Source organism: Mobula hypostoma, chromosome 9, assembly GCF_963921235.1.
Source record: "Mobula hypostoma chromosome 9, sMobHyp1.1, whole genome shotgun sequence".
NCBI lineage: Eukaryota > Metazoa > Chordata > Chondrichthyes > Myliobatiformes > Myliobatidae > Mobula > Mobula hypostoma.
In genome coordinates, this window is record NC_086105.1 from 90,392,271 (window position 1) to 90,464,359 (window position 72,089).

The 72,089-nt window shown below is 43.1% G+C and overlaps 1 protein-coding gene across 2 annotated transcripts; it reads left to right on the forward strand.

Moving 5' to 3' along the window:
* Window positions 1–6,011: 6,011 nt before the first annotated feature.
* Window positions 6,012–35,326, forward strand: psmg3 (proteasome (prosome, macropain) assembly chaperone 3). Of its 2 annotated transcripts, none has more exons than XM_063058648.1 (3): window positions 6,012–6,061; window positions 16,968–17,262; window positions 29,800–35,326. In XM_063058648.1, exons 2-3 carry the CDS (start codon window positions 17,047–17,049, stop codon window positions 29,950–29,952), a joined length of 369 nt encoding a protein of 122 aa, XP_062914718.1. In that variant the 5' UTR covers window positions 6,012–6,061; window positions 16,968–17,046; the 3' UTR covers window positions 29,953–35,326. The 2 variants fall into 2 exon arrangements, with proteins under 2 accessions (XP_062914718.1, XP_062914720.1); XM_063058650.1 differs by having other exon boundaries at window positions 6,032–6,095.
* The last annotated feature ends 36,763 nt before the right edge of the window (window positions 35,327–72,089 follow it).

The following is a 72,089-nucleotide window of genomic DNA, read 5'->3' on the forward strand; positions in this document are numbered from 1 at the left end:
AAATAGAGAACATATCCACTGAATCGTTTGTATATGCAGATGCAAATTCAGGCTTATCACATGTACATTGAAACATACAGTGAAATGCATTGTTTGTGTTAACAATCAACACAGTCAAAAATAAGGAAGGTGCAATCAGTGTGAAGGGACTATACTACAGATCATGCCAATATCCACTGGGACACAGAGGAGCAGGTATGCAGGCACATTAGCAAACAACGTGGAAGACTTTAACTTTCCTATTATAGACGTGGACCTCCTTATTTGGGGCAGAATTTGTTAGATGCATTCAGGAGGGGTTCTAAAATCCCTTTCTTAAGTGTAGATAGTGCAAAAAGAGGAGGGGCCATAATGGACCTGGTGTTGGGTAATGAGCTTGGCCAAGTAACTTGACCTGTCAGTGGGAGAACAGTTACAGAACAGTGATCACAGAGCCTTAAATTTTAAGATATCTATTGATACATATGAGCCTTGTATTAAAGTATCTTATTGGAACAAGACAAATTACAAGAGTATTAGGCAAGAACTAGGGAGAGCTAATTGGGGACAGCTGTTTTTGGGTAAGTCCACATCAAACATGTGGACGGTGTTTAAAGACCATCACACAGAGTACAGGACAGGTATGTTTCATTAAGAAGGAAGGACAAGGATGGCAAGGTAAGGGAACATTGGATGTTGAAAGAGATGGTGAATTTAGTCAAGAAGAGAAAGGAAGCATAGTTAAGGTTTAGGACAATAAAATCAAAGGGCTCCCAGGATTATAAAGGAGTGAGGAAAGAAAACTAGGAAAGGAATTGGGAGTGTCAGGAACAGCCATGAAAAGTTCTTGGCAAGGAGGATTAAAGAGAATCCCAAGGCATTCTAAGCAGACTGTACATCAAAAGCAAAAGGATAACTAGGGAGCAGGATAAAGGAGAGAATATAGGTAGGAAAAGGGATGAGGTCCTGAAAGGAGAATATAGGAAGCTAGGAAGGGAGTTGAGAAAAAGGACCGCAAAGGTAGTAATCTCGGGATTACTGCCTGTGCCACGCGACAGTGAGAGTAGGAATGCGATGAGGTGGAGGATAAATGCGTGGCTGAGGGATTGGAGCAGGGGGCAGGGATTCAAGTTTTTGGATCATTGGGACCTCTTTTGGCGCAGGCGTGACCTGTACAAAAAGGACGGGTTACACTTGAATCCTAGGGGGACCAATATCCTGGCGGGGAGATTAGCGGGGGCTACTGAGGTGACTTTAAATTAGAATGGTTGGGGGGTGGGAATCAAATTAAAGAGGCTAGGCGTGAGGAGGTTAGTTCACAACAGAGGGATGGGAACCAGTGCAGAGAGACAGAGGGGTGTAAAGTGAGCGTAGAAGCAAAAAGTACAAAGGAGAAAAGTAAAAGTGGCAGGACGACAAATCCAGGGCAAGCATTAAAAAGGGCCACTTTTCAACATAATTGTACAAGGGCTAAGAGAGTTGTAAAAGAGCGCCTGAAGGCTTTATGTGTCAATGCAAGGAGCATTCGTAATAAGGTGGATGAATTGAAAGTGCAGATTGTTATTAATGATTATGATATAGTTGGGATCACAGAGACATGGCTCCAGGGTGACCAGGGATGGGAGCTCAACATTCAGGGATATTCAATATTCAGGAGGGATAGACATGAAGGAAGGGGAAGTGGGGTGGCGTTGCTGGTTAAAGAAGAGATTAGCGCAATAGAAAGGAAGGACATAAGCCGGGAAGATGTGGAATCGATATGGGTAGAGCTGCGTAACACTAAGGGGCAGAAGACGCTGGTGGGAGTTGTGTACAGGCCACCTAACAGTAGTAGTGAGGTCGGAGATGGTATTAAACAGGAAATTAGAAATGTGTGCAATAAAGGAACAGCAGTTATAATGGGTGACTTCAATCTACATGTAGACTGGGTGAACCAAATTGGTAAAGGTGCTGAGGAAGAGGATTTCTTGGAATGTATGCGGGATGGTTTTTTGAACCAACATGTCGAGGAACCAACTAGAGAGCAGGCTATTCTGGACTGGGTTTTGAGCAATGAGGAAGGGTTAATTAGCGATCTTGTCGTGAGAGGCCCCTTGGGTAAGAGTGACCATAATATGGTGGAATTCTTCATTAATATGGAGAGTGACATAGTTAATTCAGAAACAAAGGTTCTGAGCTTAAAGAGGGGTAACTTTGAAGGTATGAGACGTGAATTAGCTAAGATAGACTGGCAAATGACACTTAAAGGATTGACGGTAGATATGCAATGGCAAGCATTTATAGGTTGCATGGATGAACTACAACAATTGTTCATCCCAGTTTGGCAAAAGAATAAATCAAGGAAGGTAGTGCACCCGTGGCTGACAAGAGAAATTAGGGATAGTATCAATTCCAAAGAAGAAGCATACAAATTAGCCAGAGAAAGTGGCTCACCTGAGGATTGGGAGAAATTCAGAGTTCAGCAGAGGAGGACAAAGGGCTTAATTAGGAAGGGGAAAAAAGATTATGAGAGAAATCTGGCAGGGAACATAAAAACGGACTGTAAAAGCTTTTATAGATATGTAAAAAGGAAAAGACTGGTAAAGACAAATGTAGGTCCCCTGCAGACAGAAACAGGTGAATTGATTATGGGGAGCAAGGACATGGCAGACCAATTGAATAATTACTTTGGTTCTGTCTTCACTAAGGAGGACATAAATAATCTTCCAGAAATAGTAGGGGACAGAGGGTCCAGTGAGATGGAGGAACTGAGCTAAATACATGTTAGTAGGGAAGTGGTGTTAGGTAAATTGAAGGGATTGAAGGCAGATAAATCCCCAGGGCCAGATGGTCTGCATCCTAGAGTGCTTAAGGAAGTAGCCCAAGAAATAGTGAATGCATTAGTGATAATTTTTCAAAACTCGTTAGATTCTGGACTAGTTCCTGAGGATTGGAGGGTGGCTAATGTAACCCCACTTTTTAAAAAAGGAGGGAGAGAGAAATCAGGGAATTATAGACCGGTCAGCGTAATGTCGGTGGTGGGGAAACTGCTGGAGTCAGTTATCAAGGATGTGATAACAGCACATTTGGAAAGCGGTGAAATCATCGGACAAAGTCAGCATGGATTTGTGAAAGGAAAATCATGTCTGACGAATCTCAGAATTTTTTGAGGATGTAACTAGTAGAGTGGATAGGGGAGAACCAGTGGATGTGGTATATTTGGATTTTCAAAAGGCTTTTGACAAGGTCCCATACAGGAGATTAGTGTGCAAACTTAAAGCACACGGTATTGGGGGTAAGGTATTGGTGTGGGTGGAGAATTGGTTAGCAGACAGGAAGCAAAGAGTGGGAATAAACGGGACCTTTTCAGAATGGCAGGCGGTGACTAGTGGAGTACCACAAGGCTCAGTGCTGGGACCCCAGTTGTTTACAATATATATTAATGACTTGGATGAGGGAATTGAATGCAGCATCTCCAAGTTTGCGGATGACACGAAGCTGGGTGGCAGTGTTAGCTGTGAGGAGGATGCTTAAGAGGATGCAGGGTGACTTGGATAGGTTGGGTGAGTGGGCAAATTCATGGCAGATGCAATTTAATGTGGATAAATGTGAAGTTATCTACTTTGATGGCAAAAATAGGAAAACAGATTATTATCTGAATGGTGGCCGATTAGGAAAAGGGGAGGTGCAACGAGACCTGGGTGTCATTATACACCAGTCATTGAAAGTGGGCATGCAGGTACAGCAGGCGGTGAAAAAGGCGAATGGTATGCTGGCATTTATAGCGAGAGGATTCGAGTACAGGAGCAGGGAGGTACTACTGCAGTTGTACAAGGCCTTGGTGAGACCACACCTGGAGTATTGTGTGCAGTTTTGGTCCCCTAATCTGAGGAAAGACATCCTTGCCATAGAGGGAGTACAAAGAAGGTTCACCAGATTGATTCCTGGGATGGCAGGACTTTCATACGAAGAAAGACTGGATGAACTGGGCTTGTACTCGTTGGAATTTAGAAGATTGAGGGGGATCTGATTGAAACGTATAAGATCCTAAAGGGATTGGACAGGCTAGATGCAGGAAGATTGTTCCCGATGTTGGGGAAGTCCAGAACGAAGGGTCACAGTTTGAGGATAGAGGGGAAGCCTTTTAGGACCGAGATTAGGAAAAACTTCTTCACACGGAGAGTGGTGAATCTGTGGAATTCTCTGCCACAGCAAACTGTTGAGGCCAGTTCATTGGCTATGTTTAAGAGGGAGTTAGATATGGCCCTTGTGGCTACAGGGGTCAGGGGGTATGGAGGGAAGGCTGGGGTGGGGTTCTGAGTTGGATGATCAGCCATGATCATAATAAACGGCGGTGCGGGCTCGAAGGGCCGTATGGCCTACTCCTGCACCTATTTTCTATGTTTCTATGTTAATATGTGCTAGGAAGCAGAAGATGTGAGTGAGGTCCGAGATTAATATTTTGCATTAGTATTTGCCAAGGAGGATGTGGAGGACTGGGTGATCAGTGTGGAATGTGCTAATCAAGATAAAGGAGGTGGTAGGTTGGGTCTCTTGAAAGAACATTAGGGTGGTTTAATCCCCAGGTCATAATGGGATATACAACAGATTATGGACAGAAGCAAAAGGTGAGATTTCTGGAGCCTTGGTCACTACCTTCATGTCCTGTCCAGCCACACACAAAGTCCTGGAGGACTGGTGGGTAGCTAATATTGTTCCATTATTCAAGAAGGGAAATAGGGATAATGCTGGAAGCTACAGAGCAGCGAGTCTCACGGTAGTGGTAGGGAAACTATGCGAGAGGATTCAAGGAGGTGATGAAGGTGATATATATTGTCTACATGGACATCTTAGTAAGGTGTTTGACCAAGTCCCTTATGGGAGACTCATGCAGAAGATTAATGTATTAATTAATATTGTGGCTGCTAATGACAAAACCCTTAAACTCTTAGATATGTTGCAGTTTTATCAAACTCCAGTTAGGTTGCAACTGGGGTATTGCATTCAATTCTGGTTATCCCATTATAGAAAGGGAGCCCAGGCTTTACAGAGGGTGCAGAAGAGGTTCGCCAGGATGCTGCCTGGTTTGGAAAGCAATTACTATAAGGAGAGATTGGACAAATATGGTTTGTTTTCTCTGGAGCAGCAGACGCTGAGGGGAGATTGTGGTTTATAAGTGATAAAGATAGAATCAACAGCCAGCATATTTTCCCCAGAGTTGAAATGTCCAATATCAGAGGGAATGTATTTAAGGTGAGTGGGGTAAGTTCAAAGGAGACATGCAGGGCAAGGTTTTGTTTTACAGAGAGGTGGGTGCCTGGAATGCACTGCCAGGGGTGGAGGTTAATACATTGGAGGTGTTCAAGAAGGCAATGAATGTGCAGGAAATGTAAGGATATGGACATTTTGTATGCAGAGGGATTAGCTTGTCTGGCCATTTGATTACTAATATAATTAATTGGGCACAACTTTGACAAGTGAAAGGCCAGTTCCAATGCTGTACTGTTCTATGTTCTTTAGACCTGGTTCAACTGTTTCACACTGAGGGTGGTGTAAACTTCCCAAGAGGACGTAGGTAAAATTATCCCATTTAGACAGGTACATGGACCGGAAAGGTTTAAGGGGATACAGGTCAATTATAAGCAAATGCAACTAACTCGGGTAGGCAACTTGGTCAGCATTGGGCTGAGGGGACCATTTACATACTGTACTGTATAACTATGACACTCTAGGTGTCCCGATACAGGGTTTCAACCGGCGGAGACATTGCCAATTCCTTCCCCCACCCCCACAGCAACTGCTTGACCTGCTGAGTTCCTAGACCCTTTCCTTTCCGGTCCTAATGAATAGCCTTGGCTTGAAACCCCTCCATAGATAATTCCTTGAGCAATTTGTGTTTGTTACTCCGGACTCCAGCCAAGCGAATACATCCACGGACTACAGCCATCCAGCAGGGAACTGGAGTCTTTGAGCATGCGCAGTTCCGTTACGCTAGCCGCGTGTGCGCGTTGCCGCACGTACCGAGCGGGCGCGTGTACGATATGACGTGTCATGTCGTGACGTAACGTGACGTGTCGGGTCGGGTCGGGTCGTCGTGGTGCAGGTGCGTGGTCTCCGTTGTTTGTGGGAAGTGAGAAGTGAGTGAAGTTGTGTTGTGGAAGGTTCTCGATCGGCTCCGGGGGTTGGGAGTAGCTGAGGTGGGTAGGAGGGACGGGGTAGAGGAGGAGAGAGGAAGCGGTAGATGGGGGTTTGGGCAGGGCAGTGGGGCACTTGGCCCTTCCGGCATACTGCTCCATTTCGTAGGATTGGGATTGGTTTATCGCTACATGTCCCGAGATACGGTGGAAACCATCCACACAGGTCATTTCAAAAGAGGTTCATTGCGGTAATACAAGGGAAACACAATAACAGAATGCAAAGTATAGTGTTACATAAGCGGTTACAGAGAGAGTGCAGGCTAGGCAAACAAGGGCCATGACAGGTAGATTCCGAGGTCAGGAGCTCATTATTAATATACAAGAGATCCATTTAAAAGTTCAACCACAATCAGATGGAAACTATCCATGGCTAAACCGATAGTAACATCATTTTGAATTTACACCGTAATCTTTAACCTCTTGCTTATCTACCTTTACCACTGCCTTGAAAAGATTCAAAGCCTCAGCTATCATTCAAAAGACAACTCTGAGAGAGAAAGAAAAACTTTTTTTTCTTATCACTGCTTTAAACGAGTAATTATTTTTTATTAAAATAGGCTGTTGCCCTCTCTCCCTTAACCCTCCCCCATAGTTCTGGATTCTCTCATGAGATATCTGAGGTACCTTCTCCAAATCCACCCTGTCAAGAATGTCTGAAACATGTACATTTCAAACACATCCTTAAACAGTTTCCTAAACCAACACAAAACCAAATGTAGTCTGTACAATCTTTCCTTATAAGGCAACGGGTCCACTACAGATGTTAGTTTAACATCCAACTATAATTAGAGAGCAACATTGTGCATAATGCAGCAGGTTGGTCTCTTCATCTTACTGCCTGTTATGCAGCTGGTGTTTAGGATGGTCCGTCTCTATCTGCCTATACCATCACACAGAGATAAAGAATAATTCCTCCTTGCTGTTTCCTTAACATTTTTATTTGACCAGTCAGGGTTGTTAGCCATGAGCTGAACTCCTGAACCTGAAGGACTGGTGGCCTCTACCCTTTGACCTGTTTGGCATGGTTGACCCTACCAAGTGCACAACGCCCTGACTCCAGCCAACATAGCTCTGGGTCATTGAGGCATGCAAGCCTCCAAACACTACGACAAGGCTGTAGTCCCCTTGGAGGAGGTCAGAGCAGTTGCCATTATCAAGCTGTGATGCAGCTGAATAGATGCTTTCTGTGGTGCGTATATAAAAATTAGTTAAGAGTCTCCAGGGAAATGCTGAATTTCCTTAGCTTACTGAAAAGGTAGAGGCATTGATGTGATTTTAAGGCCAAAGCATCCATGTGGTTGGACAAGGGCAAATTATTGGTGCTACTTATACCTAGGAATTTGGAGCTCTCAACCTTCTCCTCAGCACCTTTGGGACAGGCGTGAGCCCTGCTTCCTGAAGTCAAAGGCAAGCTTCTTCAACATAAGAGATTCTGCAGCTACTGGAAATCCAGTGTAACTGACACAAAATGCTGGAGGATCTCAGCAGGTCAGGCAGTAACTATGAGTAATAAAGAGGTGATGTTTCATCAGGACTAGAAAGGAATGGGGAAGAAGCCATAATAAATAAGATGGGGGAGGGGAATGAGTACAAGCTAGAAGGTGATTGGTGAAGCCAGATGAGGCAGAAGAGTTTTTTTACGCAGAGAATGGCGAGTGCGTGGAATGGGCTGCCGGTGATAGTGGTGGAGGTGGATACGATAAGATCTTTTAAGAGACTCTTGGATAGGTACATGGAGCTTAGAAAAATAGAGGGCTATGGGTAACCAGAGGTAATTTCAGCATTGTGGGCAGAAGGGCCTGTATTGTGCTGTTTCTGTGTTAAGATAGGTGGGTGGGGGGGGGGATGAAGTGAGAAGCTGAGAGGTGGTCGGTGTTAAAAGACTGAAGAAGAAGGAATCTGATAGAAGAGGAGGAGCACCAGGAGGTAATGGGCAGATGAGAAGAGAAGAGGAAAGGGGAGCCAGAATGGGAAATAGAAAATGGGTGAGTGGGGAGGGGGAGAAATTACTGGAGGTTAGAGAAATTTAACGAGATAAAATGCTGAATAGGCCCTTCAAGCCATGTCGCCCAGCAAACCCCTGATTTAGTCCTAGCCTAAACACGGGGCAATTTACAATGACCAATTAACCTACTAATGGGTATGCCTTTGTACTGTAGGAGGAAACCGGAGATTGAGAGAGGTGACATAAATGGACAAAATGAATTTGAGGGCAGGGTGGAAGTTGGAGTCAATGTTGATGAAATTGACAAATTCAGCATGAGTGCATGAAACAGCACTAATGCAGTCATTAATGTAGCGTAGAAAGAATTGGGGAGCATTACCAATGAATGCTTAGAACATGGACTGTTCCATGTAGCCTTTGAAAAGGCAGACATACAGTAACTGGAGCCCATGCTGGTGCCCTAGCTTCACTTTGGGTTTGGAAAAAGTAGGAGGAGTCAAAAGTGTGACTGCTAGTTCCGCTACACGGGATAGGGTGATGGCGGAGGGGAACTGGTTAGGTCTGTTATCTAGAAAGAAGCAGAGAGCTTTAGGGCTTCTTGATGGTGGATAGAAGTGTATAGGGACTGAACATCCACAGTGAAAATGAGGCGATCGGGGCATAGGAAGTGAAAATTGTTGAAGAGATCGAGAGTGTGTGAAGTGTTACAGATGTAGGTGAGAAGGGACTGAAATAAGGGGGATAAAATGGAGCCAAGGTATGTGGACATGAGTTCAGTGGGTTGGAGTAGACCTACAGGGACAGTCTGGTTTGTGTATTTTGGGTAGTAGGTAGAAATGAGCAGTTGGTGGGAGAGGATGGCAGCTTCTTCATTTTGCTGATGTTGCCATGCCAATAGTCTCCATCTCTTTCTCAATGGGTTAGGGTTGGTAAGGCGGATAAGAAAAGGATATTGGGGAAGGGAAGGTGATCGAAGGATATTAAGGGATGGTGGAAGTAATGGGGGTGTCAGGAGGATTCAGGGGACTGGAATCTTTGGAAAGATGTGAGTCTGTATATGCCCTGGAAGGATTAGGTTGACTGGAAAAATAAACGCAGCAACAAAAATTGTGGGGGAAATTGGAAGAAGGATATATGAATATATGAGGCACAAAGGGGTGACAGAAATGTGATGGAAGTGAGGAGATGTGCAGCATCAAACCACAAGGATATGATTGGTCCATCGGTTGAATTGGAAAAGGACATTGGGGTGTGTATTACTGGCAGCGAGTGATGGCATCTCTGCCAGTGAGCAGGAAGTAGCTCAGTCAGGACATTTGTAACCACTACAGGCCAGTGGACCTTCATTGATTCCTGATGTTAAGGTGTCCCACTGCTTCCAAGTCATTCCAAAGCTTTTTACAGCCAGTGGAGCACCTTCTGTTCTTGGAAATCTATCTATGCCCAGGAAGATCTCACAAAGAGAAAGGTTGTAATGATACCACAATCTGTGTGGGTAGAACATACAACAGTACAGCACAGCAACAGGCCCCTGAACCCACAATGTTGTGCTGAACCATTTAAATCAGTAATCAAATGGCCAACCAATCCACTCTGCTCTTTCAACACAATATTTGTATCCTTCCATTTGTCTCATATTCATGTGCCTATCCAAACATCTCTTAAAAATATCTAATGTTTCTGCCTCTGCCACCATCCCAGCCAGTACATTTCAGGCACCCACCACTCTTTGGAAAAAATCTTGTCTCTCAAAATTTCCTTTGAAATTACCCCCTCTCACCTTAAATGCATGCCCTCAGGTTTTAGTCATTTCAAACATCAGAGTAAAAGATATTGTCTGTCTATTCTATCTATGCCTTTTATAATCATATGGACTTCTGTCAGATCTCCCCTCAGCCTCCACTGTTCCGGAGAAAACCCAAGTTTGCTCAACCTCTCATTAAAGCACATGCCCTCTAATCCAGGTAAACCACTTCTGCACCCTCTCCAAAGCCTCGACATCCTTCCTCCAATGGGGCAACCAGAACTGTATACAATACTGCAGTTGGGGCCTAACCAGAGTTTTATAAATCTGCAACATAACCTGACTCTTGAATGTTAATGCTTCGATTAATAAATGCAGTGCCTTGTAAAACTATTCAGCCCTCAACCCTTTGTTCACACAAGTGCATATTACAACCAGGGATTTTGATCAATTTAACTGAGAATTTTTATTTGTGAATCACATGCTCCTTTTTTTCCTGGTAGAGCCCAAAAAATGTGGAAAATTGTAAAACATGAAAAACTAAAAATTGAAAAACTGAGATGTCAATGGTTCTAAAATATTCAACCTCCTTTGCTCAGTACCACCTCTCGCAGTTATTACAGCCGGTAGACTTTTTGGATAAGTCTCTACTAGTTTTGCACAACATGATGGATTTGCCCATTTCTCCTTGCAAAATTGCTCAAGCTTGCCAGGTTAGTTAGGGAGTGGCAGTGGATGGTAATCCTGAGGTCTTGCCAGAGATGTTTGATCAGGTTAAGGTCAGGGCTCTGGACTACTCAAGGACATCAATTTTGTTCATTTGAAGCTTCTCCATGGTTGCTTTGTCAGTGTGCTTTGGTTCGTTGTCCTGCTGAAAGGTGAACTTCCTCCCCAGTTTAAGTTTTCTGGGAGAGACTAGCAGGCTTTTATCCTGGATCTCTCTGTGTTTAGCAGCATTCATCTTCCTATCAAACCTGACCAGATTTCCAGTCCCTGTTGCTGAAAAGCTTCTCCATAGCATGATGCTACCTCCATCATGCTTTACAATAGGGAATGTGTTACCTTTCTGATTGTGTTAGAATGTATTAGATTTGTGCCACATGTACTGCTTAATGTTGAGGCTAAAAAGTGCACTTGGTCTCATCTGACCACAGGACATCTTTATAGTATCTTCTAAGTGACACTTTGTAAAGTCTTGACAGGCAAGAACATGCTTTCTTTTTAGCCAGGGCTTCTTCCTTGCTACTCTTCCATAAATACCCTTTTTGTGCAAGGCCTTAGAGATTATGGAGCCATGTCCTTCATCACCAGTTGCAGCTACTGACTTCTGCAGCTCATCCAGAGTGACTCTTAGCATCACAGTAGCTGCTCCTACAAATACCATTCTTCTCCAGCGGCTAAGTTTAGAGGTGCAGCCTGACCTAGGCAGCGTGGCTGTGGTTTTATATTTTTTCCACTTTTTCACAATGAACTGCACTGAGCTCCACATCATGTTCAGTGCCTTTGAGATGGTCTGGCACCCTTCCCCAGATTTGTGTTTCTCGATTCTCATTTCCTTGACTTGCCTTGAATGCACTTTTGTTTTCATTTTGGTTTGGTCTATTGAAAATCTACCATACTGTTGGACCTTACAAAGAGTGGGGGTATTTAGTCAGGTAAGCCTACAAATTTCTACATCAGCAAATTGGGTGAGTTGGTAAGGTAGTTCAGTATTATACCTGAGGAAAGTTAGCGTAGTAATTACGAAGGGGATGAATACTTTTTCAGCCTCACGTTTTTGGATTTTAGTTTTTCATAAATTGTTGACAGGTTTTGGAATGTTACTTTTGATTTGACCTAATGCACAATGTTTTGTAGATTAATTCGAAAATCCTATTTGGAAAATGAGACAGTAAAATGTGAAAATAGTTGTGGGGGCTGAATACTTTTTCAAAGCACTGTACCTTCGTAACCACTCTATCAACCCGTGTAGCCACTTTTTTGAACTTGGGCAACCAAGATCCTTCTGCTCATCAACACTGTTAAGGTTCATGCCCTTAGCAGTGTACTGTCTCTTTACCTTTCGCCTACCAAGGTGTAACACTTAACATTTGGCCGGGTTAAACTCCACTGCTATTTTTCCGCACGTATCTGCAACTGATCTATATCCTCTTGTATTCTTTGCCACTTTTCTACGCTATCCACAACACCACCACTAATCTTCATATCATCTGCAAACTTACTAACATACCCATCTATATTTTCATCCAGGTAATTTATATACAGCAGAGGACCCAGTAAACATTCCTGCAGAACACCACTAATCACAGATCTCCAGCTACAGTAGTAGTGGCTATCCCTCAAGGTCGAGGATGATGGCCTTCGTTCCGTTGATCTATTTATGGGCTCTCAAATGGCTTAAGAGTCCAATCTTGGCTTTGAAAGTTCTTCCACATTCAGGACAGGTAGTTCCAGATGGCAGATTGGGCTTTGGTTGTTGCTGCCTCTCTTTCCATTTTTTTCTCTTTTCTTCTAATTCTGCACATCTGTTGGCTTCAAAAGTTGCTGTTCCTTCTCGGATGATGGTTTGCCAGAGTTTTCTGTCCTTGGCATTGGTTTCCCAATGGTGATGTTGATGTTACATTTCTTCATGTTGGCTTTTAAGGGCACCCATAAGTGGATAGGACATCCCATAGGAGTACCCTTCATACTGAGTCAAAGGCTTTGGTGAGGTTGATGAATGCCATGTACAAAGGTTGAAGTTGTTCACGACATTTTTCTTGTAGTTGTCGCATTGTGAAGATCATGTCGATTGCTCCACGTGATGGTCTAAAACTGGTTTGTTTCTCCAGAAGGATCTTCTTGGCTAAAGGCTTGAGCCGGTTGTTCATGATGCGGGTGAGGATCTTTCCTGCTGTTGCTAACGGGGAAATTCCACGATAGTGTCCACATTTGCATTGAATGCCTTTCCTTTTGGAGGTGGTAACGATTGCTGAGTCTCTAAGGTCTGCTGGTACATCTTCATTTATCCAGATCTTGATAAGAAGTTGATGCAGTTGATAACGAAGCGGGTTACCTCCAATTTTGTAGACCTTGGCTGGTACTGCATTGAGTCCAGCGGCCTTGTTGTTTTTCAAGGTTTTGATGGCTTCCTTGACTTATTCAAGTGTTGGTATTTTGCTTAGGGAGTCGTCAACAAGCTGTTTTGGAATGTTGTTAATCACATTCCTGTCAAATGAGACGGTTTGATTTAGAAGATCTTCAAAGTGCTCCCTCCATCTAGAATTAATGTCAGCATTGCCCTTCAGGATGGTTGAACCATCCTTGCTTTTGAGAGGGGCTTGACCGTGAGTGGATGGGCCAAAAATAGCTTTAGTTGCATTAAAAAAACCTCGAGTGTCGTTAGCGTCTGCTAGTTGTTGGATTTCCTGAGCTTTCTTCCTCCACCATTGGTTTTTCAGGTTTTGGGTGCTCTTCTGGACTGCAGCCTTGCATTCCTGATAGCGTTTCCTTTTGGTAGCCGATTGTTGCTCATTTTATAAGGTGATGAAAGCTTTTCTTTTTTCATCGATGAGTCGTTGGAGTAGTTCGTCGTTATCATCGAACCAATCGTGATGTTTTTTTTTGTCTTGAACCCAATTGTTTCTTTGCAGGAGGTGATGATAGCATTCTTCAATTGATTCCAATGTTCTTCTACAGATGGTGGAATTTGTTGAGGCAGTCATTGTTGAAGATTTTGTTGGAACTTCTGTACATGGTAGATGTCTTAAAGGATGTCAACATTGAATTTCTTAATAGTGTTCTGATTTTGGTGTTTCCTTTTGGGCTGAATCTTCATTCTCATGGTGGACGAGATGAGTCGATAGTCTGTCCAGCAATCGTCGGCACCAGTAACTGCTTTTGTTATCAGTACATCTTGTTGGTCCCGAGATCGTATGATGATGTAGTTGATGAGGTGCCAGTGTTTGGAGCGTGGATGCTGCCAGGAGACTTTGTGCCTGTTTTTCTGGCGAAATAGGGTGTTTGTAATCACCAGGTTGTGTTCAGCACATCTGGTGAGGAGGAGTGTTCCATTGGTGTTGACCTTGCCTACTCCTTCCTTGCTTATTATTCTAGTCCAGAGCCTATGATCTTTCCCGACTCTGGCATTGAAGTCTCCCGAGAGAATGATCTTGTCATTGTTGGGAACAGAGGAAATGACGTCGTCAAATTGAGTGTAGAAGTTCATCTTTATTTCATCTTCAGCGTCCAAAGTTGGAGCATAGTCGCTGATGATGGTGGCATGTTGGTTCTTGACGAGCTGGACTTGCAGAGTCATGAGACGTTCATTGATTCCCAGTGGTTGCTCTTTTAGCTTCTGAAGTAGGCTGTTTCGGATGGCAAAACTTACTCCATGGATCCTCAGTTGTTCAGGATCAAGTCCTTTCCAGAAAAAGGTGTATTGACCTTGCTCTTCCTTTAGTTGCCCTTCTCCAGCTCTGTGGGTCTCACTCAAAGCGACAATGTCGAAGTGCAATTTTTGGAGTTCCCGGGCAACAAAGGCACTTCTCCTCTCTGGTCAGTCTGAGTTTGGGTTATCCATCAAAGTTCATATACTCCAGGTTTCAAATTTCGTAGTTTCACTTCTCGATGTTTTTCGACTACATGATGGTGATCCCTCTGGATGCGGCTTTCCAGACAGGATGGGGTGAAGCAGCCTATTTTTAGGTCACCTTTTTCTAGCCCCTTCCCAGTTCAGGGTGAGCAGAGTGGATCCTAAATAGGGCTGCTCAGACGTGAATACTGCTACCGAACAACTTCCCTGCTTCTGTCCAAAAGTTGAGCGACTGAATCAAGTATTCACCGCTTTCGTGTTGGTTCTTGACTAGGAGCTTCCAGCCATCACATTGCCTGCTCCCGTCGCCCTCCCCCGATTGCCAAAAGACTTGAAGAAGTGGCCCACAGAGCAAAGATACCTGTGCGTGTATTTGTTTAACGTGTACTTGATGTTACACTCCAAGAAGCACACGATACTTCACAAATCAACCAACTGATTCCAATGGCATGGAAACCACAACGATTGGAGCTGATGGATTTGTCGCAGCCTTCATCCGCCTTCACAGCCGTTGAGTTCAAAGTAACTTCGTCTGCCTGTTCCACCGCTGACCAAGACCTCCAGCTACAATAAGTCACTTCAACCGCTAGCCATGTCTACTATGTTTACATTATCTCTCTTCTGACTGCAGCTATGATATTGTCCCTAATTAGTAGTGCAACTGCCTCACCTCATTTACCTCCCTCTCTATCTTTTCTAAACCGTCAAAACCCTGAGACATTAAGCATCCATTCCTGTTCCTCTCTCAACCAAATCTTTGTAGTGTCCACAACATCATAGTTCCCTGTACTGATTCATGCTCTTTCATCACCTTTACCCATAATGCTCCTAGCATTAACATACACATATTTCAAGCTACCCACCATATCATGTCTATTACTTTGCTTCTACCTGTTTTTATTGGCGCTATCATCTATCTTTCACTCGATGCCTCCACTTTATGACCAGGTGCTCTGGCTTCCATCCACCTGCCAAACTAGTTTAAACCCACCTGAGTAGCACGAGTAAGCCTTCTGGCCAGGATATTGGTTTCCCTCCAGATCAGGTGCAGCCCATCCCTCTTGTGCATTGTCACCCCTACCCCAGAAGATATTCCAATAACCAAAAAACCTGGAACCCTGCCCCCTTCACCAGTTCCTCAGCCACTTATTCATCTTTACTATCATCTTATTCTTGCCCTGACTAGCATGTGGCACTGGTAGTCATCCAGAGATGAATACCTTGGAGGTCCTGCTCTTCAACCTCTCTCCTAAATCCCTATACTCACTGTGCAGGACCTCCTACTCCCTTTCTATCTATGTCATTGTTGCCAATGTGCACCATGACCTCACTAGGGCTGCTCACTATCCCTCTTCAAAATACTCTGCAGCCAGTCTGAGACATCCTGGACCCTAGCATCAGGGAGGTAACTCAGCATCGCGGCATCTCTCTTGTGGCCACAGAATCTTCTGTCCATCCCCCTAACTATCGAGTCTCCTATCACTATCGTTCTGCCTGACTTTACTCTTCCCCATGAGCCTCCGGGCTGGTCATAGTGCCACTGGCCTAGCTGCTGCTGCTGTTGTGCCCTGATACATCATTGCCCCCAGCAGGATCCAAAGGAGTATACTTAGCACAGAGGGGAACTCTGCAGTGACTGCTTACCCCTCTTAACTCTCCTGATGGTTACCCATCTACCATCTGAAGCCTGTACTCTGTGTGTGATCAGAATTTCATTTGTGAGGTTTTAGCCCCCCAGATGGTCCTGAGAAAAACCAACTTCAGCTCCAGTTCCTTGACCTTGTCAGTCAGGAGCTGAGGTTTGGTGCATTACCTGTAGATGTATTCACCAGGGAGACCCTGTGGTACTATACAATCAACTAAATGATTGCAAGTGACTCAGCGTCCTTGGCCTGTGCCTGTTCTCACTGAAACCTGTTGATCCAAAGTCTGACCACTCTAACCCTAGTCCACTCACACAATGGCCGTTCTGCTTACACCTCACTTATTTTTATTGGCCCTTGCTAAGTTACTAATAACCTAAGCAATGCCTTGCTCTGCAGACAAGTTCCAACAGGCCCTGCTCACTTTTTAAAACTGACTCCTTAAGTCCATAAGGAACTGTCTTCTTTGCTTTTTGAAATGATGCTCGGGAATTCTTTGTGTCTACCTGACAGAACCAATGTGGCCTGTATTTAGATTTTCCTCAGATGGATGTACCTCTGAGGCAGCACTTCTCACTGACACTGAGCTGTCAGTCTAGGTATAACTTTCTAGTCTCTGGGGAGTGTCTTAAAGCCATAACTTCTGGGCTTTAGGTAATGGAAAGACCGGATTACTTACATGTCTGACACCAAAAACTTGGACTGCTAAATTCAATGTGAACTTGTTGCACAATTGTGTGAAATTATTTTCCTGCCACCCACCAAATGTACAGCCTGAGACCTAAGGCAAATGAAATAATATGTTTTGTCTGAGAATTTGTATATTTTACTTATATTATGGGTGAAATACACCTGGAATTGTCTGATATCTTCAAAATACATTGATTTGAATCTCTTCTTAATTTAGATAATGATCTTTTGAATACTGTGGCTCTGAAGTCTGTAATTGGATTAGAAACGGCCTGCGTGTCAATCTCCGAAGTTTTATGGCAGCAAAAAGTATCATCCAGTCTAAGCAGGCTGCAGAAGCCATTGGTGGAATCCTGACAGAGGTCGTATGTACAATATTCAGTGATCATGTCTTTCTTTTGGTCACGCAGTATGGCAAAATGGGGACTTTGATTTCTGTGACACCACATATTGTTGCAAATGAGATCGGCAAATCCACTTTTAGTACAAAGATCTTAATGGGGAAAGATGAGGTAAGAAGATTTTTAGAGATAGAAGCTATAAGTACTAAAAGTTCCTCCTTTTTTATGGCATCTTCAATGTAGTAAAAGTGACCCGAAAAGAAATCCAGATGAATACCAGCCTTTCATTGTAACAGCTAGAATGTATTTTATCCTCAAGTTCTTGGAGCTATTCACATATTCCTACAACTATCATGGCGTACAGTGTCCATTTCTGACTTTTAGAATTAAAAAAAAATTGAAATACTGGAGAAACTCAGATACCACTTAGAAGAATGATACTGAAGCAACACACATCAAAGTTGCTGGTGAACGCAGCAGGCCAAGCAGCATCTATAGGAAGAGGCGCAGTCGACGTTTCAGGCCGAGACCCTTCGTCAGGACTAACTGAAGGAAGAGTGAGTAAGGGATTTGAAAGCTGGAGGGGGAGGGGGAGATGCAAAATGATAGGAGAAGACAGGAGGGGGAGGGATAGAGCCGAGAGCTGGACAGGTGATAGGCAAAAGGGGATACGAGAGGATCATGGGACAGGAGGTCCGGGAAGAAAGACGGGTGGGGGGGGTGACCCAGAGGATGGGCAAGAGGTATATTCAGAGGGACAGAGGGAGAAAAAGGAGAGTGAGAGAAAGAATGTGTGCATAAAAATGAGTAACAGATGGGGTACGAGGGGGAGGTGGAGCCTAGCGGAAGTTAGAGAAGTCAATGTTCATGCCATCAGGTTGGAGGCTACCCAGACGGAATATAAGGTGTTGTTCCTCCAACCTGAGTGTGGCTTCATCTTTACAGTAGAGGAGGCCGTGGATAGACATGTCAGAATGGGAATGGGATGTGGAATTAAAATGTGTTGCCACTGGGAGATCCTGCTTTCTCTGGCGGACAAAGCGTAGATGTTCAGCAAAGCGGTCTCCCAGTCTGCGTCGGGTCTCACCAATATATAAAAGGCCACATCGGGAGCACCGGACGCAGTATATCACCCCAGTCGACTCACAGGTGAAGTGATGCCTCACCTGGAAGGACTGTTTGGGGCCCTGAATGGTGGTAAGGGAGGAAGTGTAAGGGCATGTGTAGCACTTGTTCCGCTTACACGGATAAGTGCCAGGAGGGAGATCAGTGGGGAGGGATGGGGGGGACGAATGGACAAGGGAGTTGTGCAGGGAGCGATCCCTGCGGAATGCAGAGAGAGGGGGGGAGGGAAAGATGTGCTTAGTGGTGGGATCCCGTTGGAGGTGGCGGAAGTTACGGAGAATAATATGTTGGACCCGGAGGCTGGTGGGGTGGTAGGTGAGAACCAGGGGAACCCTATTCCTAGTGGGGTGGTGGGAGGATGGAGTGAGAGCAGATGTACGTGAAATGGGGGAGATGCGTTTAAGAGCAGAGTTGATAGTGGAGGAAGGGAAGCCCCTTTCTTTAAAAAATGAAGACATCTCCCTCGTCCTAGAATGAAAAGCCTCATCCTGAGAGCAGATGCGGCGGAGACGGAGGAATTGCGAGAAGGGGATGGCGTTTTTGCAAGAGACAGGGTGAGAAGAGGAATAGTCCAGATAGCTGTGAGAGTCAGTAGGCTTATAGTAGACAACACACATCAAAGTTGCTGGTGAACGCAGCAGGCCAGGCAGCATCTATAGGAAGAGGCGCAGTCGACGTTTCAGGCCGAGACCCTTCGTCAGGACGAAGGGTCTCGGCCTGAAAAGTCGACTGCGCCTCTTCCTATAGATGCTGCCTGGCCTGCTGCGTTCACCAGCAACTTTGATGTGTGTTGCTTGAATTTCCAGCATCTGCAGAATTCCTGTTGTTGTGAGGCTTATAGTAGACATCAGTGGATAAGCTGTCTCCAGAGACAGACAGAAAGATCTAGAAAGGGGAGGGAGGTGTCAGAAATGGACCAGGTAAACTTGAGGGCAGGGTGAAAGTTGGAGGCAAAGTTAATAAAGTCAACGAGTTCTGCATGCGTGCAGGAAGCAGCGCCAATGCAGTCGTCGATGTAGCGAAGGAAAAGTGGGGGACAGATACCAGAATAGGCACGGAACATAGATTGTTCCACAAACCCAACAAAAAGGCAGGCATAGCTAGGACCCATACCGGTGCCCATAGCTACACCTTTAGTTTGGAGGAAATGGGAGGAGCAAAAGGAGAAATTATTAAGAGTAAGGACTAATTCCGCTAGACGGAGCAGAGTGGTGGTAGAGGGGAACTGATTAGGTCTGGAATCCAAAAAGAAGCGTAGAGCTTTGAGACCTTCCTGATGGGGGATGGAAGTATTTGATGTGTGTTGCTTGAATTTCCAGCATCTGCAGAATTCCTGTTGTTTGAGAATGATACTGAACTAGCTTCTGAAAGGTTTCTTTTGGCCAATCTTTTAACCTACTCTTAAGATCAATCTAACCCTTCCCTCTTACATAGCCCTCCATATTTCTATCATCCATTTGCCTATCTAAGAGTTTCTAGATCACCCCACTGTTTCTTACACTATCACCACCCCCAGCAGGACATTCCACTCACCCATCCACTCTCTGTGTAAAAAATTACCTCTGACAATCCCCCCTATAGTTTCTTCCACTCGCTTTAAAATTATGCCCCTCATATTAGCAATTTCCACCCTGGAAAAATATTTGGCTATGCACTCAATCTATGCCTCTTATCAGCTTGTACATCTGTCAAGTCACCTCTCATCTTCCTTTGCTGCAAAGTGAAATGCCCTAGCTCTCCCAACCTATCCTCATAAGACATGCAGTCCAATCCAGGCAGCTTTCGAGTAAATCTCTGCACCCTCTCTAAAGCTTCCACATCCTTCCTGTAATGAGATGACCGGAACTAAATTCAATATTCTAAGTGTGGTCTAATCAGTGTTTTATAGAACAGCAACTTTATTCTGCGGCTCTTGAACTCAATTCTCCCAACAAATGAAAGCCAACACATTATTCACATTCTTAACAACTCCCAGATACACTGTACATGCGGAACTTTGTATTATGCTTTAGTAGTTCTGTTCCAGTGGAGAGCTTATTTAAACAAGCAATATAATCACATTAATTGTTTCTCAGTCAGCTTCGTGCAAAATATCTGATAGAAGAATGTCAGTCTTATTGGAATGTAGGTAGGGATTGAATGTATCAACTATTTGAACTTTGGAAGTGCTTTGGGGTCTCAGATATCTGTATTCCTATGTCACATGGTCAGTCTCAGATAGATCAGAATCAGGATCTTTGAAGTAAAATTGCATTAACTCAATGCATAAGCTGAGCCTCTAAGAAAAATTGCTGAGAGCATTGGTGTTCTAAAATTTTGTTAGAACTAAATACTGGAAGACAACTGAGTGATATAATGAAACTAAGTAAAACCTGACCAAGGTTTCAGAGGGATAGGAAGATAGGCAGAAGGGGTGGCGTGTCTCTGCTGGTAAAGAATGGCATCAAATCAGTAGAAAGATATGACATAGGATCGGAAGATGTTGAATCCTTGTGGGTTGAGTGAAGAAACTGCAAGGGTGAAAGGATCCTGATGGCAGTAAGCCTCCAAACAGTAGCTGGGAAGTGGACCACAGATTACAATGGGAAATAGAAAAAGCATTTCAAAAGGCAATGTTATGACAGTCATAGGAGATTTCAATATGCAGGTTGTTTGGGAAAATCAGGTTGATAATGGATCTCAAGAGAGTGAGTTTGCTGAATGCCTACAAGATGGTTTTTTTAGAGCATTTTGTCATTGAGCCTACTAGGGGATCAGCTATACTGGACTGGGTGTCATGTAATGAACTGGAGTTGATTAGAGAGCTTACGGTAAAAGAACCCTAAGGAGGCAGTGATCACAATATGATTGAGTTCAGCTTGAAATTTGATAGCGAGAAAGTAAAGTCTGACATAGCAGTATTTCAGTGGAGTAAAGAAAATTACCATGTTATGAGAGAGGAGTTGGCCAAAGTAAATTGTAAGGAGATGCCTGCAGGGATGTTAGCAGAGCAGCAATGGTGTGAGTTTCTGGGAGGAAGTTGCAGGATAGATGTATTCCAAAAACAAAGAAATACTCAAGTGGCAAAATAGTACAACCGCAGCTGACAAGGAAAGACAAAGCTAATGTAAAAGCTAAAGAGAAGACATACAACAAAGCAAAAAAATTAGTGGTAAGACAGAGGATTGGGAAGCTTTTAAACTATGGAGAGCAACTAAAAGAGTCATTAGGAGTAAACACGAAATATGAAAGCAAGCTAACAAACAATATCAAAGTGGATAATAAAAGCTTTTTCAAGTATGTAAAAAATAGAGAGATGCGAATGGCTATAGAATCACTAGAAAATGAGGCCGGAAAAATAATAATGGGGGCCAAGGAGATGGCAGATGAACTCAGTGAGTATTTTGTATCATTCTTCACTGTGGAAGGCTAGCAGTGTTGAAGAATGTGAAGGAAGAGAAGAGAGTGCAGTTACTATTACAAGGGAAAAAGTGCTCAAAAAACTAAACGATCTAAAGGTATATAAGTCACCTGGGCCAGATGAATTGTACCCCAGGGTTCTGAAAGAGGTAGAGGTAGAAATTTTGGAGGCATTAGAAATGATCTTTCAAAAATTATTGGACTCTGGCATGGTGCTAGAGGACTGGAAAATTGCATATGATACTCTACGCTTTAAGAAAGAAGGAAGGCAGCAGAAAGGAAATTATAGACCCGTTAGCCTGACCTCAGTGGTTGGGAAGATATTGGAGTCAATTGTTAAGGATGAGGTGATGGAGTACTTGGTGACACAGGACAATATAGAACAAAATAGGCATTGTTTCCTTCAGGGAAAATCTTGTCTGACAGACCTGTTCGAATTCTTTGAGGAGATTACAAGTAGGATCATTAATGGGGATGCAGTGGATGTTGTATACGAGTGGTGATTGATATGTTCATACCCTAAGGTAAAAGGAGTCAATTTTAGAAAACCTAGTACATTTATTTTTCAACATAGTCCCCTCTTATATTTACACACTTAGTCCAGCGGTCGTGGAACATACGGATCTTGGACCTCCAGAAAGTGTCCACAGCAGGGGTGATTGATAAGTTTGTGGCCTATGGTAGGAGGCGATGAGTTATACAGCTCTCTTTACATGCACATGCAGTTCAACTCTTTGATTATGCAGAAAGTTTGAAGTTAATAACTCATCAGGGGTGATTGATAAGTTTTTGGCCTAATGTAGAAGGAGGTGAGTTATTAACTTCAAACTTTCTGGATGGCAGGAGGGAAGTTGAGAAGTCAAGAGTATAGTGGAACCGGAAGTGGGTGGGCAGGAGTACCTTTCTTTGGCAGGAAGCTTGGAGAAAACTGAGGGAGAAACAAAAGATGAGAGTTGGGATTGGTGAAGGAATGTGATATCCAAAATTTATCCTGGTGAATTTGTGAAGCAGAGAAAGATAACAAAAGCAGATGGCACCTTCTCAGTCTTAATAATGAGAAGATCCATCATCACTCTATTAATGGACACATAGAGTAGAGTTTAAGAAGCCTGAAGTTCCAGGTTGATTCTGGAAAGGTCAACGGTTTTAGTAAATGAAAAAAGTTTTGACATTGTTTTATTTGTGATCCATCCAAATGATAGTGAATGCCTAGACCAATACCAGTTTAAGCTTATGTCCCTTGTATGTCAGAGAGTGGATGTGAGAGGTGCATCTGCCGAGTAGTTTGGACAAGAAACAGACTTTTAATGAGAAATAGAGATTTACAAGTACAGGCTTGGGTTTGGATCTATAGCTGCACAAAAGTTAAGCTGAATGAAATGATAAGGGCTGGACAATTGAGTGTTTGAAAGCCTAGGTGTATAGTTGCAAGAAAAAGATTAATTACTCATAAAATGTGGTCTGATCTTCATCTAAGTCACAATAATAGACAAACACAATCAGTCTAAACTAATAACAATGAAACAATTGTATTTTTCATGTTTTTATTTGGCACATTGTTTAGTCATTCATAGTCTAGGCTAGAAAAAGTATGTGAACTGGTGTATTTACCAACTCGTAGAACCTCCTTTAGCAAGCGTTTCCTGTAGCTGTTGATCAGACTCGCACAATGGCGAAGAGGAATTTTAAACCATTTCTCCATACAAAACTGTTTCAGTTCATTGATGTTTCTGAGATATCTTGCCTGAATAGCCCTCTTTAGGCAATGCCACAGCATCTCAATTAGGTTAATGTCGACTCTGACTTGGCCATTCCAAAACACAAATTTTCTTCTTTTTAAACCATTCTGTTGTTGATTTATTCTTGTCTTTCAGATCATTGTCTTGTCACACATCCAACTTCTATTAAGCTTCATGTGACGGACCAATACCTTGGCATTCTCCTGCAAAATGTCTTGATATAATTTTGAATTAATTGTTCCCTCCACAGTTGCAAGGTTTCCATGCTCTGAGGCAGCAAAGCAGCCCCAAACCATGATGCTCCTTCCACTATGCTGGGATGAGGTTTTGGTGTTGGTGTGCAGTCCCTTTTTCCTCCAAACATAGTGGTGTGCAATTTTGCTAAAAAGTTCAGCTTTGTCTCACTTGTCCACAGAACATTGTCACAGAAGTGTTGTGGAACATTCAGGTGGCCTTTTACAAATTTGAGATGTGTAGCAGTTTTTTTTTGGAGAGCAGTGGTTTCCTCCGTGGTGTCCTTCCATGAATGCCATTCTTGTTCAGTGTTTTTCTTTTATTAGACACATGAACAGAGATTTCAGCAAGTTCTAGAGATTGCTGCAGGTCATTTGCTGTTACACTTAGGTTCTTTTTCACCTCCCTCAGCATTGCAACATTATGCTGTAGGTATGATCTTTGCAGGACGCCCTCACCTAGGGAGAGTAGCAACAGGAATGATTTTCCCCCATTTGTAGACAGTTTCTCTTACTGTGGACTGATGAGCACTCAGGTCTTTAGAAATGCTTGTGTAGCCTTTTCCAGCTTCATGCATCTCTACAATTCTTCTTTTACGGTCCTCTGAAAGTTGTTTTGATCGAGGTATGGTGCATATAAACAGATCTTTCTCTGTCAGCAACCTGACTTTGTGTCTTGTTTATAGGGCAAGGCACCTCTACACCTCCAATCTCATCTCATTGATTGGAACACCTGACTCCATATAGCTTTTGTAGAAGGCATTGCCCCAGGGGTTCACATACTTTTTTGAACCTAGACTGTGAATGTATAAATGGTGTACTCAGTATTGATGAGAAGAAATACAATTGTTTGTGTTATTAAATTTAGGCAGATTGTGTTTGTCCATGACTGTGACTCAGATGAAGATCAGACCACATTTTATAGGTAATTAAAACAGAATACCAGGTAATTGCAAAGGGTCCACAAACTTTTTCTTGTAACTATATATGAATTGGAGTATATTTTTTCAGTAGCAAATAGTGAGAATATTATTGAAGAGCAAAGGTTATTGTGGCAAGAGAACAATCCATGGAATTTTAAAGAGGTAGTTTATGAAAATAGTTGGCTAAAACCCAACTATTAAAATAGCGCTGGTGAACCATGGCGACGTTCTGCGGGCTATGTGATTTATTAGTATGTCTGCAAGAAAATGAATCTCTGAGTTGTATGTGGTGATATACTTTGATACTAAATTTGCTTTGAACTTTGAAAAAATCTGTACAGAAAGGAAAGTACGAGGAATGAAGTCTCGTCAAGAGAATTGTATTGAATTGTTAAAATTTTGCAAGAGGAAAAGATTTTTTTACAAAAACATCAGATAAGACAAAAACAGGAATTACTACAATAGGTAGTATTGTTGCAAGACCGTCATTCAGATATAGGAGCAGAATTTGGTCATTCAACCCATCAAGTCTGCCATTCCATCATGGCTGATCCCAGATCCCACTCAACTCCGTACACTTGCCTTCTTGCCATATCCTTTGATGCACTGACCAATCAGGAAACTATCAACTTAAGCTTTAAATATATCCACGGACTTGGCCTCCACCGCAGTCTGTGGCAGAGCATTCCACAGATTCACTACTCTCCAGGTAAAAAAAAACTCCTCTTTACCTCTGTTCTGAAAGGTGGATTTTTAATTTTGAGGCTATGTCCTCAAGTTCAGAATACTCCCCCACCATAGGAAATATCCTCTCCATATCCAACCTATCTAGTCCTTTCAAAATTTCAAGGTTTCAATGAGATCCCTTTGCATTCCGCTAAATTCCAGTGAGTACAGGCCCAAAGCTGCCAAATGCCCCTCATATGTTAACCCCTTCATTCCTGGAATTATCCTCATGATCCTCCTCTGAACTCGTTCCAAAGGCAACACATCCTTTCTGAGATATGGGGCCCAAAACTCTTGACAGTAGCCTGACTAGTGTCTTATAAAGGCTCAGTGTTATCTCCTTGCTTTTATATTCTATTCGCCTTGGAATAAATGCCAACATTGCATTTGCCTTCTTTACCACAGACTCACCCTGTAAATTAACTTCCTGGGAGTTGTGCACGAGTACTCCTAAACCTCTCTGCACCTCTGATGCTTGAACCTTTTCCCCATTTAGATAATAGTCCACACTATTGTTCCTTTTACCAAAAGGCATTATTGTACATTTCCCAACACTGTATTCCATCTGCCACTTTTTTGCCCATTCTTCCAATTTGTCTAAGTCCTGCAGCAATCGCATCGTATCCTCTGCACTTCCTACCCCTCCACCTGTCTTCATATCATCCACAAACTTTGCCACAAAGCCATCAATTCCATTATCCAAATCATTGATAAACAATGTGAAAAGTAGCTGTTCTAATACTGACCCCTGAGGAACACCACTTGTCATAGGCAGCCAACCAGAAAAGGCCTCTTCTATTCCCACTCGCTGCCTCCTGCCTGTCAGCCATTCCTCTATCCATGCCACCATCTTACCTGTGTCGCCGTAGGATTTTATCTTGTTAAGCAGCCTCATGTGTGGCACCTTATCAAAAGCCTTCTGATAATCCAAGTAACTGACATCCACAGCCAATCCTTTTTACACCATACTTGTTACTTCCTCGAAGAACTCTAGCAGATTTGTCAGGCAAGTTTTCCCTTTACAGAAACCATGCTGACTTTGACTTATTTTATCATTAGTCTCCAAGTACCCCGAAACCTCATCCTTAATAATGGACTCCAACACCTTCCCAACCACTGAGGTCAGGCTAATTAGCCTATAATTTCCTTTCTTTTGCCTTCCTCCCTTCTTAAAGAATGGACTGACATTTGTAATTTTCCATTCTTCTGGGACGATGCCAGAATCAATTGATTCTTGAAAGGTTATGACCAATGCGTCAGTTATCTCTTCAGCAACCTCTCTCAGGACTCTGGTATGTAGTCCATCTGGTCCGGATGACTTATCCACCTTAAGACCTTTGAGTTTGCCTGGCACATTTTCTCTGTAATAGCAATGGCACTCACTCCTGCTCCCTGATACTATGGACCTCTGGCACACTGCTAGCATCTTCCACAGTAAAGACTGATGCAAAGTACTCATTACGTTCATCTGTCATTTCTTTGTCACCCATTACTACCTCACCGGCATCATTTTCCAGTGGTCCAATATCAACTCTCACCTCCTTTTACTCTTCATATAACTGAAAAACCTTTAGTATCCCACTGTATATTATTGGCTAGTTTGCCCTTGTATTTCATCTTTTCCCTCTTGTAGCTTTTTTTAGTTGCTTTTGTTGGATTTTAAAAACTTCTCAATCCTCCAACTTTTCACTCACTTTTGCTACCTTTTATGCCCTTTCCTTGGCTTTAATGCAGTCTTTAACTTCCCTCATCAGCCACGGTTGTCTACCCCTGCCATTTTAGAACAGCTTCTTCTGTGGGTCATATCTATTCTGTGCCTTGTGAACTATTCTCAGAAACTTCTGCCACCACTGTTCTCCCATCATCCCTGCCAGTATTCTCCTCCAATCCACTTTGGCAAGTTCCTTTTTCGTGCCTCTGTAACTCCTTTTATTCCATTGCGACACTGATACATGTGACTTATGCTTCTCCCTCTCAAATTGCAGTATGAATTCAATCATATTATGATCACAGCCTCCTCAGGATTCCTTTACAATAAGCTTCCTAATAAGATCAGGGTTATTACACAACATCCAATCTAAGATAGACTTTCCCAAAGTAGGCTCAAGGACAGGCTCCTCTAAAAAGCCACCTTGTTGGCATTCAACAAATACCCTCTCTTGCAATCTGACACCAACCTGATTTTTCTTATCTCCTTGCAAATTGAATTCCCCCATTACAGTTGTGACTTATTACGTGCCTTTTCCGGCTCCCTTTGCAATCTCTACCCCACATCTTGGCTACTATTTGGAGGACTTCATATGATTCCCATAATCCCTAGGAAGAGGTACAGTCGACATTTCGGGCCGAGACCCTTCGAAGTCCTGACGAAGGGTCTCGGCCCGAAACATTGACTGTACCTCTTCCTAGAGATGCTGCCTGGCCTGCTGCGTTCACCAGCAACTTTGATGTGTGTTGCTTGAATTTCCAGCATCTGCAGAATTCCTTGTGTTTATGATTCCTATAATGGTTTTTTTACCTTTGCAGTTTCTTAACTCCACCCACAAACATTCAACATTCTCTGGCCCTATGTCACCTCTTTCTAAAGATGTAATCCCATTTCTTGCCAACAGAGTCACCACCGCCTATGCCTTCCTGCCTGTCCTTTCGATACAAAGTATATCCTTTGATGTTAAGCTCCCAAGTATGGCCTTCTTTCAGCCATGACTCAGTGGTGCTCACGACGTCATACCGACCAATTTCTAATTGCACCATGAGTTTGTCCGCTTTATTCCGAATGCTATGTGCATTTAAATACAGCACCTTCAGTCCTACATCCTTTGCTCTTTCTGCATCATTGGCTTGTCCTTCCTTACGTTCATGTTACACCCATCATCTGCTTGTAAACCTGCTGGCTCATCCTCAGCTCTATCATACTGTTCCCGTCCCTCTGCCATATTAGTTTAAGCCACTCCCAACAGCTCTAGTAAACTTACCCACAAGAATATTGGTCCCCCTCATATTCAAGTGCAACCTGTCCCCCTGCCATATTAGTTTAAACCACTCCCAACAACTCTAGTAAACTTACCCACAGAATACTGGTCCCCCTCAGATTCAAGTGCCCCGGAAGAGGTCCTAATTATCCAGAAATCTGAATACCTGCCCCCGCTCCAATTTTTCAGCCACACATTTATCTGCCACCTCCTTCTATTCCTATCTTCACTGTCGTGTGGCACAGGCAGCAATCCAGAGATTACTACCCTTGAGGTCCTGCTTCTCAGCTTCCTTCCTAACTCCCTGTATTCTGTTTTCAGGACCTCTTCCCTTTATCTACCTATGTCGTTGGAACCAATATGTACCATGACTTGTGGCTGCTCACCCTCCCTTTTCAGGATATTGTGGACATGGTCAGAAACTTTGCAGACTCTGGCACCTGGGTGGCAGACTACCATCTGTTTCATTTTCGCATCCACAGAATCATCTATCTGTCCCCCTAACTATAGAGTCCATTATTACTGCTGCTATCCTCTTCAATACCCTACCCTTCTGAGCCACAGGGCCAGGCTTAGTTGTAGAGGCACGGCGGCTATTGCTTCCCCCAGGTACATTGTTTACTCACCTTCCCCTCCCCCCAACAGTACTCATAAGCAATCATGTAAGTAGGCTGGAGGATTTCCTGCCCACAAAACACCCCTGAAGGTCTTCAACAGGCAGAAAATCTCCACCTCTATGTCTTCTATCCTTCAAAGCTGTCCAGGTTCTTTAAGTGTTTCTGGATGTTATGATATCAGAAGGCAGCACCTATTAAAATGAAATAAATAAAATTTGAGGAATGAAAATCAACAGGATAAGAATTGTTAAACGTATTAAACCTAAATAAAACATAGTTGGTTAATAAAGAATGAATACGCTATTTGTATCCTTCCTTCCTTCCTGTATGCAGATCTTGATTCTCCGTTCAAGTACATGGACTCTCTACTTCTCGCCCAGGTCTAACCTGGCACTGAGTCTGAGAGCAGATTCTCCAGATCAAGTGCTGGAGTCTCAGCAAGCTCCTGCTCTGCCATTGGATTCTATGCAGATTCCAGATCAATGGGGATCATATCTGGGAAATAGCTGACAGCTATTGGACGTAAATTTAAGACTTGAGGATTCACATGGAGTCCTAATCTTTTTCAGTCAGCACTTTTGTGGAGAAATACTGCAGAACTCCACAATGTCCTGACATTTGTTCTGGGTGATCTTCCTACATCCCAGATTTCTAAAAATGCTTCATAGTTTTTCAGTTAGTTGTCATGCTTTTCTTTCCCTTCCAATCACATGTCCTCCTCTTATTCAGTTCTAATATCTAAGTACAGCTCACTTGTCTTCCAGGTTTGATTGAATCCATTTAGGAGTGTTGCTCATACTCTGACTTTGCAAATGATAACATTATGTACAGTTTGTATCATATGATCAGTGCATTTGGCTACTTTCTCATTTCAGTCTTCCCTGGTCCCTTTGTGGAATGCTGAGCTGTTTCTGTGTATATCTTTATTGTCAATCATTCTGCTGGAGTAATTAGAAAATCTGTTTTCTTTACAGCCTTTGACCCATGTGTATGCAAAGCATCTTGTAACATTCGTGTGTGAAGAATCTGGCAACAAACCAGTGCTACTTGCGCTGGCTCTGAAAGACCCAAACCTAGAGAGTATTAAATCCATCAAACAGTTGATTCAGAGTTGCCGACTTTGGTGAAAATATTTGCAAAATGTCATGGCTGAAACGGATAAAATATTAGTAAAAGAACACTGACTTTATTCCACCTTGGTAAGGACATCAAAACAAAATGTGTTTCACAATTCAAATAAGATTTTTTTTAAAAGCAGAGGACATATGTTCCTAATTGGAAAAGAGGAGCAGTCTTGAATTCTTATTTTTGATAGTTTGGAGTTCAACAATAGGTTAACATTTGTTTTTCATTGAGGAACACCACTTTTCAGAGGTATCAACACTCTCCTGAAGTTAATTAAAAATAATTAATTCTTTGCTGTACCTGGGAGTGGAAGGTCCAATGGAACTCTAATAATGGCCAGACCACTGGCTTTTCATTCCACGCTCCGGTGTTCAAGATGAAAAGAAGAGAAATTGATGAAATGTAAATCTCAAATATATTGGAATAAAATGATGGGTGTAATGTCCACTGTCGGCTCAGTTACTGCCAGTTGTCTGGCATTTCCAATCTTTACTTTTATCAGCTGATGAACTAGGGCTTTCTGCTGCATTTCATTTCTTATGTTCTGTATTGACTTAGTAGATGCCCATCACAAGGCCGTGTTTGGGTGCTCCTGATTTTATATTGTGATTTAAGGAGAAGATCATAAGACCTATTAACTCTTTTCGCCTTGCTCAGCTGTGGTGTTCTACGATTTCATGTGGTATTGATCCAGGCTCTTCAGCAGGAGTTGAATGCACAGTCTAGGGCAGTGGTCCCCAACCATCAGGCCGCGGACTGGTAACGGGCCGCAAAGATGTGCTACCGGGCCACGAGGAAACAATATGATTTGGTGATATAGAATGATATGAGTCAGCTGCACCTTTCCTCATTCCCTGTCATGCACTGTTGAACTTGAAACCCCCCCCCCCCCAGTCAGCTGGTCCTCAAGAATATTGTCAATATTAAACCAATCCGCGGTGCAAAGAAGGTTGGGGACCCCTGGTCTAGGGTCACACTGTGTTTTACTGAGGCATTTTTTTTTATCACTATTACGTGTACTGACTTACAGTGAAAAGATTGTCTTGCATGCTCTTACAGATCAATTAACTTGAGGTACTACAAAGTAAAACAATAAGAGAATGCGTAATGAAGTGTAAGAGGTACAGAGAAAGTGCAGTGCAGGTAGACAGTAAAGGTGCAAGGTAGATTGTGAACTCAAGAGTGCATCTAATCATAGAGAATCATTAAATGGTATGACAGTGGAATTGAAGCTGTCCTTTAGCCTAGTGTTACCTGCTTTCAGATCTTTGTTATCTTCTGCCAGTGGGAGAGGGAAGAAGAGAGAATGTTCAGGTTGGGCATTGTCTGTGCTTATGCTCGCTGCTTTACTGAGATAGCAACAGGTTGAGACAGAGTATATGGAGAGGAGGCTTATTTCCGTGATCTACAGTTTCTTGCAGTCACAGGCAGAATAGTTGCCATACCAAGCCACGATAAATACAGATAGGATTTATTTTACAGTACATCAATAAAAGTTGGTAAGGGACAATGAGGACATGCCAGATTTCTTTAGCCTCCTGAGAAAGTAGAGATATTGATGAGCTTTCTTGGTTGTGCAATTGGACCATGGCAGGCTCTTGATGATTTTCACTCCTGGGAAGTTGAAGGTCTCAACTCTCTTGACCTCAGTACCATTGATGCAGACAGAAGCATATGCATCATTTTATGTATCAGTTTGATTGAAGGAATGTGGTGCATGCACATGCGGGCAATCAATAGTGCAGTGAGCCTCCTATGTGCAGGAGATGCTCTCTTTTGGGCACAAGCTTTGAAGCACAAATGTCTTTTCATCTCAGGGTCATGGGTCATTGCTCTCATATTGTAAATTGCCCACTGTGTACCATTTCTAACATAACTCAGTAAAAATGTGTAACACTATGTTGTATTTCTTGATCAGCCAAATACATAGTATTTTAGCAACAGGTATCAAAACAAGAATGGCCACTCTACTCCAAGCACCAAATCCATTTTGGGCTGTAAAACCAATTCCTGGCTGCACTGGAAGACAACCTTCCTGGACTACATCAAACTCCCACCAATTTTAACACCAGCAGCAAAGCTGGAGCAACCAGTGAAACTCAAGCTGATCCACGCGGACTTGGGCAGAATACTTCGATGCTCTGCAGCTGCAGAATGAATCTGAGCTGATGGATGCATTTGAGGCTTTGAACAACATTTGGAGAATGCATGGCAATGTCTTTATGGCACACTTCAGGTTCTCACAGCTACGGCAGACTCCCGGTGAGAATGTAGATAATTTCATCACAAGACTGATGTAAGTACAAAGATACTCCTGAGCAAATTTGAAGAAACGATGATTATCCAAGTGTTGATTGTTTGAGTCTAAGGTGGGAGAGCCTCCTGTCTGAAAAACACTATTTGTCCTGGGATTAAGACAGAAGAGGCCTTACACAGATTCAGACCCCTCCCGAAAATTTCAATGTTTGCCAGCAGCTACTGACCCGCAGCCCACAATTTACATCACGTAAGCCTCCGCAGAGATGCCACCACTGTGGGGAAAGTCATGTCCAATGGTTCAATTGTAAGCTTCAGAAGACAGTCTACCAGTTCTGACAGGAGGTAGGCCACCTTGAAAAAGTGTACTTCATTAAGCAATGCACAATGAGAATATGGCAGAATTCAACCATCAACTCCTTGCAAGGAGTCAGCCAGGGTAACGAAGTGGGTACTATTTTCCAAACCCATCACAGGGCCACCGAAACTAGCCTCTCTACTTGGTTACGTTCACACTGGACAACAAGCCCAAGAAATTTGTGCTAGATACAGGGTCAGTAAATTATCCTTATGCCAGATTCCAAAATTACAACAGCTGAACTCGGTTTTCTGCAACTACACTGGAGATAGAATGACGGTACATGGTGTCTTTACGGCAGAAGTGGTTCACCAGGGGACCGGTTTCATTTACCTTCATCAACCTTACTTGGGGGTTCCTGCATTGAATTCTCTATTACAAAAGCACCATTGGGTTTTCCAAGCTGATGCTTCAGGTCAATGCCATGATCTGGCAACCAAGTTCAAGTGTAAGGAGAACTGCCAGCTGACGTTTTACAAGGCCTACCCGGTGCCATTGTGCAGAGGACCCAAGGGTAGAAGAACTTGACCATCTACAGAGAGCAGATCTACAGCCAGCTGAACAGGAGTGAATTTGCGGCAAGCAAGAGACCATGAAGCAAAAATACGATCTACACACCAGGCCGTGAATGTTTGGTACAAGACACAAAGTTTACATGCACTATTCGCAGGATGAAATCTGGCTACCAGCTGTCGTCTGGGATAGTCACAGACAAGCAGCAGAATTTGAGCTGACAGATGGACAAATTGTTTGCAGTCTTTTGGATCATATACATCAGTGAACTGACAGGGACCCAGGGAAGCTACAGAGGTGGTACTCAGCTGTTGAAGCCAGCGTCCCAGCAGATGAATTAATGTACGCTTCGCTGAGAGAAAAGGAGATTCACAGTTCACTGCCCTTGATAACAGATAACCTGGAAGGCAGAGAAAAGGAGGCTGCCAACTGAGGTGGCCTATAAGGGTGTGCCCTACAGTTGACTGCTACTAAAGCGGGGTAGTCATTTCATTTTTCTCAGTTTACCTCATTTATTCCCTTCCTCTGCAGTTCCCGTCTATAGAGGGAAGAGGTGTGCCTAATCAAATCAATTGTGAGAATGCAGTGAGCGTGCGTGTAGCTGAACTGTCACATGGTGAATCAATTGAGCCTCTGCACGGGAAGCACTCTCTTTTGGGTGTGGGCTTTTGAGTGAGTACGTCCTTTTGTTTTAGGGGCACAGTTCATTGCTCCCATACTATAAGTTATCCAGCATGTACTATTACTAACATGACTCAAAAGAATGTTTAATTATACTACTGCTGTAATTCTTGCTCCATGCAATACATAGCACACTGCCTTCCTGGTCAATAACCAGCTGTTTTATTTTGCTGGCATTAAGGGAAGATTGTTGTCGTGAAAACATGTTACTAACCCTACTATCTCCTTCCTGTACTGCGACTTATCACTATTTGAGATACTTGTAAATGGAGTTAGAGTGGAATCTGGCCACGTACTCAAGTGTATAGGAAGTAGAATAGGGGGCTGGGGACACGGCCTTGTGGGGCACTAGTGTTGTGACAGAGGTGTTGAGAATTCCAGTTGCAGAAAGAGATGTTGACTCCCAGTATTGGAGTTTGGTGATGAGTTTGCTTGGAATTATAGTATATTTGGTCAAGATGGCGTCACCGTATGACCCTCCCTCGGTCGACATCTTCCAGGTAGCTCACAAAAATACCTTTTTTACCTCTTTTACATCTGTTTTTCACCTCTGGGACTGTTAAAACCTGTAATTTTACAGTTTGGAGATCATTCGCGTGTCCAGCACTTTGCTGTCTCCGAGAAGATTCTGGGAAAGAAATGCATACTCAGACGGTCTCGATGCAAAGAGGCTTTGAGATGGGGTGCAAGCTGATGTTTGACTCTATTTCGCTGGTTAAAGCATCAGTTAATTGCTGATTAAAGCATCGAGGAAGATTGAGACATCAAGGTGAATGCGGAAGGAGAGCAAAGAATTCAGCGCTGACTGCCTTCCTTTTGATCACTGCCAGAGAAGGAATCTGTAAGCGGTTTATCGCTGTGTGACTCTCTCTGGCAGGCGGGTAGGCATTTCTGCCTAGTGGGGCGTTCCTCTCTTTCAATCAATGTCAATGACATCAGTGGATGGTATCGTGGTTCTGCATTTATGGATTGGACTATAGACTTTTCCAGATTTATGGGTTTTATATTCTGTCATTTTTGTCACCTGGCCTTTTCCATTTTGTGTGAGGGGAGGGTGTTTGTGGGTTGATGTTCTGTTGTGTTCTGTTTCTTAGGCAGGTAGGTGTTTTTTGGAGGGGTCAGAGTTACTGTGCCTTTTTGTGTGGGAGGAGCTGGATTGATGATTGGGATGCCATTTTTTGTGCATGGAGGGTGGGTATGATGTCTCTCTCTGAATGACTTTCATGTTCTTTCATTGTTTCGTGGCTATTTGGCTGAACATGGATACATGGTTTCATAATAAATGCACCTTTAAACCTTCTTCGAACCTTTGATCTCATGGCTCCACCCTCAGTTCTTCACCTTTTACACAATTGTCAGAATGACAGGATCGCAAAATTTTGTGTTACCTTGTTAATGCTGTTTGTTAGTCCCTCCATATTAGCTAAAATGCACATACAATTTGCTGTGATGTAAGCACACAGTTTGATGCAGTTGTATCTATGGTTGCTGCTGATAATAAAACTGATTTCAAGGAAGATTCTTTTTCCAAAGGCAGAAGGAAATGTTTCTTTATATTAATTGTAAACTAAAATTGAATTACACTTCTCAGGTCTGCAATCTTAATTTTGTTTTATACCATGAATTTTGGTCCCCTAATCTGAGGAAAGACATCCTTGCCATAGAGGGAGTACAAAGAAGGTTCACCAGATTGATTCCTGGGATGGCAGGACTTTCATATGAAGAAAGACTGGATGAACTGGGCTTGTACTCGTTGGAATTTAGAAGATTGAGGGGGGATCTGATTGAAACGTATAAAATCCTAAAGGGATTGGACAGGCTAGATGCAGGAAGATTGTTCCCGATGTTGGGGAAGTCCAGAACAAGGGGTCACAGTTTGAGGATAAAGGGGAAGCCTTTTAGGACTAAGATTAGGAAAAACTTCTTCACACAGAGAGTGGTGAATCTGTGGAATTCTCTGCCACAGGAAACATAGAAACATAGAAAATAGGTGCAGGAGTAGGCCATTCGGCCCTTCGAGCCTGCACCGCCATTTATTATGATCATGGCTGATCATCCAACTCAGAACCCCACCCCAGCCTTCCCTCCATACCCCCTGACCCCCGTAGCCACAAGGGCCATATCTAACTCCCTCTTAAATATAGCCAATGAACTGGTCTCAACTGTTTCCTGTGGCAGAGAATTCCACAGATTCACCACTTTCTGTGTGAAGAAGTTTTTCCTAATCTCGGTCCTAAAAGGCTTCCCCTCTATCCTCAAACTGTGGCCCCTCGTTCTGGACTTCCCCAATATCGGGAACAATCTTCCTGCATCTAGCCTGTCCAATCCCTTTAGGATTTTATACGTTTCAATCAGATCCCCCCTCAATCTTCTAAATTCCAACGAGTACAAGCCCAGTTCATCCAGTCTTTCTTCGTATGAAAGTCCTGCCATCCCAGGAATCAATCTGGTGAACCTTCTTTGTACTCCCTCTATGGTAAGGATGTCTTTCCTCAGATTAGGGGACCAAAACTGCACACAATACTCCAGGTGTGGTCTCACCAAGGCCTTGTACAACTGCAGTAGTACCTCCCTGCTCCTGTACTCGAATCCTCTCGCTATAAATGCCAGCATACCATTCGCCTTTTTCACCGCCTGCTGTACCTGCATGCCCACTTTCAATGACTGGTGTATAATGACACCCAGGTCTCGTTGCACCTCCCCTTTTCCTAATCGGCCACCATTCAGATAATAATCTGTTTTCCTATTTTTGCCATCAAAGTAGATAACTTCACATTTATCCACATTAAATTGCATCTGCCATGAATTTGCCCACTCACCCAACCTATCCAAGTCACCCTGCATCCTCTTAAGCATCCTCCTCACAGCTAACACTGCCACCCAGCTTCGTGTCATCCGCAAACTTGGAGATGCTGCATTCAATTCCCTCATCCAAGTCATTAATATATATTGTAAACAACTGGGGTCCCAGCACTGAGCCTTGTGGTACTCCACTAGTCACCGCCTGCCATTCTGAAAAGGTCCCGTTTATTCCCACTCTTTGCTTCCTGTCTGCTAACCAATTCTCCACCCACACCAATACCTTACCCCCAATACCGTGTGCTTTAAGTTTGCACACTAATCTCCTGTATGGGACCTTGTCAAAAGCCTTTTGAAAATCCAAATATACCACATCCACTGGTTCTCCCCTATCCACTCTACTAGTTACATCCTCAAAAAATTCTGAGATTCGTCAGACATGATTTTCCTTTCACAAAGCCATGCTGACTTTGTCCGATGATTTCACCGCTTTCCAAATGTGCTGTTATCACATCCTTGATAACTGACTCCAGCAGTTTCCCCACCACCGACATTACGCTGACCGGTCTATAATTCCCTGATTTCTCTCTCCCTCCTTTTTTAAAAAGTGGGGTTACATTAGCCACCCTCCAATCCTCAGGAACTAGTCCAGAATCTAACGAGTTTTGAAAAATTATCACTAATGCATTCACTATTTCTTGGGCTACTTCCTTAAGCACTCTAGGATGCAGACCATCTGGCCCTGGGGATTTATCTGCCTTCAATCCCTTCAATTTACCTAACACCACTTCCCTACTAACATGTATTTAGCTCAGTTCCTCCATCTCACTGGACCCTCTGTCCCCTACTATTTCTGGAAGATTATTTATGTCCTCCTTAGTGAAGACAGAACCAAAGTAATTATTCAATTGGTCTGCCATGTCCTTGCTCCCCATAATCAATTCACCTGTTTCTGTCTGCAGGGGACCTACATTTGTCTTTACCAGTCTTTTCCTTTTTACATATCTATAAAAGCTTTTACAGTCCGTTTTTATGTTCCCTGCCAGATTTCTCTCATAATCTTTTTTCCCCTTCCTAATTAAGCCCTTTGTCCTCCTCTGCTGAACTCTGAATTTCTCCCAATCCTCAGGTGAGCCACTTTCTCTGGCTAATTTGTATGCTTCTTCTTTGGAATTGATACTATCCCTAATTTCTCTTGTCAGCCACGGGTGCACTACCTTCCTTGATTTATACTTTTGCCAAACTGGGATGAACAATTGTTGTAGTTCATCCATGCAACCTATAAATGCTTGCCATTGCATATCTACCGTCAATCCTTTAAGTGTCATTTGCCAGTCTATCTTAGCTAATTCACGTCTCATACCTTCAAAGTTACCCCTCTTTAAGCTCAGAACCTTTGTTTCTGAATTAACTATGTCACTCTCCATATTAATGAAGAATTCCACCATATTATGGTCACTCTTACCCAAGGGGCCTCTCACGACAAGATCGCTAATTAACCCTTCCTCATTGCTCAAAACCCAGTCCAGAATAGCCTGCTCTCTAGTTGGTTCCTCGACATGTTGGTTCAAAAAACCATCCCGCATACATTCCAAGAAATCCTCTTCCTCAGCACCTTTACCAATTTGGTTCACCCAGTCTACATGTAGATTGAAGTCACCCATTATAACTGCTGTTCCTTTATTGCACACATTTCTAATTTCCTGTTTAATACCATCTCCGACCTCACTACTACTGTTAGGTGGCCTGTACACAACTCTCACCAGCGACTTCTGCCCCTTAGTGTTACGCAGCTCTACCCATATCGATTCCACATCTTCCCGGCTTATGTCCTTCCTTTCTATTGCGCTAATCTCTTCTTTAACCAGCAACGCCACCCCACCTCCCCTTCCTTCATGTCTATCCCTCCTGAATATTGAATATCCCTGAACGTTGAGCTCCCATCCCTGGTCACCCTGGAGCCATGTCTCTGTGATCCCAACTATATCATAATCATTAATAACAATCTGCACTTTCAATTCATCCACCTTATTACGAATGCTCCTTGCATTGACACACAAAGCCTTCAGGCACTCTTTTACAACTCTCCTAGCCCTTATACAATTATGTTGAAAAGTGGCCCTTTTTAACGCTTGCCCTGGATTTGTCGGCCTGCCACTTTTAATCTTCTCCTTAGTACTTTTTGCTTCTACCCTCACTTTACACCCCTCTGTCTCTCTGCACTGGTTCCCATCCCCCTGTTGTGAACTAACCTCCTCTCGCCTAGCCTCTTTAACTTGATTCCCACCCCCCAACCATTCTAGTTTAAAGTCACCTCAGTAGCCCCCGCTAATCTCCCTGCCAGGATATTGGTCCCCTTAGGATTCAAGTGTAACCCGTCCTTTTTGTACAGGTCACGCCTGCGCCAAAAGAGGTCCCAATGATCCAAAAACTTGAATCCCTGCCCCCTGCTCCAATCCCTCAGCCACGCATTTATCCTCCACCTCATCGCATTCCTACTCTCACTGTCGCGTGGCACAGGCAGTAATCCCGAGATTACTACCTTTGCGGTCCTTTTTCTCAACTCCCTTCCTAGCTCCCTATATTCTCCTTTCAGGACCTCATCCCTTTTCCTACCTATGTCATTGGTACCTATATGTACCACGACCTCTGGCTCCTCACCCTCCCACTTCAGGATATCTTGGACACGATCAGAAATATCCCGGACCCTGGCACCAGGGAGGCAAACTACCATCCGGGTCTCTGGACTGCGTCCACAGAATCACCTATCTGACCCCCTTACTATCGAGTCCCCTATCACAACTGCCCTCCTCTTCCTTGCCCTACCCTTCTGAGCTACAGGACCAGACTCTGTGCCGGAGGCACGGCCGCTGTCGCTTTCCCCCGGGTAAGCTGTCCCCCCCAGCAGTACTCAAACAGGAGTCTTGCCCTTCCCCCTCCTAACCGTGACCCACTTGACTGCCTCCCGTGGCCCCGGCGTGACCACCTGCCTGCAACTCCTCTCTATCAACTCCTCACTCTCCCTGACCAGATGAAGGTCATCGAGCTGCAGCTCCAGTTCCGTAACGCGGTCCCTTAGGAGCTGCATCTCGATGCACTTGGCGCAGATGTAGACGTCCGGGAGGCTTGGAGACTCCAGGGCCTCCCACATCCAACACCGAGAACAGCAAACTGCCCCTCTCCTCAAATAACAACAGAAAATGAATGCCAAACCTTCCTCGCCTCGCCCGTTTCCGCTTAAGCCCGTTGAGCCGAAGCCCTTAAGTCTTCACTCTGCTCCCGGCTCATTCCGCTGCCCGCTCTATGAGGCTCTGTTCCTTTTAGATCTGCCGCGCTGCACTGCCCGACGTCACACGCCTGCGCAGTCTCGCCTCTCAACGCCGTTGGAGAAAAAAAATAATGAAAATTTCAAAAATGTCTTTCTCGGCACTTCCACTCAGACTCTCAGACTCTTTCTTAGACAGTTGAGGCCAGTTCATTGGCTATATTTAAGAGGGAGTTAGATATGGCCCTTGTGGCTACGGGGGTCAGGGGGTATGGAGGGAAGGCTGGGGCGGGGTTCTGAGTTGGATGATCAGCCATGATCATAATAAATGGCGGTGCAGGCTCGAAGGGCCGAATGGCCTACTCCTGCACCTATTTTCTATGTTTCTATGAATTTGATACCTGTGGCCCATTAGAATTTCATATCTCAAGTTATGAGCTACCAGTCATGCTTACCTTCTCTGGTGTATTGACTACAGCCTGATTTCATGTTTTTAGCTAACACAAACCTGTTAAATTCACTGATGGATTACTGGATGCGGTTGCATATTGCATATTTCCCAACAATGAATACCATCACTCATCAGGACTAAGCCAAAGGCTAAAAGAATGAAAATTTTGCATAAATGCAAATAATTATTCAATGTAAGTGTATTGTATAAACTGCAGTATAAGGTGTACAGTGTTCACGTACACCCTATGTCTTCCACCAGGTGACATTTATGTGATTATAATAATATATTGATTCTGTTTAATTATTTTTGCAGAACAAAACAAAGGTATCGTATCTATGCTCCTTTGTCTATTATGGAGAAGTTTGTTTCAAATTCAAAATGTTGGAAAACATTTTCAGGGTAATATATTTCTGTAAGGGAAATTGTCATAAGTACTCTAGTTCAATATCCTTTGGTTTATTTTTAACAGGTAGCAATTTCTCTGGTGGTGTTCGGAGCTTCCTTCATCATGTCAGTAGCTTCTTCTCAGTGTTCTTCTCATTTAGGGCAGCAATAAAGGTCCTCTATCTCTGGTGGTATTCAAAGCTTCCTTCATTATGTCAGTAGCTTCATCTCAGTTTTCACTACTGTCAGTCGTGCAAGTCCCAGCTGGAGACTCAGGAATACCATCGCACGCGGATGAAAAAGGATTCTTCATTGTTGTTCTCGTAACAATTCTGTTTAGCAGAAGGAGTTGTTAGCCCCGAACCTGGAGGACCTGTGGACCAGTCTTACTTTGGCCTCTACCCTTTTGATCTGTCTGGCATGGGGGACCCTACCAAGAGCCAAAGCATAAAGCCCTGACTCCCGCCCATGTAGCTGTCCAGGTCCTTGAGGCACGCAAACCATGACAAGGTTGTGGTCTTCTTGGAGGATTGTGCCATAAAGGGAAACTAAGACAGATGACAAAGCTTCATCAAAAAAATTAGTTTTTAAGGAGCTTCTTTAAGAAACAGGTAGAGCAATTTAGGGAAAGAATTCCACACCTGGGAATCTGAAGCATGTCTTGATGGTAAAAAGATTTAGTTCAAACATTCAAGTGGCTGGATTTGGGAGAGGCATAATCATCTTGGAGGGCCAAACGAGATTTCGGTGATGGGTAGAGAAAAGCCCACAGAGAGATTTGAAACAGGTGCACCTTGTAATGTATTCCTCAGCCAGAATCCATAGTAGCAAGTGAAGTTCAAAGATCAAAGTAAATTTATTATCAGAGTACATATATGTTACCAAATACTGCCCCTGGAGAGGCAACTGATTCATGTCACTGACCTTGGAGTTACTTGGTTTGAGTTACTTCCCTCAGATGCTCTCAGTGAAGTCATCGAAATTCTGAGGTTTATGGATTGGACTATAGTTAATTTTGGCCTCTTTCAGTTCAATCACAAACAAAGGAAAATCTGCAGATGTGTGTGTTGCTCTTTCAGTTCTATGTTTTTTTCATGTTCATGCTCTTCTTGTTGCCAGTTGACAGGCTGGGGGTTTGGGTGATCTGTTTTTGTGCAAGGGAGGGGTTTGTGAGTTTTTGTTTCTTTTTCTTTTAGCATGGGGGGAGTTGATGTCTTTTTTTCAACTACTATGGTTTTCTGTCTTTTATGGCTATCTCGAGAAGACCTCAGAGTTTGGTATATATGCATACTATGATAATAAAATGAAGCTTTGAAACTTTTTGATTTATTTTCTTGCTGCCATTCACAATATAACAAAGAAATACAATGGAATCAATGAAAAACTATACACAACTAACCAACAACCAGTGTGCAAAAGAAGATAAATTGCACGTACAAAATGAAGAAACAATAAATAAATCAATACCTAGATAATTCATACTGAGAATATACTGTAAGCTGCAGAATCCTTGAAAGTCAGTCCATTGGTTGTGGAATCAGTTCAGTATTGTGGTGAGTGTAGTTATCTACACCCTTTTCGTTGAAGGGCAATAACTGTTCCCTGAGCCTGATGGTGTGGGATCTGAGGCTCCTGTATTTTCTTCCTGATAGCAGCAGTGAAAAGAGAACATAGCCTGGTTGCTGGGGGCCCTTGATGGATGCTGCTTTCTTGTGGCAGCACTGCTTGTAGATATGTTCAGTAATGGAGAGGGCTTTTCTTGTGATGGATTGAGCTGTATTACCACTTTTTGTAGGCTTTCCTTGGGCATTGTTGTTTCCATATCAGGCCGTGACACAATCAGACTGTGCATCTATGACATGCCATGCCGAATATACACAAACTTCTAAGCAGATGCCTTCTTTGTAATGGCACTCATGCTTGTACCAGGACGTGGTATGAGAAAGCCAAGGAATTTAACGTTAATAATCCTCCATTTCTGATCCTCTAATGAAGACTGGCTTATGGACCCTCAGTTTCTTCCTCCTATAGTCAATAATCAGATCATTGATTTTGCTGTATTTGAGTGAGAGGTCATTGTTGTGACACCATTCATTCAGCCAGATTTTCAGTCTCCTTCCTATATGCTTATTCATCACCACCTTTGATTTGGCTAACAATATTGGTGTCATCAGCAAACTTCAATTTGGCATTGAAGCTGTAAGACCATGACACATACAGTAGGAGTAGAATTAAGCCATTTGTCCCATGGAGTCTGCTGTGCAATTCCACCATGGCTGATTTATTATACCTTTCAACCCCATTCTCAAGCTTTCCACCTGTAACTTGATGAACCGGCTAATTAAGAACCGATCAATCCCCACTTTAAGTATACTCAATGACTTGGTTTCCACAGCTGTACATGGCAATAAATTCCACAGATTCACCACCATCTGGCTAAAGAAATCCCTCCTCATTTCTGTTCACTCATTTTGCGATACAGCATGGAATAGACCCTTTGAGCCTGACCACCCCAGCATCTCCCAACAACCCCAATTAACCCTCCTAATCATGGGACAATTTATAATGAAAATTAACCTGCCCAGTACGTGGGAGGAAATGAGCATTTGAGGAAAACCCACGCATTGCACGGGGGGGGGGGGGTGGGGGGGGGGAGGAGATTTATAAGCTCTTTAAAGGACAGTGAAATTTAAGCCAAGCTGTAATTTGTGGACATCTCTGAGGCTGTGGACTCACCGACTGGGGAACATCCTCTCTGCATCAACTCTATCTAGGTCTTTGAATATTCAAAAGCCTTCAATGAGATCCCCCCCCCCGCCCCATTCTAAACTCCAGCAATAACATGCCCAGAGCCATCAAACGCTCCTCATGCATTAACCTTTTCATTTCCAGAATAATTTCCGTGAAACTCCTCTGGTCTACCCCAATGCCAGCACATCTTAGATAAAGGAGCACAAAACTGTTCAAAATACTTCCAATTGAGGGCTGACCAATCCCTTATAAAGCCTCAGCATTACATTTTTGTTTTTATATCCTAGTTCTCTCGAAATGAATGCTAAGAAAGTATTGAATTTACTTTCCATACCATCGACTCAATTTGCAAGCTAACCTTTAGGGAATCCTTAATGAGAACTCCCAAGTCCCTTCGCACTTCTGATTTTTGAATTGTCTCCCTGTTTATAAATTGCACCTTTATTTCTTCTAGGAAAGTGCATGACCATACCTTTCCCTAAACTATATTTCATCTGACACTTTACCCATTCTTCTAATCTGTTTAAGTCCTCCTGCAGACTCCCTGCTTCAACACTAGCTGCCACTCCACTTATCTTCATATCATCAGCAAATTTTGCCACAAAGCCATCAATTCCATTATCCAAATCATTGACATGTGAAAAGAATTGTTTGCAACACCAACACCTGTGGAACACCAGCAGCCAACCAGAAAAGGTCCCCTTTATTCCCACTGCTTGCTTCCTGTCAGACTGCCAATCTTCTATCTGCAGTATGCTTGTATCTTTCCTATAATACCATCTTGTTAAGCAGCCTCACTTTGTCAAAGGCCTTCTGAAAATCCAAATAAACAATTCCCACTGACTCTCCTTTATCTCTCCTGACAGTTATTTCCTCAAAGAATTACAGCATCTTCCCTACCACTGAAGTCTGGCTAACTGGCCTATAATTTCCTTTCTTCTGCCTCCCTTTGTTCTTAAAGATTGGAGTGATGTTTGCAATATTCCAGTCCTCCAGAATGTAGTGATTCTTGGAAGATTATTACTAATTACTCCACAGTTTCTTCAGCTACATCTTTCAGAACATTGGGATGCAGTCCATGTGGTCCAGGTAACTTATCTACCTTCAGACCTGCCAGCTTCCAAAGCACCTTCTCCTTAACTTACTCACTTCCTGCTGACAGTCTTGAATTTTTGTAATACTGTTAGTGTCTTCCTCAGTGAAGACTGACGGTAAATACATATTAAGTTCATCCGTCATTTCTTTGCTCCTTATTACCCCATCTTCAGAGTCATTTTCCAGCAGTCTCGAATTTCTGGCATACTGTTAGTGTCCCCCACAGCGAAGACTGACACCAAATACTTAATAAGTTTGCTTGCTGGCCATTTCTTTATTCCCCATTACGACCTTTCAAGCAGTTCGATGTCCACTCTTGCCTCTCTTTTACTCTATATATATCTGGAAAAAGCTTTTGGTGTCCTTTTTTATATTATTGACTAGCTTACCTTCATATTTAATCTTTTACCCCCTCATGGCTTTTTAGTTGCCTTTTGTTGGTGTTTAAAAGCTTCCCAATCCTCCAACATACCACTGATTAGTTATATACTCTCTCTTTTCCTTTTAAGCTGTCTTTGACTTTCATTGTCAGCCACAGTGCCTCACCCTCCCTTTAGAATACTACTTCATCATCGGGATGTATCTACCCCTTTACTCCACTGTGATACTGATACACCTGACTTTATTTTTTCCCTCTCAAACTGCAGGGTGAATTCTATCATCTTATGATCTCTGCCTCCTAAGAGTTCCTTTACTTTAAATTCCCTAATCAAATCTGGTTCATCTGACAACACCTAATCCAGAATTCCCCTAGAGGACTCAACCACAACTTCCTAAACCGTCATCTTGTGGGCATTCTACAAATTCCTCTCCCTTTTGATGAAGTACCAATCTGATTTTTCCAATCTACCTGTATGTTGAAATCCCCCATGACTATTGTAACATTGCCCTTTTTACATGCCTTTCCTATCACCTGTTGTAATTTATATCCCACATCCTATCTGCTACTTGGAGGCTGGTATATACAGTAACTCCCAACAGGATCTTTTTACCCTTGAGGTTTCTTAATTCTTCCCACAAGGATTCTACATCTTCTGATCCCATGTCACCTCTTTCTAAGGACTTGGTTTCATTTTTAGCCCACAGTGACACACCACCCCATCTGCCTACTTGCTTGTCCTTTGATACAAGTGTATCCTTGGAAGTTAAACTCCCAACTTTGATCTTCTTTCAGTCCTGACTCAGTGATGCGCAGTGCATCTACTTGTATACTAAGTACCCCATCCTCAGCCCGATCCGATTCCCATTCCCCTGGTAAATTAGTTTAAACCCTTTCCAACTGCTCTAGCAAACCTGCTCTTAAAGATATTGATCTCCCTCATCTTAAGGAGGTAACCCATCTTTTTTGTACAGGTCATACCTTCCTCAGAAGAGATCCCAATGATCCAAAATCTGAAACCCAGTCCCCTGCACCAATTCCTCAGCCACACATTCATCTGCCAAATCATCCTATTCTTACTCTCACTGGTGTGTGGCACAGGCAGCAATCCAGAGAATACTACCCTGGAGGTCCTGCTTTTCAGCTTTCTGCCTAACTCCCTATATTCTCTCTTCAGGACCTCCTCCTTTTCCTATCTGTGCCATTGGTGCCAATATGTACCAAGACTTCTGACTGCTCACCATCCCCCTTTAGAATGTTGTGGACTCAATCCAAGACAACCCCGACCCTTGCACCTGGGAGGCAAAATACCATCTGGGTTTTTCTATCACATCCACAGAATCTCCTGACTGATCCTTTAATTATGGAATCCTCTATCATATATGCACTCCTGTTAAACCCTCCCCACTTTCCTTCTGAGCCACAGAGCCAGACGCAGTGCTGAAGGCAGTCGCTGCGGTTTCCTCCAGTAGATCATAGGTTCCCCCCCGCCAACAATATACAAAGCAGTATACTTACTTTTTGATGGGAATGGCCACAGGAGTACTCCGCGCTGGTTACCCATTCCCTTTTCCTATCTTGACAGTCACCCACATACCTGCCTACTGAAACTTAGGGGTGAATAGCTCCCTTTGGCTCCTGTCTATCACCTCCTCATTCCCTCATGTCACCTGAAGGTAATCAAGCAGCAGCTCCAGTTCCTTAGCACGGTGTCTAAAAAGATGCAGCTTGATGCACTTCGCGCAGATGCAGTTATCAGGAAGACTGGAGATCTCCCAGAGTTCCCACATCTCACATGGAGAACATACCACCACCTCTGGACCCATTCTCAGCACACTAACTATGTATAAAAAAAGAAAAAAAAGCTTAATTACTTAGAACCTCTGCCTGTGCTTGCCCAAGCCTCCCACTCTTAACACCAATCTACTCCAACAATGGCTGCTCACTTACATTCTCTTTATTGGGTCTAATAAAATTCACTTGCAATGAGACTTGTTCTTTTCCAATGGTTCCCACGCTGCAACAATGTACTTAACCTCACAATCGTAAGTATAAAGCTAGTAGAGAAGTGGGCTAAGCACCGAGCCTTGAGTAATACCCCTGTGCTGATGTTGCCAATCTGGATTGACTGGGGTCTGCAAGTGGGGAAATCCAGGACGCAGTTGCACATGGAGGTCTTGAGGCTCAACATTTGGAACTTATTGATTAGTTTTGAGGGTGTGAAAGTGTTGAATGTTGAGCTACAGTCAATGAAGATCATCCTGATGTTTGCACCTTCCCTGTCCAGATGTTCCAGAGCTGAGTTAAGAGCCAGTAAAATGGCATCAAGTGTATGTAAGTGCTACTAGATAATAGTCGCTGAGGCAGGTTACCACCTTCTCGGGGACCAGTGTGTTTGAAGCATGCTTGAGGCAGCTGGGTACCTCAGATTGTGGATGTGAGAGGTTAAAGATATAACTACCCCAGCCAATTGCACAAGTCTTCAGTACTCATCCAGTTACACCGTGAATAAAAGTAATGAATAACTTGCTAAATTTGAATGGAATCACATAAGTGCAATCCTGACCAACAAAAAAGCATCACAGAAGAGTGGTGGTCAATCAGGAAAATGGGCTTAGATGGCAACGATAAAACTGACAAATTGCTAATCCTCTCTGTATTGTAAAATGTTGACAGCTTGATTTAGTTCCAAGTGTTACCTGATATTTTACACAATTAGGAATTTTCATGGTGAATCTTGATGGTGAGCAATAATTTAGAATATTGGGATATTATGAAAGAACATAATGCTCCCTCCATGCTCATGTGAGTGATTTTTTTTCTGCCTGAGCTCCAGCCTAACCACCCAGAGCAATTTTCTGAGCTAATGACATTGCTGCTTGTATAACTTCTCATTTTTAACATAGAATCATTCTCCCAGGGCATTTCACAGGAATTTCAAACTAAAAATGGAGGTCAAATGGCAGGGATAATTAACAATATCTTAAACACAAGAGATTCTGCAGATGCTGGAAATCCAAAGCAGCACAGGCAAAATGCTGGAGGAACTCCGGAGGTCAGATAGCATCTTTGAAAATGAATAAATAATTGATGTTTCAGGCTGAGACCCTTCATCAGGACTGGAAAGGAAAAGGGAACATGGCAGAATAAAAAGGTGGGGAAAGGGGAAGGAGGACAAGCTAGAAAGTGATAGATGAAGCCAGATGGGAGGGAATGGTAAAGGGCTGGAGAAGATGGAATCTGATGGGAGAGGAGAATGTACCAAGAGAGAAAGGGAATAAGGAAGGGAAATACTGGGAGGTGATAGTCTGGTGAGGAGAGGTAGGAGGCCAGAATGGGGAATAGAAGAAGAGTGAATGGGGAGGGGAAAAGAAAAAAGAGAAAAAAATTACCGTAAAGAGAAATCGATGTTCATGCCATCTGGTTGGAGGCTACCTAGACGGAACTGGAGGTGTTGGTCCTCCATCCTGAGAGTGGCTTTATCATCACAGAAGAGGAGAGCATTGACTGGCATTCAGAATGGAAATTAAAATGGTTGGACACTGGGAAATTCTGCTTATGTAGAGAAGGCTGCATTGAGAATACCGAATACAATAGACAACCCCAACAGATTTGCATGTGAAGTATTGCTTCACTTAGGACTATTTAGGACCCTTAATGGGAGGAGGTGAGTAGGCAGATAGAGCATTTCTCTCACTCTCAGGGATATGTGTCGGGGGGATATTAGTGAGGAGGGACAAATGGACAAGGGAACCATGGAGTGAACAATCTCTGCAGGAAGCAGGGAGTGGGGGGTGGGGTAAAGAACTGTTTGGTGGTAAGATCCTGTTGATGATGGAAGCCACAGACAATTATATGTTGGATGAGGCACTCCTGAGGTGGTAAGTGAGAACAATAGGAACTCTATCGAGGAGGACTCCCAAGCCCCTTTGCACCTCTGATTTCTGAATTTGCTCCCCATTTAGAAAATGGCTACATCTTTATTCCTTGTACCAAAATGCATGAACATGTCTCGTCACCAGCCAACAAAAAACTCCTTTATTCCCACTCTTTGCTTCCTGCCAGTCAGCCAATCTCCTATCATACTAATATATTTCCTGTAATACAATGGGCTCTTCCCTTGTTTAGAAGCCTCATGTGCAACATCTTTTCAAAGGCCTTCTGCAAGTCCAAGTAAACATCTATTCACTCTCTTTTGACTGTCCCGCTTGCTATTTCTTCAAAGAATTCTGATGGATTTCTCAAACTTTCAGTAATCTCTCCTTCTCCCCTTTCTCTCTCTTTTACTATTTCCCATTCTGGCTCCCCTCTTACCTCTTCTCTTCTCCTCACCTGCCTATCACCTCCTTCTGATGCTCCATTTCCTTCTCTTTCTCCCCTGATCCTCTCTCCTCTCCTGTCAGATTCCTCTTCAGCCCTTTACTTCTTCCACCTATCACCTCCCAGCACCTCACTTCATCCCACTTCTCCACACACCGACCTTACTCCTTACCAGTTCTGATGAAAAGTCTCAGCCTGAAACAGCGACAGTTTGTTCCTCTCCCTAAATGTTGCTTCACCTGCTGGGTTCCGCCAGCATTTTCTGTGTGTTTGTGCATGGATTCATGGCTACCTTTTAGTGCTTTAGTGTTCTGAATTTCTATTAATAATCCAGGGAACATTTGCATGAGATTCTGGAAAAGCTGATATTGTGATATTTTAATTCAGTATTTAAATGTGAACAGGAAATTGTAAAATCATCATAAAAACAATGTGCTTCATTACCAAACCTTTAAAGCAGGAAACCTGCCAAACTTTCTTTCTATATGTGACTCCACTCTCATACTAAGTAATTGACTTTTAATTGCCTTCTGAAAGATTGAGGGAGTCATTTGAACAAACCAACACTACTATCAGAAGTTTAGCAGGATCTAGGAATTCTACTGCATGAGTCACAAAATTTAGTAGGCATATGTTGGTCTTGGTTGCAAATTTATAGTGGGAAGATTTTGTTATATGGAATTTAGTCACATCTGGAATACTGTCATTATTTAGATTCCCTTACCCAAAATAGGGTACAGTAGTTTTGGAGGTAATCCAAAGGAGATTCACTGAACTAACTCCCAGGATAAAGGGCTGTTCAGTCAGGAGAAGCTAAACAGTTCAGGTCTCGATTCCTTGAAGAATGAAGGATGACCTTATTAGAAAATACAAAATCCTCAGTGAACTTGACAGGGTAGATGTTGGGATGATTTCATTATTTGTGAGAGTTATGAATGAGGAGACATAACTACCTATTTAAGGGATTGTCATTTAAAATTGAAGTGCATAGTCTTCTTTCAGAGGGCAGTGAATCTCTGGAATTCTCTGCCCTGAGGTAGTATTAAGATGGAATTAGATGAGTATTGGAAAGAGCAAGAAATCGAGGGTTCTGGGGAACTGATATGGAAATGTGGCCAGCATAGATCGTCCAAGAACAGTATTGTTTAGCATGATAGGTTTGAGTGGCCTAGTGGCCCACTGCTGCTCTCATTTTGTGTTCATCAGTGCAATTTGTTTAAACCCTTGGTTGTTCAATAAATGACAGATTTGCCAGTAACTCCTCCATCTCAAAAATTATACTTAAAAGGGGTAAATGTGAAAGTCTGAAACAGCTACCTTATAAATAAACCTGATTACAACTAATTTGAGAAAGCTCGCAGCTTGCTTGTGCTAATGCACCTGGCATCTCTGATTAGGATGATGGATACACCAGGGATCGCTTCTACATAGTGCCTGATTTAGAATAATCTGCTCTGTTGACAGTTAACTGACTAAAGTTAAGTATTTCTATTGAAAATTTGCATTTTATCAGGACTATATAAACAACAGCTGACAGATTTTTCATCAGACAGTTGATGTACAGTAATTAAAATCTAACTGGATCCCATTCACTCTTCCTCTCTCAGGCATCACTTTTGTTAATTAATTCTCACAGTAGTCAATTAAAAAAAAACATACATTTTTGATAGTATGGTTACTTCATACAATACTCCTATGTCAGTGGAGCCAAAATTACATTTCAGTCTACTACAATACAATTAAAGTTCTTTCAGCTCTGAGGGTGCTGAGTGAAATGGAATTAGAGCAACACACACAAAATGATCTCGGCCTGAAACGTCGACTGTACTCTTTTCCATAGATGTGGCCTGGCATTTCCAACATCTGCAGTTTTTCTCTTGTTTGGAAATGGAATTAGAAATGTGAAAATGTGCTGCCAAAGAAAACAGGATACTTTAAAAAAATGTAGATGTAATATTGAATCTACCTTGTTTTCTAAATCATAGGCATGCAGATATAATGCTCAGACTGCACTCATTTCCAAAGAAAATATTGTTCATTTAATGATGGTTAAGGCGGTTGAATGCTCCTCCTGTAGGATATGGGATTTCACGGTATCTAACAGTCTCCGTAATGACTACAACTGTGGGAAGGGCGCCCAACTTCAGCTCCTGACTGACAAGGTCAAGGAACAGGAGCTAGATGCACTCAGGACAGTCTGGGAGACTGAAGACCTCATAGATGAAAATTCTCGTGAGGTGGTCACACCCAAAGTGCAGGCTTCAGATACTAGATGGATGACCACCAGGAGGAGTAATGGGAGTAAGCCATTAGTACAGGGTTGCCCTGTGGCCATTCCCCTCAGCAACAAGTATACCCTTCTGCATCCTGCTGGGGGTGACTTAGCAGGGCACAGCAGCAGTGTCACTGCACCAGCTCTGAGGCTCAGCAGGGAAGGGCAAAGTCAGACAGACCGATAGTGATAGGAGACCCAGTAGCTGGGGCAATGGACAGGAGATTCTGTGGTTGCAAAAGAGATACTAGGTGCTATAGTACAGGATGCCTCAGAGCAGCTGCAAAGCTTTCTCAAGACGGAAGATGTGCAGCTAGAGGTTGTGGTGCACACTGGCACAAATGACATGGGTAGAAAAGGGGAGGAGGTCCTGCACAGTAAGTACAGGGAGTTAAGGATGGAATTGAAGAGTAGGAACTCCAGGAATAATTTCTGGATTACTCCCAAAATCAGGTGTTAGTCAGGGCAGGAGTAGGATGATAGTACAGATGAATGCGTTGCTGAGGAACTGATGCAGGGAACAGAGTTTCACGTTCCTGGATCATTGGAATTTGGGGCAGGGATGACCTGTACAAAAGGGACTGGTTGCAACTACACTGGAGGGGAACCAATATCCTGGCTGGAAGGTTTGGCTATGCGACTCAGCAAGCTGTAAACTAGTTTGGCCTGGGTCTGGGAACCACAGCACTAAGTCAGAAAGTGGAAGGATGGAGAGGAAGGTAGATAGCAAGGTCAGTAAAAACAGGCATGTGCAAAGTAATAAATATGATGAGGCAGATAGAAACATAGAAAACCTACAGCACAATACAGGCCCTTCAGCCCACAAAGCTGTGCCGAACATGTCATTACCTTAGAAATTACCTAGGCTTACTCATAGCCCTCTATTTTTCTAAGCTCCATGTAGCCATCCAGGAGTCTCTTAAAAGATCCTATCGTATCCACCTCCACCAACGCCGCCAGAAGCCCATTCCACACACTCACCACTCTCTGCATAAAAAACTTACCCCGACATCTCCTCTGTACCTACTTCCAAACACCTTAAAACTGTGCCCTCTCATGCTAGCCATTTCAACCCCATGAAAAAGCCTCTGACTATCCACACGATCAATGCCTCTCATCATCTTATACACCTCCATCAGATCACCTCTCATCCTCCGTCACTCCAAGGAGAAAAGGCTGAGTTCACTCAACAGATAGTTTGAAGTGTTTGTTTTTAATGCTAGGAGTATTATGGGTGAAGGTGATGAACTTAGAGCATGAATCAGTACGTGGAATTGTGATGTGGTAGCCATTACAAACACTTGGTTGAGAGAAGGACGGGAATGGGTGTTAATGTCCCAGGATTTCGATGTTTTAGAAAAGATAGCGAAGGAGGTAAAAGAGGCCAGGGAGTGTGAAGGTGCTCTACTAATTGGGGCCAATATCACTGCTGCACTCAGAGGGAACATAATGGAAGGCTCACCAATTGACTTTATATGGTAGAACTCAAGAATAGGATGGGTGCAATTACTCAGATGGGATAGTGCTACAGATCTCCCGATAGTCACCAGGACATTAAAAAACAGATATGCAGGCAGATTAAGGAAAGGTGTAAAATAAACAATAGGCTTGTTGTCGTGGGGTCTTCAACTTCCCTAACGTAAACTGCAATATTCTTAGTACAATAGGTTTAGATGGGGCAGAATTTATTTGGTACATCCAGGAGCGTTTCTGAAAACAATATCCAGATAATCCAAATAAGAGGAGTGACTGTACTGGACCTGGTGTTTGATAACAAGCCTGGCCAAATGACTGACTTTCAGAGAGTGAGCAGTTAGAGACGAGTAACTACAACTCCTTGCATTTTAAGATGGTTATAGATAAGGATATGTATGAACCTTGTGGGTGAGTTTTAATTAGAGCAGGACAAGTTATGAGGGAATTAAGCAGGAACTAGGGAGAGTTAATTGGTGACAGTGTTTTTTGGCAAGTCCACATCCAACATATGATGGAAACATTCTCCCCACATCCACTCAATCCAAACTTTTCAATAGATTTCAGTGAGATTCCCCCACCCCAAACCATTTTTCTGAATTCTAGCAAGTACATGCTTTTTCATGTGTTAACCCTTTCATTGTGGAATCATTCCAATGAACCTCTCCAATGCCAGCACACCTTTACTTAGATAAGGGGCCAAAAACTGCTCAGAATGTCCATGTGGTCTGACAAATGCCTTATAAAGCCTCAGTAATGCATCCTTACTCTTATATTCTAGGTTAAGACCATAAGACCATAAGACAAAGGAGCAGAAGTCAGCCATTCGGCCCATCGAGTTTGCTCTGCCATTTTATCATGAGCTGATCCATTTTCGCATTTAGTCCCACTCCCCCGCCTTCTCACCATAACCTTTGATGCCCTGGCTACTCAGATACCTATCAATCTCTGCCTTAAATACACCCAATGACTTGGCCTCCACTTCCGCCCGTGGCAACAAATTCCGTAGATTCACTACCCTCTGGCTAAAAAAATTTCTTCGCATCTCTGCTCTAATGAGAAAGTGGAGATCGCCTACAATTCCTGCTAGTGAGGAATGGGAAGTTAATCATCAGGTAGTTGTTCCTAAAATTTACCGAAATGAGATTTTGACTATGCCTACACACATCAAAGTTGCTGGTGAACGCAGCAGGCCAGGCAGCATCTCTAGGAAGAGTACAGTCGACGTTTCAGGCCGAGACCCTTCGTCAGGAGGGTTATTTGACTATGGCTCATAGTATTCCTTTGGGTGGTCATTTAGGGGTAAAGAAAACTATGAACAAAGTTTCTTTTCTTTCTTTCTTTTTAAATCTTTTTATTGAATAAGTATACAAAAAAGGTAAGCCATATAAACATTAATACAATGTTAAAGTATAATAAAATTCCAAAAGGTATCAATACCAAAAAAAATACTACAAACAATGTAATTTAAACATAAGAAACCAAAATAACATAATAGTATACTAAATTTTATATATATCAATGGAAAAAAAAAGAAAAAAAAACCCCACCGTGCAACTAACTAAAAGCAAAGCAAAGCAATGGGATGAACAAAGTTTCTAAACATTTTTATTGGCCTAGTTTAAGACAAGATGTGGCGATATTTTGTAGAATGTGTTATACGTGTCAAATTGTTGGTAAACCTAATCAGGTTACTCCAGTGGCCCCATTGCAACCAATCCCTGTATTCGACGAGCCGTTCTCAAAAATCATTGTAGACTGTGTTGGTCCTTTGCCAAAAACTAAAACTGGACATCAATATTTATTAACTATTATGTGCACAGTGTCTAGGTTTCCAGAGGCAGTATCTCTTAGGAATATAACAGCCAAAACTGTGACAAAGGCTCTTATAAAATTCATTACTTATTTTGGGTTGCCTAAGGAAATACAATCAGATCAAGGTAGTAATTTTATGTCTGGGTTGTTTCAGCAGATAGTTTATAAACTGGGAGCAAAGCAAATTATTTCCTCAGCCTACCATCCAGAATCACAAGGAGCCTTGGAGAGATTTCATTCTACACTAAAAACTATGATTAGGACATATTGTGTGGAAAATGAAAAGGACTGGGATGAAGGTATACTTTTTGCAGTAAGGGAAGCAGTACAGAAATCATTAGGTTTTAGTCTTTTTGAACTTGTGTTTGGGCATAGATTTCCAGGACCTTTGGCCTTGTTGAAGGGTTAATAAAGAAGTACACACTAATTTGCTAGATTATGTTTTGTAAATTTAAAGACAGATTGTACAGAGCTTGTAGCTTGGCCAAGGAAAGTTTAAAGATAGCTCAAGAGAAGATGAAGACGTGGTATGATAAGGAAGCTAAGATGAGGTCATTTAAGCCTGGAGATAAGGGGTTGGTTCTTTTCCCAGTGCAAACGAACCCATTACAAGCAAAATTCCATGGTCCTTATGAAACTAAATCCAAGGTAGATGATGTGGATTATGTGGTAAAAATCCCAGATCAGAGAAAGACAACACAGCTGTGTCATATAAATATGATAAAACTGTATTATGAGAGAGAAGTTGCTATTATGACTGTTGTGATCAATAATGAGTCTGATCTTGATGAGAACTTAATAGAGGATTCATCTGAAACTTATTTTAAACCCAATATTATTTCAGCCAGGTTACCAAATTCAAAAATTCTGGAAAATATTGATGAAAAATTAACTCATTTACAGCCAGAGCAGGAAGAGCAGATAAAACAGTTAATTTTTTAATATAGAGATTTATTTCCAGATGTCCCTAGAACAACCACCGTAGCTACGCATGATGTAGATGTGGGAGATGCAAAACCCATAAAACAACATCCGTATCGAATGAACAGGGAAAAATGTGAACTGGCTGAACAAGAAATTAAGTATATGTTAGATATAAGGGGGTTTCGTCTTTTATGTTACTGAGGAGGCTAATTAAAATGGCTTCTTTGTTATGTTATACTTAGGAATGCTTCTTTGTTATGTTAAACGCTGAGAAAGTCCTTCCCGCTAGCGGTTTGTTTTGTATTATCTATTGATATGAGGACGAATGAACCAATTGGGATAGTTATGTTTCTGGTGTATTTGAAGATACTGTATGTGCGGGGTTTTGGGGCAGAAGGCGAGAGAGCAAATCTGAGGATGGACCAGGTGCTGTGATGTCCGCTAACGGGATCAGACCCTGAGGAGGGCGTTCGGCGAGGAGACGGAGACGGACTCGTGTGGAACGTCTGGTCGGCCACCTTTGTTGGTCCCAGGCGGCCGGTCGAGGTGGTCTGAGGGGTCGCAGGGTGAAGAAGAAGGTTCTTGAGCTCCAACTGTTTTGTGCATGAAGAGATTGAACTTTGATAAGTGTGGCGCCTTTTATTTTCCTTTTATATTTTGTTCTCTATTAATTATATAGTTCCAGTAATATCTATAAACTGTAAATCATTTAATCTTATCTGGTGTATTGTCTGTCATTTGGGCGGGGTGAGGTACATCACACAGCATCCACACAAACTAATTACCCAGTTTGGCGGGGCCAAGGGTTGTTTCCCAGACGACAGCGAACCGAGCAACCCTGAGGGTGGCCAGGGGGGCTACATAGATATTATTAGACATCCTAATTCGAATTGGAGTTCACCGTGGGTTATGGTGCCTGAGGTTTTGTACGGATTACAGAAAGGTGAATGCTGTGACAAAAACTGATGCATATCCAATCCCTAGGATAGATGATTGTGTGGATAAAGTTGGACAGGCCAAATTCCTTACAAAAATTGATTTGTTAAAAGGTTATTGGTGTGTCCCATTGACGGATAGAGGTAGAGAGATTTCAGCATTCGTAACCCCATCTGGGTTATATGAATATAATGTTCTTCCATTTGGAATGAAGAATGCACCAGATACTTTTCAGAGGATGATTAATGGCGTGATCCAGGGATTAAAAGATACAGATGCCTATATTGATGATTTGGTTACAGGAAATAATACGTGGAAAGCACATATTACGGCGGTGGAGAAATTATTTGAGAGACTTTCAAAGGCTAACTTAACTATTAACTTAGCTAACAGTGAATTTGGTCATGCCACTGTAACCATTAAGGAAAAGGGTTAAGGAAATTAGACTCCAATTTAATAACACAATTTAATGTTACAGGAGTACAATATTTTGATCACTCATATTAAGGGTAAAGACAATGTGATCGCTGATTGTCTAGATGTTAAATGTACAATGAAAATTTGTTTTTTTGGGGTGATATTTTAACATTTGTAACACTCCTACTGTACATTAGTTTGTAAAGGGCTGAAAGATAAGATTGTATATATTGTGTATTTTGTAAATTTTATACCTTTGTATTTTTTTTGTATAAATTGATAAAATTTTGTTCTTCAAGAGACCAAAATTTTTTTTGGAGGGAGGTGTTAAATGCTCAAGGAGATGTGTTTTTTTTTGTGAGAATGATGTAATAGTCTTTTGGAGGTCACCTGATGTGATTTTCCCGTCGATGTGAGGTCATGTGATGACGTGATCCATGACTATATAAAGGTCGATCCAGGTGACGCAGTGGGTTTTGAGTTTGTAGATTTCCAGGTAGAACGTGCTGTATCTCCGTTTCTGTTGAGTGTTTGTTTTTATGACGCAGTTTCATTTTTAAAACGGAGTGTGCGTTCTGTTGCAAGATAGCATTATTATTTGGACTGGAAATTTTTGCTAGATGTGCTGATTTACTCAATTCCAACATTAGAAGGGAGAGTGAAGAATTTATCAAAGTTACAGGATCGAAGGATCGAGAGGAGTCGGCATTGTTTGGCAGTTTAATAAAGGATCGACCTTATTGAGTCTTCGTTGGAGGAGTACAACCTGCATCGAGATAACTCTTGCCAAAAAGAGCAAGGAGTTCATGCAAAAGGTGCTCTCTCTCTCTCTAAAGAAATTTAAAGTCAGTTGATTTAAACTGTTTATTTCCGGCATCATGAATCCTGTGGACAGAACCAGCAGGAAAGTTGCGTCTGTGAAGAAATCCTTCTCCAGAGAAGTCTTTTGCAATTGAATGTGTAAATCTGTTGGATTTCGAAGTTATCGCTTTAAGAACTATATCGGACTGTATCGCTTTAAGAACTGTTTTCGCATTTAACACTTTAAGAACCGGAGCCGAGTGGTGAGTTGGAGAACGGCTGCATATCTGTTAAGTTCTGGTTGAAGTTTTCGTTTGTTTTTTTTTCCCTTATCGTTTATCCGTGTTTAATAAATGTTTGGTTGTTTTTATATAACCTGTCTCGATTGATATTCATTGTTGCCGTTTATGTAACACAAGGAATACAGTCCAAGAGCGGACAAATGTTCCTCATATGTTAGCCCTCTCATTCCTGGAATCATTCTAGTGAATCTTCTCTGAACCCTCTCCAACATCAGCATATCCTTTCTTAAATAAGGAGCCCAAAACTGCACACAGTGCTCCATGAGTTCTTGTAGAGCCTCAACATCACATCCCTTCTGCCCATTTATTTCTTCTGCCAAAGTGCATAACCATACACTTTCCAATATTGTATTTCATTTGCCACTTCTTTGCCCATTCTTCCAATCTATCCAAGTCTCTCTGCAGACTCTCTGTTTACTCAGCACTACCGGCCCCTTCAACTATCTTTGTATCATCAGCAAACTTAGCCAGAAAGCCATCTATTCCATAATCCAAATCGTTGATGTACAACGTAAAAAGAAGCGGCCCCAACACGGACCCCTGTGGAACACCACTGGTAACCGGCAGCCAACCAGAATAGGATCTCTTTATTCCCACTCTCTGTTTCCTGCCAATCAGCCAACGTTCTATCCATGTATGTAACTTTCCTGTAATTCCATGGGCTCCTATCTTGTTAAGTAGCCTCATGTGTGGCACCTTGTCAAAGGCCTTCTGAAAATCCAAATATACAACATCCACTGCATCTCCTTTGTCTAGCCTATTCGTAATTTCCTCAAAAAATTGTAATAGGTTTGTCAGGCAGGATTTTCCTTTAAGGAAACCATGCTGAGTTCTGCCTATCTCGTCATATGCCTCCAGGTACTCTGTAACCTCATCCTTGACAATCGACTCCAACAACTTCCCAACCACCGATGTCAAGCTAACAGGTCTATAATTTCCTTTTTGCTTCCTTGCTCCCTTCTTAAATAGCAGAGTGACATTTGCAATCTTCCAGTCCTCCAGAACCACGCCAGAATCTATCAACTTTTGAAAGATCATTGCTAATGCATTCACAATCTCCACAGCTACTTCCCTCAGAACACGAGGGTGCATTCCATCTGGTCCGGGAGATTTATCTACCCTTAAACTATTCAGCTTCCTGAGTACTTCCTCTGTCGTAATTGTGACTGCACACATTTCTCTTCCCTGACACCCTTGAGTGTCCGGTATACTGCTGATGTCTTCCTCAGTGAAGACTGATGCAAAATACTCATTCAGTTCCTCCACCATCTCCTTATCTCCCATTACAATTTCTCCAGCATCATTTTCTATTGGTCCTATATCTACTCTCACCTGTCTTTTACTCTTTATATACTTGAAAAAGCTTTAAGTATCCTCTTTGATATTATTTGCTAGCTTCTGGTACTTCTTTAGAATGTGGGAGGTCTCACTAGACCCTCGGTCCCTTACTATTTCCAGAAGTTTATTTATGTCCTCCTTAGTGAAGACAGAACCAAAGTAGTTATTCAATTGGTCTGCCATGTCCTTGTTCCCCATGATCAATTTTCCTGTTTCTGACTGTAAGGGACCTACATTTGTCTTAACCAATCTTTTTTTTTTCACATATCTATAAAAGCTTTTACAGTCAGTTCTTATATTCCCTGCCAGTTTTCTTTCATAATCTTTTTTCCCTTTCCTAATTAAGCCCTTTGCCCTCCTCTGCTGGACTCTGAATTTCTCCCAGTCCTCAGGTGTGCCGCTTTTTCTGGATAATTTGTATGTCTTTCTTTGGAATTGATACTATCCCTAATTTCCCTCGTCAGCCACGGGTGCACTACCTTCCCTGGTTTATTCTTTTGCCAAACTTGTATGAACAATTGTTGTAGTTCATCGGTGTGATCTTTAAATGCTTGCCATTGCATATCCACCGTCAACCCTTTAAGTATCATTTGCCAGTCTATCTTAGCTAATTCACGTCTCATACCTTCAGAGTTACCCTTCTTTAAGTTCAGAACCTTTGTTTCTGAATTAACTATGTCACTCTCCATCTTAATGAAGAATTCAACCATATTATGGTCACTCTTACCCAGGGGGCCTCGCACAACTAGATTGCTAACTAACCCTTCCTCATTGCTCAATACCCAGTCTAGAATGGCCTGCTCTCTAATTGGTTCCTCGACATGTTGGTTCAGAAAACCATCCCACATACATTCCAAGAAATCCTCTTCCTCAGCACCCTTACCAATTTGGTTCACCCAGCCTATATGTAGATTGAAGTCACCCATTATAACTGCTGTTCCTTTATTGCACGCATTTCTAATTTCCTGTTTAATGCCATCCCCAACCTCACTACTATTGTTAGGTGGCCTGTACACAACTCCCACCAGCGTTTTCTGCCCCTTAGTGTTATGCAGCTCTACCCATATCAATTCCACATCCTCCAGGCTAATGTCCTTCCTTTCTGTTGCGTTAATCTCCTCTCTAACCAGCAATGCTACCCCACCTCCTTTTCTTTCATGTCTATCCCTCCTGAATATTGAATATCCCTGAATGTTGATCTCCCATCCTTGGTCACCCTGGAGCCATGTCTCTGTGATCCCAACTATATCATATTCATTAATAAATATCTGCACATCCACCTTGTTACGAATGCTCCTTGCATTGACACACAAAGCCTTCAGGCTTGCTTTTACAACACTCTTAGCCCTTATACAATTATGTTGAAAAGTGGACCTTTTTGATTTTTGCCCTGGATTTGCTGGCCTGCCACTTTTACTTTTCACCTTACTACTTTTTGCTTCTACCCTCATTTTACACCCCTCTGTCTCTCTGCACTTGTTCCCATCTCCCTGCCACATTAGTTTAAACCTCCTGAACAACAGTAGCAAACATATCTTCCCCAGGAAAGATCTCTATGATCTAGAGTTCTGAAACTCTGCCTCCTGCACCATTGCCTCAGCCGCACATTCAACTGCCAAATCTCACCCTCACTGGTGCATGGCACAGACAGCAATCCAGAGACTACTACACTAGAGGTCCTGCTTTTCAGCTTTCTATCTTACTCCCTATTTTCTCCCTTCAGGACCTCCTCCCATTTCCTACCTATGTCACTGGTACTACATCTTTTGGCTGCTGTGGACCTACTCGAAGACATCCCTGACTCTGGCACCTGGGAGATAAAATACCATCCAGGTATCTATTTCACATCCACAGAATCCCCTAGCTGCTCCTCTAACTATGGAATTCTCTATCAAAGTTCAAAGTAAATTTATTATCAAAGAACATATATGTCAACATAAACAATCCTGAGATTATTTTTCTTGTGGGTGTGCTCAATAATACATAATAGAGTACAGTAATAACCATAACAGAATCAATGAAACACTGCACCAACTTGGGCGTTCAACCAGCGTGCAAAAGACAACAAACTGTGTTAATACAAATGAAGTAAAAAGAAATAATAAAAAATAAGTAAGCAATAAATATCAAGAACATGAGGTGAAGAGCCCCTCAAAGTGAGTCCATAGGCTGTGGGATCATTTCAATGTTGGGGCAAGTGAAAATGAGTGAAGTTATTCCCTTTGGTTCAAGAGCCTGATAGTCGAGAGATAATAACTGTTCCTGAACCTGGTGGTGTCATTTTTCTGAGGCTCCTGTAACTTCTCCCTGATGGCAGTCATGAGAAAAGAGCATGACCTGGGGATCCCTGATGAAGGATGTTGCTTCCCTGCACCAGTGCTCTGTGTAGATGTGCTCTAAGGTGAGGAGGATTTTACCTTGATTGACTGGGCCATATCTACTACCTTTTGAAGAATTTTCTGTTTAAGGGCATTGGTGTTTCCATACCAGGCTGTGATGCAGCCAGTCTATATACTCTCCAACACACATCTACAGAAATTTGTCAAAGTTTTAGATGCCAGGCTAAATCTTCACCAACTTCTAAGTAGAGGTGCTGGCATGCTTTCTTGGAAATTGCACATGTGCTGGGCCCAGGACAGGTCCTCCAAAATAATAACAGCAAGGAATTTCAAGTTGCCTACCCTCCCCACCTCTGATCCTCTGATGTCATCTGCCCAACAGTGTCCAAAGTTGAGGGGAACAGCCACAGCGATACCCTACACTGGCTGCCTATTCCCTTTCCCTCTCCTGACAGTCCCCCAAGTACCTGTCTCCTGCAACTACCTCCCTGTAGTTCCTATCTATCACCTGCTCATTCTCCCGTATGACCTGAAGGTCATTGAGCTCCAGCTCCAGTTCCTTAACATGGTCTCCAAGGAGCTGCAGCTCAATGCACTTTGTGCAGTTATAGCTATCACGCAGACTGGAGGTCTCCCGGAGTTCCCATCTCTCACACCAAAAATATCCCACTAACTCTGGATCCATTCTCAAACTACTATCTACTATATGTATTATTAGACAAAGAAAAAGAAGAAAAAGCTTACTAGAAATTTACTTAGTACCTCTGCCTGTGCTTGCCCAAACCTAGTCTCGCCCAGGCCTGTTGAGCCAAAGCTGAGCCACCGTAACACTGGCCCACTCCAACAATGGCCACTCTGCTTACACCATCCTTCTTTTTATTGGCCCAAGTAAAATTCACAGCAATGAGCCTTGCAGTTTTCAAATGGCTCCTGTGATGAAAAACCAAGTTATCAGAAGATTGGAGCACATGGTTGTAGTGTTTAAACAGCTGTTTGAAGCCAGCCTGACAGTGAACCTCACAAAAAGTGAATTCGGCTACGCGAAGATCACTTATCTAGGATTTGTGGTAGGATAGGTGCAGCTGGCTCCGATGCAGGCTAAGGTGCGGGCTATCTCTGAAGTCCCCACCCCGACAGACAAGAGAGCCCTGAGATGGTTCTTGGGGATGGTTGGGTACTATCGGAAGTTTTGCAAAAACTTTGCGGATATTACCCTCCCTCTTACTAAGCTCTTGCAAAAGAACGCAAAGTTTGTGTGGGACGACCTTTGTTATATTTGTCCGGCACGGAAACCACTGATAATTTACACTGATCACAACCCATTAGTGTTTTCGGCCACTATGAAGGATAAAAAACAAAAGGTTACTAAGTTGGAGCCTGGTCTTAGAGGAACTTGATATTAAAATAAAACATATAAAAGGAACGGAAAATGTGATTGCTGACTGTCTGTCAAGGTGTTGAAAACTTAAAGTTCTCTGTATTAACCTTATAGCTGATGACCCTGTATATTGGTCTGTATCTAATCATGTATTCATGCTCATAATTTTTACCCCGGTAAAAATCCTTTGAAGGATAGGGGTGTGACGAAAAACCAAGTTATCAGAAGATTGATGCTGATGAGAGAGATAAGGGAGACAAATGGAGAAACGTTCAAAATGTTAATGAGAGAGGAGAGAGATAACGAAAAGAGACACAATTCAGAGTATTGACAAACCGGTTGCTTTGAACCTGAACTGTTTGAAGTTTGATGGACAGGAAATACCCCAGCAGGGGGATAAAAAGAACAGGTTCGCTAATGCACAACAGACACCACAAGATCACGAGATAACGAGACCCTGGAAGAGCAGTGTGCCCCCACAAGTTGGTGGAAGTTTGGAGGTCTGGTCGCGGGAACCGACCATAGACGCACAGGGTGAAAAGGGTACAATCGGTGGGAACCTGGTGTGTGTGTCCGCCCTTGCCTGGGTGCCGGGTTCACCGCAGAAGAATGGTCGTATCCGGAACAGAGGGGTCACAGTCGGTGACCACAGAAGACATAAAAAAGGGTCCGCCCGAAAGCCAACTGCGAAGAACATCAAAGGTCTGCTTGAATCAAAATTTGCATTCTCTCTCTCTCTCTCTCTCTCTCTTCCAATGGCACAACAGCGATTACTGCGAACTGTACTAAGCTGAACTGAACTCTGCATCACTTGAGACTGATTATTTTACCCCTAGACTGTGATAAAGCTTGGTTGATTCCTATTACCCTAGTTCTGTGTACATGTGTGTTTTATCATTGCTAACCTGTTGCATTTATATCCGTACGATTAGAGTACTGTGTTATTGTTTCTTTAATAAAACTTTTATTAGCTTCCAGTAATCCAGACTCCAACTAGTGGTCCATTTCTGCTGGTTTGGCAACCCAGTTACGGGGTACGTAACACTCCCAACCTACAAGATATTGCTTCTCTCTCTCTCTCTCTACATCAAACAAATTTTAAAGATCATTAAGGTGGATAAGTTCCCAGATCCTGATGGAATATATCCCAGGTTATTGACAGAGGCAAGAGAAGAGATTACTGGGGCCTTGACCAATATCTTCATGTCTTCTCTAGCCACAGGTAAGGATCTAGAGGACTGGCAAGTAGCTAATGTTGTTCCATTATTCAAGAAGGGAACCAGGGATAATCCTGGAATCCAGCGACTTATGAGTCTCACGCCAGTGGTAGGGAGGTTACTGGAGAAAATTCATAGTGATAGTATTTATGAATACCTGCAGAACCATGACCTAATTAGGGAAAGCCAGCATGGCTTTGTGCGTGGCAAGTCATGTCTTACAAACTTGAATAAGTTTTTTGACAAGGTTACAAAGTGACTGATGAAGGTAGACCTGTGAATGTTGTCTACATGGATTTTAGTAAGGTGGTTGACTATATCCCTCAAAGAAGGCTCATCCAGAAGATTAAGATGCATGGGATCCATGGTGAATTGGCTGTTTGGATTCAGACCTGGCTTGCCTATAGAAGACAGAGGGTAGTGGATGAAGGGACTTACTGGAGCTGGAGGTCTGTGATTAGCAGTGCTCTGCAAGGATCTGTACTGGGTCCTCTGCTGGTTGTGATGTATGTAAATAACCTGGATGGAAATGTAGATGGGTGGATTAGTAAGTTTGCAGATAATATGAAGATTGGTGTGTTGATGATAATGTAGATTCTGGAAAAGAACAATGAGATATAGATTAGTTGCTGATATGGGCAGAGAAATAACAGATATGAAGTGCTGTATAGTGGTAGGTCAAATGTAAAGGGGCAAGATCCTTAACAGTGTTGATGAGCAGAAAGGTCTTGGGTCTAAGTTCAGTGAAAGTGGCTACACAGGCCGATAGGATGATTAAGGTATATGGCACGGTTGCCTTTATCAGCTGAAGCATTGAGTTCAAAGGTCAGGAAGTTATGTTGCAGCTTTATAAAACTCTAGTTAAACCACATCTGGAGTATTGCATACATTTCTGGTCGCCCCACTGTAGGAAGAATGTTGAGGTTTGGGAGAGAGTGCTGAAGAAGTTTACAAGAATGTTGCCTGGATTAGAGAGCAAGTCCAATAATGAGAGGCTGGATAAACTTAAACTTGGTTTGTCTCCTCTGAAGCAGTAGAGGTTGAGAGGAGATCGGATACAAGTTTATGAGAGGCATAGATAGGAGTAGACAAGAGGTTTCCAGGATTGAAATGTCTAATATTGGATTTAAGGTGAGAGCGGGTAATTTCAAAGGAGTCATGAGGGGCAAGTTTGTTTTACACAGAGAGTGGTGGATGCCTGGAATGCACTGCCTGAGGTGGCGTAGAGGCAGAAACATTAGACATTTTTAAGAGAAGTTTAGATAGGCACGTGAATGTGAGAACAATGGAAGGATATGGATATTGTGTAGGCAGAGGAGACTGGTTTGGTTGGCAATTTGATTACTGATTTAATTGGTTCGGCACAACATTGGACACAACCTCACTTGTTTAATATACAGTATTTCTGTTTTTGCACATTTTAAAAGCTATTCAATATATGTAATTGATTTACTTGTTTACTAATTATTATGTTTTATTTTATTTATTATTTTTTCTCTCTCTCTCTCTCTGCAAGATTATGTAGCCCCCCTGGCCAGCCTCAGGGTCGCTCGGCTCGCTGTCGTCTAGGGAAACAGCCCTCGGCCCCGCCAAACTAGGTAATTAGTTTGTGTGGATGCTGTGTGATGTACCCCACCCCACCCAAATAACAGACAATACATCAGATATGATTAAATGATTTACAGTTTAAAGATATTACTGGAACTATATAATTAATGGAGAATAAAATATAAAAGGAAAATAAAAGGCGCCACACTTATCAAAGTTCAATCTCTTCGTGCACAAACATTTGGAGCTCAGGACCCTTCTTCTTCACCCTGCGACCCCTCGGACCACCTCGACCGGCTGCCTGGGACCAACAACAGTGGTCAACCAGATGCTCCACACGAGTCCATCTCCATCTCCTCTCCTCGCCGAACGCCCTGCTCGGGGTCCGACCCCATAAGACCATAAGACCATAAGACAAAGGAGCAGAAGTAGGCCATTCGGCCCATCGAGTCTGCTCCGCCATTTTATCATGAGCTGATCCATTTTATCCTATTTAGTCCCACTGCCCCGCCTTCTCACCATAACCTTTGATGCCCTGGCTACTCAGATACCTTAGTGAACATCACAGCACCTGGTCCATCCTCTGTCTCTTTCTCCCGCCTTCTGCCCCAAAACCCCGCGCATACAGTATCTTCAAATACACCAAAAACATAACAACTATCCCAATTGGTTCATAAAATATTCTTATCACACTCTAACCCAAAACAAACTGCTAGCGCAAAAACTTTCTCAGTGTTTAACATAACAAAGAAGCCATTTTAATTAGCCTACGCAGTAACATAAAAGACAAAACCCCCTTACACTCTCTCCCCGCCAAAGTCATGTCCTCATGACTTCTAAATAACTCGCCAACCAGTCCTGCAGACACACAACACACACATACACAGATACATATAGTGACAGTGCTCCCCAAAGAGTGGACCTTACACCCGTCCCATGGGCGCTACATAAGCCAACCTATCTGGGAGTTTCCTAATCCTCCGAGACCTCCGTAATCCCTCACCTAAACTCTAAAGGCTCAGACACTACTCGGGATACCTTGGGCCTACCTGCCAACTCCTCTCTCACTCAGGCCATCATTACAACTTGAAGCCTCCTGTCCCGTGTCCGGGGCCCCGCTTCTTTTCCTTCCTGGTTCTGCCGCAACTCAGAGTGCCCACAGCTAGCCCTCCCCACTACACCTGACTCAGTGGGAGAAGGGCCAAAGGTCTCTTCCTCAATCACGGGGAAATTAGCGAAAGGCAGCATGTACCACATCCCCAGCACATCATCCTTCGAATCCGTATTCCCTTGATCGGTAGCTGCTGTTTAGGTTTCTCCAAACTGAAACATTTAGTCGGGGCTACCCCTTCAGCCTCCTGCAGTCAAGACATCAGCTTCTGCGGGAACTCCTTCAACTCTCGCCACAGCCTCTGCAGCTCTGACTCAGGGTTCTTGGCCATCTCAATCTGGGATGCAGTTACCCCACCAGCTTCTCCCACCCTGACCTGAAAAGCAGCAGTTAAAGGATGTTCAGCCTTCAGTTTTTTCTTCCTGATGACGTCTTGCAGGTCAACTTTCAGTTTTTCCACTTCATTTAAACTGTCGATAGTCATCTTCAGGTTCCTTTCAAGCGTCCGTGTCCATTTTCTGAGATTTGTCCTCCATTTCTTCACCTCCTCGGGAGTGTAGTCAAATTCCCCTCCCTGGGCTCTCGGCTTTCTGTTGGCCTTAGTCAGAACACTTCCTTGATCTTCCCCAACTTGTAAGTCTTCCAATCTTTTCTGAATCAACGTCTTGAGTTTCTGCTGATCCCTTCGCAGGTGGGTCATTGTTTCTTCTCGCTGGATTAATTCATCAGTACATGACCACAGTGTCGGCTCGGAATTCCGTTGCTCCTTCTTCACGTTGACGAGTGTGAATTCCAAGTCTGCAATGGTCGTCCCACAAGTGCGGCACTCCGTCTCCGGCCGGCATTTCTGAGCACTCAGTTCAGCGGTGCAAATCCCCTCTCCCCCCTGTGTCTCATTCAGATTGACGACCTGGGTTTTCATCCCCAGGTCCACCACCATCTGTTCCAACACCAGGAAGTTCAACTGGTATGTCGGGTCATTTTTCTCACATTGCACTGAACTCCTCCAGCCAAAAACTCCTCCACATTTGACACTTTGCTTCTGTCGCCTGGGCTCAGCCACTCGTCTCGCCTCATAGTCCGCCCAGGTGAATCCAAGCTCTAGGTGGTCATCCACATACACCAAACTCCACACACCTTCACTTCCCCCATGGTCTTCCTCATGCCCCGCGGGAAGGATGCAGGGGCTCCGGATATGCCCTTGGGCATCTTTTCCGATTGGAAGAATCCTAGGGAACTAATAACAGCCATCTTCGGCTCAACAGCTGCACTCCTTAGATCCTGCACATTAAACCACATTGCATAATCCGCACACACGCTGCCTTCATCTTCCACGCTGCCAGGGTCCAGTTGTCGCGACCTCTCTCTCACTGAGGTGTCTTTAGCTGTCAACTCCCCTCCCTCCTCGTGGTAGTTCGGAGTGTCTACTAAGTGGGTCTTACCCTCAGCTACTTTCCCCAGGCCATACCACTGCTGGGTCTCATTGAAATTTGGTACTGGGTCAAGGCTGCTACACACGTTCTCAGAAGCAACTCGACACGCTGGGTATCCCGGACGAGCCCCCACAATGTAGCCCCCCTGGCCAGCCTCAGGGTCGCTCGGCTCGCAGTCGTCTCGGGAAACAGCCCTTGGCCCCGCCAAACTGGGTAATTAGTTTGTGTGGATGCTGTGTGATGTACCTCACCCTGCCCAAATAACAGACAATACACCAGATATGATTAAATGATTTACAGTTTATAGATATTACTGGAACTATATAATTAATGGAGAATAAAATATAAAAGGAAAATAAAAGGCGCCACACTTATCAAAGTTCAATCTCTTCGTGCACAAACAGTTGGAGCTCAGGACTCTTCTTCACCCTACGACCCCTCAGACCACCTCGACCTGCCGCCTGGGACCAACAACGGTGGTCGATCAGATGCTCCACACGAGTCCGTCTCCATCTCCTCTCCTCGCTGAACGCCCCGCTCGGGGTCCGACCCTGTTAGCGGATATCACAGCACCTGGTCCATCCTCTGTCTCTCTCTCTCCCACCTTCTGCCCCAAAACCCCTGCCCCAACTATCCCAATTGGTTCGTAACATATTCTTATCACACATCTAACCCAAAACAAGCTGCTAGTGCAAGAACTTTCTCAGCGTTTAACATAACAAAGAAGCATTCCCAAGTATAACGTAACAAAGAAGACATTTTAATTACCCTACGCAGTAGCATAAAAGACAAAACCCCCTTACACTCATACTGCATTGAACTGCTGCTGCTAAATTAACAAATTTCATATCACATGCTGGTGATAATGGAGCTCATTCTGATTATGTAGGCTGAAAGACCTGTTCCTCCACTGTACCGTTATGTTTTCAGTCCATGACCCAGCAGGGTTGGTCAGTACCATCTGAGGGGAATAATGCTAATAGTGATTTTTGCAAGGTATGTATCTCTAGAGTAGAAAATATGTGATAGCATTGCACCAGTGGTAGCTTTATTACTTCAGATAAGTAATCACTTTTTGTATATATTCCATATTTACATCAGTACAGCAGAAAATGTTACCCCACCCCCCAAAAGGTTAAAAAAAAATTCATTTGGAGAGATTTCTGGAATTTTATCAATGTCATGATATTTTCCATATTGTTGTATCAAATCAAAACAATCTTAAGCTTTTGTCATAGCATATAGAATTACAGTACAATAATTCAAACGTGGGGTTCCACATGGCCATAACCTAGGCCCCTTTTGGTTGTAAAATGAATATATTTAATCAAAGACTGCTTTCCATACTTTGCTTTCCATACTTTCATAACCTATTAATACCATTTAGAAACATAGAAAATAGGTGCAGGAGTAGGCCATTCGGCCCTTCAAGCCTGCACCGCAATTTATTATGATCATGGCTGATCCTCCAACTCAGAACCCCACCCCAGCCTTCCCTCCATACCCCCTGGCCCCCGTAGCCACAAGGGCCATATCTAACTCCCTCTTAAATATAGCCAATGAACTGGCCTCAACTGTTACCTGTGGCAGACAATTCCACAGATTCACCACTCTCTGTGTGAAGAAGTTTTTCCTCATCTCGGTCCTAAAAGGCTTCCCCTCTATCCTCAAACTGTGGCCCCTCATTCTGGACTTCCCCAACATCGGTAACAATCTTCCTGCATCTAGCCTGTCCAATCTCCTTTAGGATCTTATACGTTTCAATCAGATCCCCCCTCAATCTTCTAAATTCCAACGAGTACAAGCCCAGTTCATCCAGTCTTTCTTCATATGAAAGTCCTGCCATCCCAGGAATCAATCTGGTGAACCTTCTTTGTACTCCCTCTATGGCAAGGATGTCTTTCCTCAGATTAGGGGACCACAACTGCACACAATACTCCAGGTGTGGTCTCACCAAGGCCTTGTACAACTGCAGTAGTACCTCCCTGCTCCTGTACTCGAATCCTCTCGCTATAAATGTCAGCATACCATTCGCCTTTTTCACCGCCTACTGTACCTGCATGCCCACTTTCAATGACTGGTGTATAATGACACCCAGGTCTCGTTGCACCTCCCCTTTTCCTAATCGGCCACCATTCAGATAATAATCTGTTTTCCTATTTTTGCCACCAAAGTGGATAATTTCACATTTATCCACATTAAATTGCATCTGCCATGAATTTGCCCACTCACCCAACCTATCAAAGTCACTCTGCATCCTCTTAGCATTCTCCTCACAGCTAACACTGCCACCCAGCTTCGTGTCATCCACAAACTTGGAGATGCTGCATTTAACTCCCTCATCCAAGTCATTAATATATATTGTAAACAACTGAGGTCCCAGCACTGAGCCTTGCGGTACCCCACTAGTCACCGCCTGCCATTCTGAAAAGGTCCCGTTTATTCCCACTCTTTGCTTCCTGTCTGCTAACCAATTCTCCACCCACACCAATACCTTACCCCCAATACCGTGTGCTTTAAGTTTGCACACTAATCTCCTGTGTGGGACCTTGTCAAAAGCCTTTTGAAAATCCAAATATACCACATCCACTGGTTCTCCCCTATCCACCCTACTAGTTACATCCTCAAAAAATTCTATGAGATTCGTCAGACATGATTTTCCTTTCACAAATCCATGCCAGCTTTGTCCGATGATTTCACCGCTTTCCAAATGTGCTGTTATCACATCCTTGATAACTGACTCCAGCAGTTTCCCCACCACCGACGTTAGGCTAACCGGTCTATAATTCCCCGGTTTCTCTCTCCCTCCTTTTTTAAAAAGTGGAGTTACATTAGCCACCCTCCAATCCTCAAGAACTAGTCCAGAATCTAACGAGTTTTGAAAAATTATCACTAATGCATCCACTATTTCTTGGGCTACTTCCTTAAGCACTCTAGGATGCAGACCATCTGGCCCTGGGGAATTATCTGCCTTCAATCCCTTCAATTTACCTAACACCACTTCCCTACTAACATGTATTTCGCTCAGTTCCTCCATCTCACTGGACCCTCTGTCCCCTACTATTTCTGGAAGATTATTTATGTCCTCCTTAGTGAAGACAGAACCAAAGTAATTATTCAATTGGTCTGCCATGTCCTTGCTCCCCATAATCAATTCACCTGTTTCTGTCTGCAGGGGACCTACATTTGTCTTTACCAGTCTTTTCCTTTTTACATATCTATAAAAGCTTTTACAGTCCGTTTTTATGTTCCCTGCCAGTTTTCTCCCATAATCTTTTTCCCTTCCTAATTAAGCCCTTTGTCCTCCTCTGCTGAACTCTGAATTTCTCCCAGTCCTCAGGTGAGCCACTTTCTCTGGCTAATTTGTATGCTTCTTCTTTGGAATTGATACTATCCCTAATTTCTCTTGTCAGCCACGGGTGCACTACCTTCCTTGATTTATTCTTTTGCCAAACTGGGATGAACAATTGTTGTAGTTCATCCATGCAACCTTTAAATGCTTGCCATTGCATATCCACCGTCAATCCTTTAAGTGTCATTTGCCAGTCTATCTTAGCTAATTCACGTCTCATACCTTCCA

What these genes read in the sequence shown, in the direction of transcription:
- psmg3 (XM_063058648.1), top strand. Translation starts at nt 17,047, where the DNA reads ATGGCAGCAAAAAGTATCATCCAGTCTAAGCAGGCTGCAGAAGCCATT. An exon ending in TCTTAATGGGGAAAGATGAG is followed by an intron (nt 17,263 to 29,799) that starts GTAAGAAGATTT and finishes TTTTCTTTACAG; the next exon opens with CCTTTGACCCATGTGTATGC.